We start from the raw sequence: 72,089 nt of genomic DNA, 5'->3' as shown, positions 1-72,089 counted from the left end.
TTAAAAAAAAGGTTCAAGAATAGCATGAATTTTTCACTCACTCTCACGAGACAATAATTTTACTCACGCACGACCCACGAGAAAATCACGACTCATGAAATAATCACGACTCGCGGGACACTCACGAGTCACGGTGACCCTTCCCCTTACCCTAATTTTCAAAAAGGCAGATCTCAGATCTGCTCTCTTATAGTAACCAATTTCGGATGGGGTACCTAGGTGTACCGCCCCAACCCAAAACCTACCAAATATATATATAGACCAATCACGACAATATGGGACTCAAATGAAAGGAATTTAAGATTAGAAAATGTATCTGATATCCAATTGTCGGGCCAAGTGTTTGGGGGACCACCCCAACCCCCAAAACATCCCTGAATCGGGCATATTTACCGACCATGGCAATATGGGACTCAAATGAAAGGTGTTGGCAAGTAGAATACGAATCTGATATCCAAATGCAAGAACAAGATTCTGGGGGTCCACCCCTTCCCCAAACAGGACTTATTTACTGACCAAGACAATATGGGGCTTAAATAAAAGCTATTTGAGTGTAGAATACGAATCTGATATTCAAATGTGGAACCAAGTGTTTGGGGGCCGTCTTTGGGAGTTAAGCACCAATCTGATATCAATATTCGAGAAAAAGTTTCTATGGGGCCACTCAGCCCCCATCGCACCACCCAAATAGGAAGCATTTGTTGACCATTGCAATATGGGGCTCAAATGAGTGGTATTTTAGAGTAGGACACGAATCTGATATATATTTTCAAGGCCGGTCATGTTTGCGGACTATGGAAATATGGGGTTCAAATGAAAGGTATTTGGGAGTAGACCGAATCTGATATCGACATTCGGGACCAACTGTCTAGAGGACGTCCCAACCCCATAAAAATCCCCAAGTAGGACGTATTAGCTCGCCAAGGCAATTTGGGTCTTCAAGACAGTGGAGCTCGATGATAGCTGTTAGGGCCCATACCCCAAACCGAACCTATTTACTGACTTTTGCAATAAGGGGTTTAAATGAATTTTGAGGCCAATGGCAATATGGAGTTCAAATAAATGATGCATCGATATATGAGAATAGAGCACGATGCTGATATATTTTCAAGGCTAAGTGTTTGAGGGACAACCCCTTTCCACAAAACACCCCTTAATCGGGCATATTTACCGACCATGTCGATGTGGGGCTCAAATGAAAGGTATTGGGGAGTAGAGCACAAAATTTGATACCCACTTCGGGACCAATTTTCTGGGGGTCTAGCCCTTTCCCAAAATACCCCACAAACAACAATTATTTACTGACCACCGCAATATGGGACTTAGATAAAGGTATTTGGGACAAAGTGGGACCATGTTTTTGGGGCTCCGCCCCTTCCCCAAAACACCACCCAAAGGGTTTACCGACCATGCCAATATGTGGCTCAAATGAAAGAAATTTGAGATTAGAAAAAAAATTTGATAAACAAATTTGGGAATAAGTATTTGGGGGACGTCTCTTCCTATAAACTCTCCTTAAACCAATTGCAATTTAAACCTCACCCCCTAAAACACCCCTAAATCGGACATCATGAGCGTATTGGACTGAAATAAAGTCTTTCGAATGGAGTACATCTAACATCCAAACTTAAATTACATTAAACCCTCCGAGTAAAATTCATAGTCCAATAAATATCAAATAGGATTCAGATAAAGTCACTTATATCGTTATACTGTTAGTCAAGCGATATGCATGTACTATTTTCGCAGCATAATATTTCACTAAAAGCTCTTTAATTGTCGAAAATAAATATTTGTTCCATATAAAGTAAAAGAAGGCGCAGCGAAGCGGTCCCGGTTTAGCTAGTTAATGTATAAAATGCATCAGCCCTAAATAACCGCATATTTGCTCTTTTCGTTTTTACACATCTGTAGACAGATTCATACGTTTAAATACCGTATGATTAAAAATTTTGTTTTTCATTTTTTGTATACTTTAGTCGTGGTTTTCTTGTGAGCCGTGTGTGTCCCGTGAGTCGTGATTTTCTCGTAAGTCGTGATAAGTGTCGTGAACTTGATTTCACTTACTCACACTTACGCAAGAAGAATTTTGATCTAATCACGATTATGCACGATCGTGTGATTGGATTTGTATCTCACTCACGAATTACGTGACTCGACAACTCACGTGTCACGTGCACAACTCTAGTATAAAGGACATATCCACAGTCGAAAAATCTTTGGAATAATCCGTTTAAATGGTATAGAACTATTTAAACGGATAAAGATATCTGCACGAAACTTGACATGCATACTTTCAATAAGTATGCAAAATTAGGAGAAAGTTATAGTTCCAGGGGCTGACATGGGCATGGAGCATATCAACTTTTGTGCTGCCATATAGACACTTATAGGCCGATCATCAGGATTCTTTTTGCAATAGAGTAAGAGCTCGTAATATCCTACAAAAAACATGGCTACAAGTTTGAAATATCTATAACAGTTTATGGGACGTTGGAGTTACAAAATTTGTTTTTTTAAAATTTCAGTCAAGGTCATTTTTGGAAGTGTGGCACTATTTCCTTACCAATTGCAAATCTGATTACACCATTAAAAAGGTTAAAAAAATTTCCGAATAATACCAAAAAAAAAATTGTTAAAGATTGTCCTTTCCCACTTAAAGTTAAAAGCTTCTAAACTTAAAATAAACGAAGAAACTAAATTACAAATTATGAGGAAATTTTTAAAAATTATTTCAAAAAACATTCTTTTTAAGTTTTACTTGATTGTTTTAAAATGTTAAAGCCTTAAAAAAGCAAAAAAAAAATCTAAAATTAAAAAAAAAAAAATACTCCAGTTAACATTTTTCCCATAAATTTGTACTTTGATGAGCCATCATTTCATAGGCTGTTGGGGATTTGGGGTTCTGACACTTTTGTCATTGGGAACATGGCTTTTTTGAAATACATTTTGTAGCAGACAATTTCGGACATGAGTACTTGTTGCGATTGTGAATGACCACTTTTCTTTATGGATACTCAGATGAATTATCATCTCTTCTTTTGCCCTTTATCTGGTATTCTTAAAAACATTTGACGATTAAAACAGGTTTGTTATAGAATACATACAAGGAATCACCAGATTTGCAGAAGGGGAAATGTAATTTTTCTGTTTTTTTGACGAAGCTTATAGTTTATGCTTTTTAAAGGCGCTATTACACGGCATGTAGATGTCTTATGACCTGTCACTTTTTGTATTCACATGTAATTGAAAATGTTTGTCAAAATTGTCAATTTACATACGATTCATCATTTTTGCCATCACACCTGTATGCTATTTTCGTATGACATAACCTCAAAATTTGAGCAAGAGCTGATTTTTGTATTAGTAATAATTTTTAAAGTTGTGAGAAAGCTGGTTAAATCATACATTTGTTAAAAAAGTTTAATTTGCGGTTTCTTCCATTTGACTGACAACAAAAACAGCCGATTTCTTTATGATTTTATCAGAAGACAAATAGAGCACGCTTTAATCGAAAAAATGACTTGTGCTATTTTAACCCTTATTATGTATGTCGTAGTCGAATTTTCGACTTCGACTGGGGAAATTATAGTTAATATATCATTGGCATTATGTGCAAAATCGTTCTTTGGTTTTTGTAAGATATGATGCTTGCAAGTATCTCATCTGTCAAGAAAGCAAACACCTCGTTTTTGTTCATAACACCGACAAAATAAAACCTCGAATTTACGGCAGTCGTAGTGGAATATTCAAATTCGACATACATAATAAGGGCCTTTGATTTTCACATGTTAGTTTCGTTTGTATCACACGACAGGTACTCTACAAGTGCTACATTTTACATGTCATAAACCAACTACACGCCGTGTAATAGAGCCTAAAGGTGTAATGGAAAGATCAAGCAGTCAGTCGCATTCAAACGTAAAGAACGGTCCACCACATACCGTAAAGAAATAAGCAGCATACTATCGTCCTAACTATAAAAAAATAAACTATTAATGCTCAAGTAAAGTCCGAGATCAAGTCAAAAGTTAAATATATACATATTATATTTTACTGCTGCCAACATAACCAACAACGTTGCTGCGGTCATCAGTCAACACACCCCTCATTTGGTCTTATTGCAGTTGTATGAAAGATTGCGCTCTCATAAGGAACTCTCTTAAATGTGTAAACTTTGATTATGTATATAGAATTTTTCTTGAGCGTACTATACGATAAACAAAACACAACCCTCACAACAAAACCCTCCCCTTACCCTAATTTTCAGAAACGCCAGATCTCGGAGATGAGTGGTGCGATTTAAGCGAAATTTTGTGTGCTCTCATATAGTACCCTAAAATTTGGTATCCAAATTTCGGATGGGGTACCTAGGGGGCTGCCCCACCCTAAAACTTACCAAACATATATTTAGACCAATCACGACAATATGGGACTCAAATGAAAGGTATTAAGGATAAGAAAACTTATCTGATATCCAATTGTCGGACCAAGTGCTAGGGGGACCACCCCAAGACCCAAAACACCCCTAAATCGGACATATTTACCGACCATGGAAATATGGGACTCAAGTGAAAGGTACTTGCGAGTAGAATACTAATCTAATATCCAAAAGTGGGACCACGTTTCTGGGTTCCACCCCTTTCCCAAAACACCCCCCAAACAGGACTTATCTACTGACCATGGCAATATGGGGCTTAAATAAAAGGTATTTGAATGTAGAATATGGGACCAAGTGTTTGGGGGGCCGTCTCTCCCCAAAAACATCCCCCTAAGGGGACAAATTTACGACCGCAGCAATATGGGGCTCAAATGAAAGGTCTTTAGGAGTTAAGCACGAATCTGATATCAATATTCTGGAAAAGTTTATGTGGGACCACCCCACCCCCACAACACCACCGAAATAGTAAGCATTTTCTGACTATTGCAATATGAGGCTCAAATAAGAGGCTTTTTAAAGTGGAACACGAGTCCGATATATATTTTCAAGGCCAACTCACTGAGTGGCCGCCCATCCCACAAAACACCCCCCAAGCCGGTCATGTTTGCCGAGTAGACCACGTATCTGATATCAACATTAGAGACCAACTGTCTAACGGAGGCCCCACCGCCATAACCATGGGGGTGGTTATGGTGGTGGGGACATATTTGCTCACCAAGACAATTTGGGTCTTAAAGAGAGTGGAACTAAATATTCATAGTTTTTAGGGCCAATACCCCAAACCGGACATATTTGCGGACTTTTGCAATAAGGAGTTTAAATGAGATTAGAAAAATAAATTTGATATCCAATTTTGAGGGCAATAGCAATATGGGGTTCAAATAAATGATATATATGTAGATATATGAGAATAGAGCACGGCTTAGTGTTTGGGAGACCACCCCAATCCCCAAAACACCCCTAAATCGGGCATATTTACCGACCATGTCAATGTGGAACTCAAATGAAAGGAATTGGGAGGTAGAGCAAGAATTGATACCCATTTTCGTGACCAATTTTCTGGGGGTCTACCCCCTTTCCCAAAGTACCCCAAAATCAACCATTTTTTAGTGACAATCGCAATATGGGGCCCAAAAAAAAAGGTATTTGGGAGTAGAATACGAATTTGATATCCAAATGTAGGGCCATGTATTTAGGGCATTACCCCTTTCTCAAAAACCCCCAAAGGAAAAAGTTTTTCGACCATGCCAATATGTGGCTTAAATGAAAGGTATTTGAGATTAGAAAACGAATTTGATAACCTATTTTGGGGCCATGTGTTTGGGGGACGCCTCATCCTGTAAACTCCTCTTAAGCCAATGGCAATATGGGGTTTAAATAAATGGTATTTGAGAGAAGAGCACGATGCTGATATTTTTTCAGGGTCAAGTATTTGGGGTACCACCTCTCCCCCGAAAACACCCCTAAATCAGACATCATGAGAATATCGGGCTGAATTGAAGTATTTTAAGAATGGAGTACACCTTACATCCAAACTTAAATTCGTAGACAAATAAAGATCATATGGGATTCAGATAAAGGCACTTATATTGTTAAACTGTTAGTCAAGTTAGCATGATATTTCACTAAAAGATCTTTAATAGTCGAAAATAAATATTCCAAGGAAACTTTTGCTCCATATAAGTAAAAGAAGGCGCGGCGGAGCGGGCCCGGGTCAGCTAGTAATATTATAAAAGAAAACCATAGAACGAAAACATACAAAATTTTCAAAAGTGCATCTCAAAAACCGTGTAAGATGGCCAAATATGTGTTCTCTACGTCGAATGTAGTTAACAAAACGAACAATTCTCCACCCGTTTTAGTTTATTAAAATGAACTCCAATAGTACCAGATACTATTTTTAGACAACAAAAGACATGCGACATTAAAACCGTGCTGGCAATTGTGCGCCTTACACGTGGCGGGAAATAAATATTCGCAGAATAAATTCTGCATAAAGAATCCAAAACCCTACCAGCAAGTGCGTCAATATGGTTTCTAAATGAAAAATGTAACAGAAAATGAATTATCAATGGAACAACACAAAAGGTTACTCAAGCAATTACAATATAAGAAAGCCAGTAAGGAAAGGCAAAATCGGGCGAAGCCGACTATATAATACCCTACACCTACCCTGCAATTATAAATTCGATTCGCAATATACAAATATATATGTATATGAGAGCTATATCTGAATCTGAACCAACTTTCAAACAGATCGTTTGAAAATTGTTGTTACTACGGCCATATGAGTGCAAATCCGTCGATAAAAATGTATTGGTGCAACATCCGATTTTGATGAAATCTCGCAGAATGTCAAGATCAATAACAAAACAATCCGTGCCAAATTTTGTGCAGATCGATTGAAAATTGTAGTTACTACGGCCATTTAAGTGCAAATCGGGCAATACATATGGAAGCTATATCTAAATCTGAATCTACTTTTACCAAAATCAATAGCGTTCATCCTTAGGCCAAAAAATTATATATGGGCAAAATTTCGTGATGATTATACAACAAATACGACGACCTGCACTTTGATTACAAGAATATATGGACTCACAGACAGACAGACGGACGTGGCTAAATCGAATCAGAAAGTGATCCTGAATCGATCGGTACACTTATCAATGGGTCTAGCTCTTCTCCTTCTTAGCGTTGCAAACAAATGTACAAACTTATAATACCCTGTACCACAGTGGTGGTGTAGGGTATAAACATCATCAGCATATATGAGTGTTTTGCAACTCCTCGAGTTGGTTATAATTGGTAGGTCATTAATATAAAGTAAAAACGAAGGAGGTCCTGAAACGGAACCTTGCGGAACATCAGAGTGCAGAGAAAGTTTTTTAGATTCTTCTCCGTTAACAATAATAAACTGAGATCTCTCTTTTAAGTAAGAAAAAACTGGCAAGCCGTTTTAGAAAAACTGAAATCATATTTAAATTTATTAATCAATTTGCAGTGGTTTATTGAATTAAATGCCTTAACTTATCCTTGTTTATATTATCCCGAACGGAATCAGTAAGTTGGAGAAGTAGACTGGTAGTATTATGACCAGATCGAAAAGCATATTCGATCGATATTATTCTGCTACTTTATGATCTGTTTACAACTTTAGACAAGGCAGAAAGGATGGAGATAAGTCGAATATCATCAATAAGCCTATTATTTGGGCTTTGGAGTAAGGAAAAGCTGCAAATGATAGTTTCCTTATATTGACAATTTAATGAGATTAAAATATATATTTAAAAAGGAAGAAAGATAGTAACCTAACGCACATTTATTTGTTTTAAACATTTTGAATGCTGGATGTGTGAGATTGCAACAGTGATGGAATTTTAGTTGACCAATCCGTGGAAGTGATTAGTCAGTTTATCTTTAAATGTCCGCTGACATGATGAAATGTTTTTCAGATCATTTGGCAGATCATTCCATAATCTCGCTGAACCTATTGCAAAGGATCTCTCAAATATACAATAATATGATGAAAGCTTTCAATGCGTATTTGCGAAGTTCGAGTTGAACTCAAGAATTGAAATTGAAGATAAATCGGTTTTCCATTCTTTAAGGCATTATAGAAGAAGCACAAAATCCAAAATTTAGAAAATGTTCAAAAAAAAAAACAACCAAGAAACTGATGAGAAAAGTATTCATAATCCCATCTACACCGATGACCGTAGATAAATCGCAGGATACAGTGGAAGCACTTTTGCTTTGTGTGAAGATTAGTTCTGTTTGACCCGGTATAGTATGTGAGGCATAAGCAATGAATGAGCCAATGTATATTTAACTTGGGTTGGTAAAATAACGTTAAGACTGTATAGCTTTTAAAGGATAAGGTTTAATTTGGAACATATATGCGTTATGTGCAGTGTAAAGAGGACATTGGAATCAATTTCAAAGCCTAAAGAAGCTACGCCATCTGTTGAAGTGACAATATTATTCTGAACAATAATAATTTGAGGCGGGTAAACACGGCGAGATCCACTGAATACAATAGATTTGGTCTTACCAATGTTAATTGTGAGGTTATTGGAACGAGCCCACTGACATATTCGACCAATATCATCATCCAGATTAGAGATGCATCTCTCCACGCTACCAGAGTCTAAAGTACTTAATAACTGAAAATCATCAGCATATATTGCCAAGTCAGCATGTTGCACACAACGTCTAAAGTCATTAACACATAACATAAACAAAATAGGGCCAAGAACAGAACCTTGTGAGATCCCAGTAGAAATAGAATTCACATAAACAAAATAGGGCCAAGAACAGAACCTTGTGGCACTCCAGTTGAAATAGAATTCACATTCGAAGTTTGATTATGACAGACTAATATTGCGTCGCAAAGGGCGTCAGATTTAAACTCATTAAAAAATTAAATCAAGCCACCCCAATCTATGTTCTTGAAATCACGGAACTCCACATACTCAAGTACATTTCTTATTTATAGCTGAAAAACACTGAAGATAGGGCATGATCTGCCAAAGATGGACACTGAGCCTAAGTAACCAAAGAACTATCACTGACCAAGAAGTAGTCGAGCAACGATGTAGAGTTCGATCTTATACCAAAATGCGTAGGTATCGAATTATGTATTAAAGACATACTCATTCTTTTACAAAGGGATCGGAATTGCCTGTCAAATAAGTTAAAATTAAAGTCTACTGTAGTAATAGTATTTGCATGGGAATAAAGTAATTGATAGTGATAGTCTTCAAAAGAGACAAGTTCCCGTTTGGAAGATAGACTACTCCAACAAGTCCATCCTAGTTTCAAGGAAAACAGACACACAACCAGCTATTGAAGTCTTAAAAATAGTTTTAAAGTTAAATTTTTTTGAAACGTGAACAGCAACGCCGCCGCTTCTACCAGGAGCCATACGATCGTTACGAACAAGGTTATAAATCAAACAATTTAACAGACTTACTGGAAATAGTGTCAGAGAAGCAGGTCTCAGAGACGGCAGTAAGATCGAATGCGTCATTTTTCAAGACATCCCTTATCTCATACAATTTCGTAGAAGCTTTTAAACTACGGGGCGGGGGAACCTTAGAAATCCAGCAGCGAAATTCAAATTTAAACGGAAAGTTTCATAAACATATATATAAATCGTCGACTCATACTGTAAATGAAATGTATATGAAAGTCTGTAAATATAATTTGCTGCTATATATGTACGTGAGCGAAAATAACTCAAATTAAAATAACTTCTACGGATATTATATCACAAAGTTATTGGTCTTAGGATAAGTTCAATGAAAAAGCAAAATTATTAAAATACTTCAGGAACTCCACTTTCACGCATAAGACCAGTGCCATCTTTTATAGTTTCTTTTCGATCAGGGAATATTATTTGAGCCTTTGGTCTATCAGCACTCAAGATTTTAAATTTCAATATGATCTTTGACTTCATTATAAGATAATTAATTAAAAAAAATTATTTGCAAGAATAAAATGATCATTGAAGATGCGTTTGTTTATCATAGAATCAGTTGGCACACTTTCAGTGTGATACATATTCGAATCCAAAATACTAGCAATATAAGATACCAACAAGGGATTAGTTTTAATACTTTTAAAATATTTCTGAATTATTTCGCTCGTAAAAATACTCTGCTAAATATAACAAGAACAGAATTTTTTGGAATTAATCTAGCAGGCATAATTAATATCCGAATTTAGTTCATAGTATATTTCCAACATTGTAAATTTTCAGGTCGGAATCTAGGATGAAATTATAAATCGACTTTCCTCTTTCGTTTATCCGAAAATTCCCATTGTGCGAGGTGCTCGTTCACATCGCAACCCAAGATCAGCTGAATCCTTCGACTTTTCTCGTCCACTAGCCTCCACACACCCCATTCGACGGGTCCGTGGCTGCATACGGCAGGTTTACAGATAAAATGAGTATAGCGGTGGAGTTCGTCCTCTTCAATGTCACGGTCGTCAGATCGCCATAGCTGCAATTAGATTGAAAGATTAGATTTAAGCTCTACTTTCCTACAATACACGTTCTCACCTTTTTACCAGAAGACGCTCAAAATATTTTGCTCTTTTTCACAAGGAAAACATCGCTGGAAATTCTAGCTCATTGCACCTAACGGTTGTTAAGGCAGCTGCACAGGTGACACTATGGGAAGGTCAGCCAACAATTTAGATGGGGGGAGGAAACTCAACATTACCAAGATAATCTAATCAGAGCCGTTACGTGGTGTCCATTATAATCTACGTCACCCAACCCACGTGTACACTTCTCAATTGATATTAAAGTTAACCGAGTTATATATTGCATAAAGTTTACAAAGGGCAAATTTTAAAAGGACTAGCTATCTAGAATACGTCTATATAAAAAAAACTGCAAAAGATTTTTCGATCCCTAGAATAAAGAAAAAATAATCCTGTGGCAACCGGTTGTACGCACCGGATTGGTGGAATCCGTCATCGGCAAGGGCTGCCGCCTCAGTGTACGTGTTCGTCCTTTTTTTGTCTTGGGAGAAGCACATCCGGAGTGCCATCTACGCACGCTTCTGGTCCTTGCCGGGATTGAAAAGAACACCGGACCCTGGTTCTGTTCGGTTAACCAGAATCGCCTTTATCATTGGTCGGTGTCGGTGAGGTGTAACCGGTGCATGGAGTGGGTACATTACGTCACGACGGCAATATTGTCAGAGTGAATATGTTGCAAGGTGCTGTGCAAATATAGACAGCAGTGGGCCACAAGCGTCGTCCTCGGCGCTTCCTGCGTCCTTGTCGTCGGATTTGGTACCCCCCAGACCTCTCTCGTGCGGTAATTCATGCAACAGCAGCATTCCAGACCCAATATTGCCAGGCCAGTGCCGGTAAGTGTACCTTTTTTGCAATGGTCTGAAAGATAGTGCAAGGTTGACGAGATAGTGGATTTTATGAGTCGAAAGAACATTTTGGTTGCAGAGACTCAGGAGACAAAGCTGACCAACACCTGGAGTTTGCCCACGTTGCCTACAACGTGTACATACCGCCAGTTGGTAGTAGTGACCCAGTTAATGACCAAGCTTACAAGCCCGACATAAGTGGGCCATAATCGTCTGGTACAAGGAGATTTTAATGCGCATCACGTTTTATGACATTCTCCTCTAGGTAACGTTCAGCGTCGTTGAATGAGGATTAAGAGGTGTAGCAGCTCGGCAGACATTTTCATTGCATCTCCTGAGTGACATAACCTGACAAGCCGTCATTTCTTTGAGATCTCACCATCGACCGACTTCATAAACTCTGAGCGTCGGAAATTCCGAGACATCCGAGAGGAAATTCCGAGACATCATTAACGCATCAGCCTGTCGCTCTATACCAGCCGGTCGAATACCCCAAGTGTGGATTTCGAAGACTGCATAGCACAACAACCGATTTGCATGCCATCACCGCACACATTTGCCGTGGCTTCAATCAGCCCAGGCCATGTTATAGGACGGCCCTCGTGGCACTGGACCTATCGAAGGCATTCGAAACGGTCAGTCACCCCAAACTATTTGAGGACATCGCCAATACGTCCCTCCAGCCAGGCCTTAAACGATGGGTCGCGAATTATCTGTGTGGTCGCCAGTCATTTGTAGAATATAGGGATCGAAGCACCGTAGAGTGAAACAGGGAGTTCCTCAATTATTAATACAGAGCAAAGATTGACGCCAACGAACAGGATGTATACTCCGTTTGTGACCAGGGACCACACGTCACCTGTTTAACTGTCCAGCTAAACCCACTCGTCTCAGACCCAGATCCCTCAGAACGCACCCCAACTTAGTCGCAGAGTTCCTGAATCTGGATACTCAACAGAATCAAGCAGACGAAAGATAGAACACAAAACACTGCTAAAACAACAACATAAAAAAATGTTTTGTATTAAAGCTCTGCTTTATTTTTTTATTATTTTTTTTTTAGTCAAAGTTTAATTTGAAACTGTTTTGTAGTGTAGTACGAGACAGGTATATCGTATCATAAAGATGTAGATGAAAAACTATAGACTGCATTTTTAACACAGATTAACATTAAAATTAAAGGATACATAAAATTTCATTCAAAACACTTAAACTTTAAAAAAACGCACAAAAAATAAAAATTGTCAAAAATCCACATAAAAGAAATAAAAACATAACTAATTCATTAAAAACAGTTATTCCTCTATTTATCGTCTACTACCAATTCACCGAACAGATATTGGAGAAAATTTAACAAATTGTGTTCATCGTTGTACAAATCAAATTGTATTGGGGAATAACCAAAATGTGTCAAGTGGTGGTTGATGAAAGCTCGCTCAGCAGCAATCTCAAGTAAAATATTATCATCCATTCGGGAGTTACGTGAGGTAGAAGAAACACCACTATCACGTCGCGAGGATGATGCAGTTTGCGAAGCACAGTGGCGATCATGCACTGGATTTGGAATGACAAAACGTTGGAAGTCAGCATTAATACTGGTTGCCTTATGTTTAGAATTATTTTTCATCGCCTCAACTGCCCGTGATGATCTTCCCTTATTTCCAAATTTAATTTGCCTATGGCTATTCACATTCAACCGTTTTATCTTAACTATAGGCTGAAGTGAAACAGTTTTATATGTTTGAGGCTGGTTAATGTCATACTTCATCGTTTCCTTTTTCAACACTATGGGACGGGGCAAATTTACATCAATGTCTTCGTTTGCTTTTCTAGCTTTTTTGTTTTCACCATCATTTGTTTCCAATTTAAGGGGTTGTGGAAATTCATTCAAACTGAAATTCATACGATTTTGACGGGTCTGACGTTTTTCAACAGTTGTATCGGGTTTGACATGTTTAAAATATTCTCCCTTGATTTTCTTATTCTAGAGGAAAATAAAGAATTGACCTTACATTAGATACCGGTATAACATTAGTGAAAAAATACATTACAGCATAAAAGGCGTCAAAAACTTCCTAATAATAAACTACTGCCTTGGGCGAATACCATATGCTATCTTAACTTATGTATGTTCAATAAATAAAAAGTAGCAAAACATGTGAGCGAAGGGAAGTGAAGGCATTGTAATCGATTTGACACTATCAAATGATGGGAATGGAAGTCCCATCGAAATCGGGATATTGGTTGTTGTTGTAGCCACATGTCTATATGTGGAGGTGGCGATCCTCATCTAGCTCCTATAGGTGAGCAAGCCCGTTCCGGTCCATATTGATTGTTGTTGTTGTTGTAGCAGTTTATTGTGTTCTATCTTTCGTCTGCTTGATTCTGTTGAGTGGGGTGCGTCCACAGGGATCTGGGTCTGAGTCGAGTGGGTCTGGCCGAACAGTTAAACAGGTGACGTATATCGTGCGGTCCCTGGTTACAATCGGGACATACATCTTGCACGTCGGCATCAATCCTGGATCTGTATGAATTGAGGCGTCTGCATCTGCCGGAACGTAATTAAGCCAGGACTACACTGGTTTGCCGGGGGAGGTCGATTTCTTCAGGTGCAATGGGTGGTGGTCGTTCCCCAAGGACTACATACACCCGGTAGCCAATTACCGCATCTGCTACCTTGTCTGCATGAATGTTGTTTATGCCTGCTTGATATGCCGCTTGATCTATCCACAAGATGATGATTTCGATGGTCTCTGCGATAACAGCCCAAAAGGTATTGCTTAGACAGCATGTAGTTATGTCTTCGCACTGGTAGGATCTTTGCCTCCTGATGGAGGTGGTCCACATGAGAACTGAGGAGACAGCCCGTCGCAGTTTGGAGGGCGGCATTCTGACAGAACTGAATACTATTCCACTGCTTGTCACAAAGCTGACGAGACCACACTGGCGCTGCATAACTTACCATAGACCGGCCAATTGCTTTGTACGTGGTCAACAAGGTTTCTTTGTCTGCACCCCAAGTGGTGCCAGCAAATGACTTGAGGACCTTGTTTCTGCTTTTGACTTTATCGCAGATTGCTGTGGCATGTGGGGGGAATGTATAAGAGCTGTCAAATGTGACGCCAAATATTTTGGGGCACTTGATGGTCGGAATCATTTCTCCATCGACCATCACAGTCAGCTCAGTATTCACCTCACGCGTATTTGTAGTGAACAATGTGGCTGAAGATTTGGTGGCGGATATCTTCAGATTTCTTGCAGCGAAATATGAGGAAAGTTCGTTGAGGTAGACGATCAACCTATCGCAGATGTCATCAATTGGTGGGGGCCTGATGCCATGATCGTACAATCGCCCGCATATGATACGATCTCCATGCCGTCTGGTGGGGGTGGAATGGAGGATAGGTAGATGTTAAACAGTGCCAGAGATATCACACCACATTGGGGAACTCCCTGTTTCACTCTACAGTGCTTCTACTTCTTATCCCTAAATTCCACAAATGACTGGCGACCACACAGATAATTCGCGACCCATCGTTTCAGGCCTGGCTGGAGGGACGTGTTGACGATGTCCTCAAATAATTTGGCATGGCTGACCATGTCAAATGCCTTTGATAGATCCAGTGCCACGAGGACCGTCCTATCACATGGCCTGGGCTGATTGAAGCCACGGCAAATGTGTGCGGTGATGGCATGCAAAGCTGTTGTTGTGCTGTGCAGTCTCCGAAATCCATGTTGATGCTCGGCGAATTGAAATTCTCCTACGAGGCTCGGGAGGAGTAATGCCTCAAGCGTCTTTGCCACTGATGAGAGAAGGGAGATCGGTCTGTACGACTCCCCCAAACTCGGGTCTTTTCCAGGCTTCAGTAGCGGGAACACTCTGCCCATTTTCCAGACATCGGGAACTATAAGAGTGTTCAAAGACAGGTTGAGGACAGCGGTAAGGTACTCAACTCCAGGTAAATCCAGATTCTTCAACATCAATGTAGAGATTCCGTCGGGGCCCAACGCCTTAGATGAGTTGGCACCACGGATGACATTCGTAACTTCCCACGGTAAATTGTGATTACTGTTCATCGGCTCGGAGACCACGAATACGGCGAATGGCTCTCCTCCTTGCCCTGTCTCTCTCGGGATGCACAATAAATTGACGGCTGAACAACCTGGCACATCTCTTTGGATCAGTCACGGTTATCTCGCCAAAAGTGACTGAGGTCCTGTCATCCCGTCTACCGGGGTTCGAGAGTGACTTAACAGTAGACCAAAGTTTGCCTACACCAGTGCCTAAGTAACATTGCTCCAAGTGTTCCAGCCACAAATTCCGCTTATGTTCGTTGACTACCCTGTTTATTTCCAGATTCAGCTCGTTGATTCCATACCACGAATCCCATCACGCTCATCTGTGAGTATCACTGCTTGCGCCGGGAAATTGGGCCGCACTTGGGGTATTCGACCGGCTGGTATAAAGCGAGCGGTTGCTGCGTTAATGATATCTCGGAATTTCCTCTTGACTACTAGCACATGAGAGGGGGGTGGCAGTTGCTGAAGCGGCGATTGGTATACTCTCTGAAGCCAATCCAATCGACCTTCTTATGATTGATAAACGTCAGAGGTTATGAAGTCGGGTGGTCGGTCGATGGTGAGAACTATGGGGAGGTGGTCTGACCCCAAAGAGATGACGGATTGCAGGACACGTCACTCAGGAGATCAAGGGATGCAATGGAGATGTCTGGCGAGCTGCTGCACCTCCTCGTAATCCTAGTGGGGGCATCCTCATTCACCGTGCAAAACGTGGAGCTTTCCATCTGCTCTGCCAAAGCTATGCCACGCTGGTCGTTACCTGGGGGAGAATGCCATGAAGTGTGATGCGTATTAAAGTTCCCTAGAACCAGACGATTGTGGCCAGATAGCAATCCACTTATGTCGGGGTTGTAAGCCTGGCCATTAATCGGAACGCAGCTACCAATCGGCGGTATGTACACGTTGTATAGTTCTATCTCGGCAGTACCGGACCTGACTGCTATCCCCATGTATTCCATGTAGGGGTCACTAGCGCCATGCGCAGGCGAGATAGGTCTATATTGCACGGAATGGTGTATCGCGAAGGCCAATCCCCCACCTCCATTCCTTGAACGATCCTTATGTAGCACATTGTAACCGTGACAACTGTGCAAGCTGCAGGTGTTGGTCAGCTTTGTCTCCTAGATCGCTGCGACCAATATGCTCTTCCGACTCATAAAATCTACAATCTCATCAATCTTGCCTCGCAGTCCATTGCAGTTTAACTGCAGGAACGATACATTTCCCGACACTGGCCTGGCAATAGTAGGGCTAGGGTGCTGTCTTTGCAGAAATTGCCGTACGGGAGAGGTCGGGGGGGTCACATAGTCCGACGACGAGGACGCCGAAGGCGACGACGGCGACGCTTGTGACCCACTGCTGGCTATGTTCGCACAGCACCTAGCGACATAGCCAGTATGACTATACTCCCGTAGCGAAGTTAGGCCAGAGCAAGAACGGAAATGTACCCACTCCAAGCACCTGTTACACCTCACCGACACTGACCGATGATGAAGGCGGTTCTGGCAAACGGAACAGAACCAGGGTCCGGGGTTCTTTTCAATCCCGGCACGGACCAAAAGCATACGGAGAAGGCACTCCGGGATGTGCCTCTCCCATGACGAAAAAAGACGAACACGTACACTGAGGCGGCAGCCCTTGCCGATGAAGATTCCATCGGGTCAATCCGGTGCGTACAACCGGCTGCCATGGGATTGTTGCCTATTCATGTTTCTGTCTTGTTCGTTTTTCAATCATGTTTCTGTCTTGTTCGTTTTTCAAGCTCTCTCCTACACAGGCGGGCAAAAGTACACATACTATTGCACGTTATTGTGTACATTTACAAGAATATCATCCAATGCAAGCCCGTTGGTGAGAAAATAATGTGCAAATGTGTTAGTTTATGTCTCATCTCTTAAAAGCTTTAAAAATTGAGACATTAAGCTGAAAATTTTTCCGGATCATATTTGGATATACCACTTTTGTGGTAGATGGAAGGCTTTCATCCAACATGTAAGACATACGATTGTTCCGAGGAGCGAACATAGATTCTGATCATTACCTTGTCCTTGTCCTGGTGATTAACGGAGCAGTGGCAATCCATTGCCCACTCCATAGAAAATGCCGCGAAATCCGTACTTGGGTACCAGAAGCCTCCCCCAAGAATCCCATGGTACGGAGCCGCTGGCAGGAGCCGGTGGGTTGGATGCTGAACTATTTACTACCGGTGGCGATTTGGCTAGATGAACGCATACCCGATGACTGGAACCTCAGCACACTATGTCCAGTACACAAGAAGGGGGATAAGACGGAATTTGCCAACTACAGAGTAATAAGTCTCCTCCCCACATCATACAAGATACTCTTGAGCGTACTGCGTGAAAGATTAAAACCTTAAGTCAATGAGATAATTGGGCCCAATCATTGCGTCTTTAGACCTGGTAAATCCACCCTGGACCAGATATTCATACTGCGCTAAATCCCGGAAAAGACCCGAGAAGGACAAATCAACACCTACCATCTCTTCGATGGCTACGATGCGACAGTCCTATACGTTCAAAGGTATTTCAAGCCATGTCTGAGTTTGTTATCCCTGCAAAATAATAAGACTCTGCAGGATGACACTTGCTGATAAAAGTTCCTCAGTAAGAATAGAAGAATAAGAATCTCCAAACCATTCAATACTAAACGAGGTTTCAGACAAGGAGACAGCTTATCGTGTGATCTATTTAGTATCCTGCTGGAGAAGAATAAACGAGATGCAGATGTGAATAGATAAGGCACATTACTCTAAGGAGAACACATGCTGCTCGCCTATGCCGGCGACATCGATATCATAGGTCGGTCACCGAAAGTAGTTACTACAGCCTTTAAAAGAATTTAAAGGGACTCAGTGAAAATGGGTCTGACAGTAAATGGAGATAAAACGAAATGGATGGTATCGCCTTGTACAACCGAGAAGATAAAGAAAATGGAGAAATGGGGAGAAAATGGTAACCTCAACTTTGAGATGGTCAGCAACTTTATCTGCCTCCGAACCGCGGTAACCGAAATGAGCGACACCAGTTTTGAAATAAAGCGAAGAATGATACTAGCTACTTTGGATAAAGTAGGCAGTTTAGAAACGAGGCCATCTCTCGACATACGAAGATAAAACTATACAAAACACTGATACTACCCGTGTTGTTATGTGGTTCCGAGGCATGACTACTTGTGAAAACAGCCGAGGCAGTGCTTGGAGTGTTTGAGAGAGAGATTCTTCGTAAAATATATAGGTCAGTTTGCGTTAATGGAGACTATAGGCGTCGTATGAATCACGAACTGTATGAGCTGTATGACGACGGCTGCGTTGGCTAGGTCATGTTGTCAGAATGGATGATGAAGCTCCAGCACAGAAGTCTTTTGAAGGCAATCACTGTGGTACATGCAAACCGGGACGACCAAAAACCCGATGGTCAAGTGGTGGAAGACACCTCGAAACTTTTGTCAGAAATTATAGAATAAGCGCAGAAGATCGAGATGTAATTTCGGCTAATGGGAAAATGTTCTGTAAACCGATTAAAGTAAAAAAAAAAAAACAAAGACATGTAGACCGATGTCCCGATTTAGGGTCCTGAGGGCATGAAAAAAAACTAATTCTCCTCTTGTGGCTCTTGGTTATCAATGGGTTTCTCAGGTCCTTCGAAGGAGAAAGAGTGAAAGTGATTGCCTTTGATGATATCGTTATTGTAGCAGCGTATTGCGTATTGCAGCAGGTGGCGATTCTCGTCAAGCTCTGTAGGTGAGCAAGCTCGTTCCGGTCCAAAGGACCGATCGCCGAGAGAACAGGGTGGCGCCAATAATCCGCCTTGTCACATCGAGCATCATAGGCAGTATTTGTGCAAGAGCCGGTGCTGCTCGGCCCCTCACTGAGACACTTCGCTCAATACCGCTGATTGTCCGCGACTAACGTCGCAGCTACTCCGTACGGAGCATTCCACTATCCGGAACCTGTGGACGAGCCCGACAATTCACAGCTAAGCTTCTCGTGACAGCAATGAGCACCACACAGCTATCCTGTGCCGGGGTAGCACTGTGTTGTACTGTCGGCACCCCTTGCCGATGAAGGACTGCATCGGTCAATCTGGTACATACAACCGGCTACCATGAGTTTGTCGTCATTTAGATTGGTAGAGATCTACTGTCGCGGATATCATTCAGGGCGCGCTTACGAAGCTATCAGGTTGTCTTTCCGGGGAGAGTTTTGGGATGTGGGCATCCCGCCTTTCTTTCATCCCTCTGTTTACACGGATGGGCCCAAGCTGGATGGGGGCACCGGGGAAGTGGTTTTTGTTGAATTCCTAGGAAATATGGACTGGGAAACTGGAGCTAAATATGTTTGGGTCGCGGAAGGTCTCTGGGAATGCGATGCCGATGGTAAACCCTGTTGTGTGTTGGCCGTTTGGGATGGTGGATTCCCACTATGACGAATGCGCTGACTCGGCGTGGGCTGCATGGTTCCCAAGGCCCTGTGGCCGAGGTTCTCCGGAACAAGGATGTAGATTGTTCCCGAGCTGTGGAAGAGTGACCTTGGCTTGGATTTTTGGTGCAATTTCGGTTCGCTGAAATGGCGATGGACTTACTTCCATTTGTTCTTTACCCAAGCCATTACAAATTAATTTCAGCTCTCACAACTTTGAAATGTAGCTGTGTGCGTCTTTTATTCAGTTTCGGTCAATGTGAGCCCTCGTGTTTATTGCTCAAAATGTAAAATAGTGCCAGAATTCATTTTATGCTCATCAGCAAAAATACTTACAACAGCTCAACAAATTCTCTCTCTCGACTCTCAACGACCAAAACGTAAAATACTATATTTTGGTCGTTGAGATCTTAAGCTTCAACAACGATTGCTAGTATAAGGTGTGAGCTTGCCATTCACTGCATGTCTACCATGTGCGCTTATTTTTAAGGTGGCTTGCTGCTGTTCTCTGCTGAGGATGGCACGATCCGTAACGTTTGGGTGCCGGCCCACAGCGGAGTAAGGGGGAATGAAAAAGCGGACGATTTGACAGTGAAGGCCAATAAACTTGTTTAAACCGAAGCCTTTCAGGGCGACGCAGCCCCGAGTTAAGGCTGTGGACAATGAACGCTCAAGCAACACTGTGCATCAGCAAAACCGTCGCGGCAAAAAATCCAGGCACGGTAAAGCTGTAAGCACCACACAGGCTGAAACATTGAGTTTCGATCTTTGTTGTGTTCATTGCTGTCACGAGAAGCTTATCGGCGAATTACCGGGCGTGTCCACAGCTTGCGGATAGTGGAATGCTCTATGCGGAGTAACTGTAACGGCAGTCGGGAACAATCAGCGGTATCGAGCGGATTCGCTCTTGCATATATACTGAATGCCTATGATGATCGATAGGACAAAGCGCTTTTAAATAACTAATGGCCACCTTTTTCCCGCGGCGATCGGCCCTTTGGACCGGAACGAGAGCTTGCTCCCACAGGAGCTTGACTAGGATCGCCATCTCCGCATGAAAATGTGGCTACAACAACAACAGCAACAGCAAAACTGTCTGTAGGACGACGAAAATCCTATGGGGAGATCCGCATCGTGAAAAGACGAGGCTATTACTGAAAGGAAGTAAAAGAAGGTCAGTAAAGCGTTCGGTATGATAACGGGACTCATAGCATTACGAGCTCACATATGCAAATCGTTGCGATAAGTGTTACTATATGTAGGGCATGCGGAGAAAATGAAACGTTGGAACATTTCCTATGTCATTCCCCGGCTTTCGCGGCCAATAGACACCGGCGTTTAAGTGGGGGAGGCACAATACCAGATATGAACCAACATGGAGGGCGTGGTGTGGAAAATAATTAAGGATTTTGTAAGTAGCACGGAATTCCTAACATAGATTTCTTTTCGAGGTTACTCGGATTACCAGTACAGGATCCTGGGTTCGATTTCCACCAGATACCTGGTGTGTCGCTACTGTAATATCACAATGGACCTAAAATAGTGAGTCTGTTTGGAAGACATACTGCTACACTAACCTAACCTAGAGTCATTTGGACAGGAGGGGTTCAAGGAATCAACGAAGTAGGTCGTGACAGATAAATCTCATATTATTTATGGGGTCTTAAAAATGTAGAGGCATACAAATGATGTGACAAATTCAATATACCTCTAATGATATGACAAGAACACAAAAATCATTTTGGAGGTACCTGTTTTCGTCGCTTCGAATATTCTCGTCTCAGAGGTTCTGAGTGCTGCTTTTTATCTTTTGATTCATGAGGTATTTGAGTCTTCGTCGCCTTTTGTTGATTTTCGAGAGTAAGAGTATCTGTATTTTCTGATACATTTTCAACACAGTTAGGCGTTGATTGTATTTGAATGTCACTTCCAAATATAATTGACTCATTCGCAATATGATGTTGCTCATGCTCTTCGTTATTGGCTTCCACAGGCAATTCGCATTTTATATGTGAAACAACACCATACTCAAAGTGCTATAAAAGAAAAATAAAAAGAAAATTATTTAATAAGGGTTTAAAAAAAGGAAAACAAAATTGAATACGGCGCTAAGTTAGGCTAAGTTAAGCTAGGCCAAACGTGGTATATTAAGGGTTATGAGTGGTAACACGGGTGGTGAAGGTGGTGGCCGCACTAATTGCAGTTGTGGTCCTTTTCGTCTGAAAGCCATCGTAGCGCAGAAGTTGGAATATCCGCTTATGACGCTGAACGCTAGGGTTCTAATCGCAGAGAGAATATAAAAAAAATCATCCCCTTCTAATGCCGGCGACATTTGTGAGGCACTATGCCGTGTATAAACTTCTGCCCAAAGAAGTGTGGTACTGCAGCACGCTACACCTCAAAAGTGTCGTTTAAATCAACGATTTAGATATAGCTCCCCAATCTGATTTGGATGATGAAATTTGAAAGATTTTCAGATGGGCAAAAGATTAGTCCATACGGTGCTGCCAAATTTTCGAAAAAATCGTCACAAAATCGTCACTCTCTTAAATAAGGCTGAATCAAATATACTTCTGGGCGACCGCTTTTTTTGTGGTTGGGACGGCTGCTGCTACCGAAAAGTGACTTAGGGACCTAATTCCTACTCTTGTGGAGTAAATGCTGCCAGATGTGACATCAAGTAATTTCGAATACGTGATGGTCTGAAGTGCAATGTTGCAAAATTGCCCACGAACATTCTATTGAGTGCTACCCGATTCTGTTTTAAGCTAAATGATAAGGGACCTCTTTTTAGTATCCGACTCCAAACGGTGTGCCACTTAGCGACATCTCATCGAATTCATTATTTTTTATAACTCCCTTTCTTATGTTTGGGGAAAATTTTCCCAATTTTTATCGTCTCATTCTTCTTTTTATTTCGATTCAGATTATCTATGTCTCCCTTGAATGAAATCCTCCTATTCTGATTGAATGGGGAGAGGAAAAATATGGGAGAAGGAATTTTGACTTTTCGATAACAGCTGTTTTATTTTGGCAAAACATTGAATCTGGTGTCAGAGATTTTAGAATGAGCGCAGAAGATCGAGGCGCTTGGAACGCTATTCTACGTTCGGCTAGTGGAACAAATATTCTGTCATAGCCAATTAAAAATATAAAAAAAACATTTGACTAGTATTTTTTGGAAAAATGAACATGGAACATGAAATGGAAAAAGAGGAAAACGAATTTATAAAGCTTGCTAAAAAAAGTTAACAAATATGTTTAGTGTTGCTTTTGTAATGTTTGTTTTTAATAGTACACAATTATGGCCTACAGCTTGTCACCATATTTCTGTGTTGTGATAACAACTTTCTGTCTACATCCAACAATTAGATGCTTCCAGAGTAGTCTGGTGGACAGATAAATAGATTATGTCGTGTTGTTGTTGTTGAAGCCGCATTTTCATGTGGATGTGGCGATCCACGTTAAGCCCCTGTAGGTGAACAAGCTCCTTCCGGTCCAAAGGACCGATCGCCTTGGGAACAGGTTGGTCATTTGTTATTTAAAGGCGCCATTAACTCGCCTTGTCATAACGAGCATCACGCACCGGGTAGCCCGCAGCTAAGCTTCTCGCGACAGCAATGAACACCTCACAAATCGGAGTTCAATGTTCCGGCCTGTGTGGTGCTCACAGATATCCATTGACGGGAATTGGGCAAACATCCTGCATGTTGGCGTTTTCCCTTGTCAAAAGGAGTTAAAATTGCTGAATCTACCGGATCGTTCTTGGGCAGAATATTTTATTGTGTAGTTTGCTTCTCCTTCGTCGTCATAAATGCTGTGGTCTGCATTGTACGCCGCTTTATTTAAAATCCTACTTTTATGGAGCTAAAACTTGAAGATCTAATCGATATTTCAGGGCGGCGGCCGCTTTTCTTAGTGTTTGGGACGGCTGTTGGATATAGTGCTGCCGAAAAGCGACTTATGGATTTATTTATATCCCTGTGGTGCCAAATCTCGCACCAAGTATTCCTGATTAATTGATGGTCTGAAGTGTAATGTTGCAAACTTGTCCAGGAACATTCCATTAAGCAACAGGCAGAAAACTTCTTGCATATCAATGAGTGCTGCCCGATTCTCCTTAAAGCTCAATAATAAGGGACATTTTTTTTTTAGTTTCACTTAGCAACATTTCTTTATACATATGGGTCTAAGAATATTAAAATATGAACCACATACCTATGTATACCCCATCATTGGCTGAGGCTGCGGCCTCAGTGTACAACACACTGATATAACAACAAAAACCAATGTATATTCATATACCAATTCTAGAATTCTCGTATTTTATTGTCAATACATCTGAAAATCTTATGCAAACCTTCTGCGGTGGGTACATGACATATTTGAGCCGATAGAACCTAACAAAATTTGTACTTGTTTTTGATGAAAGTGAAGTGAAAAATAATTTTCGTACATAATAAATTGTTCGTAAATAGTAAGAAGTGGTACCATTTTTTTTATAAACACAATTAAATCCATTATTTTGTATACTAACTCCCTTCCATTTGTTCAGAGGAATTTTTCCCAAATTTTATCGTCTCATTCTCCCTTTATTTCCATTCAGAATACCTACTTTTTCCCCTGGGAGTCATTTCCCTTTTTGAAGTTTGCTAAGTATAAGGGAAAGGGGAGTAGGGACAAAACTCGCAGGGAATTGTTACTCAGAATAGGGTCGTATGAGATTCAAAATGAAAAGCAGATATAGGACCCCAGCGCCTGACGTATACAGATACATACAGTGTTGTGTTGTGTTCAAATCAATTCTCGAAATTTTATAACAATACATTATTTAATTAGAGCTACAATATTATATAAAATAAAAATTTCTTTTGTGTTATGCCACTATTTACATGAATGCTTTCGTATTTACTTGTTAAATACCCAATAAATACCTTTTTTGGGTATTTATAAGTTTTCAGGTATTTTGAAAATTAAATTCATTTTGCAAAATTTTTTTATAATTTCTTGTTCTTTGCATCCAAAACAGCGTTTCTGATCTTATAAAATCGGACTATAATTCTATATAGACGTTATATAGACCGATCTATAGATTTAAAGTGTTGAGGGAAATAGTTCCTCATTTTTCATCCTTAATACTCTATATCGGGAGATCGATCTGGACGATATTCAACAAAAAAGTGCAGAGGGGTACCAAAATTCACTGTTTCAAATTTCATCGAAATTGAATGAAAAATTCTCATTCTATAGAGTCAAAACACTATATCGGGAGATCGGTTTGTATAGCAGCTATATCCAACTATGGTCCGATCTGGACGACATTTGACAGGAGTGGATGAGAGTCTTCCAGAACTAGCTGTCCCAAATTCCATCGAAATCGGATGCAAAATTACCAATTTATTGCCTCAAAAAAAAAGTCTGGAGATCGGTCTATATAGCGACTACGTATATCTTAATTTCGATTTCATGAGATCAGAAGGTCATGTTTATATTCAAAGAATATGAAATCATCAAAAATTTGGAAAATGTTTTTATGCCCCACGAACGATTTGTTGGGTGTGAGTGCAACCCAAACCTAACCTTACCTTCCAAGAGTAGGCAAAAAATAAGCAGGATCGACGATGCTGTTTGTTGTAATAATAGATAAATTTATTGGTTTAACATTAGCCACGCATATTATAAGCAAGTAGTTGGCTGAGTTGGCAGCGCACCGGACTAGCAAACAAGAGGACCCATATTCAAACCCCACTGGCGCAAAAAGCAAAGGTAACACTAATATTGAAAAAGCGGTAAAAAATCAGAGTTTAATAAACAACAACATTTAAATGTTAAAAAAGTCAAACTCGAGATACAATTATACCTTATTGTATCAAATGGTATCAGATTGTTTCCAATTAAATCTAATTTGATACAATTAGATCCAATTATATACAACCATTTTTCGGACCATATCAACTTTTTTTACTCGGGTGGATAAAATTTCAATTAAAATAATATAACTAGAATTAGGAGAAAATGCATATACAATTGTGTCTTAGAGAATTTCTATGTTAAATGTTTGTCATTCGAAGCATTTTTTTTTTTTAATTTTTTGAAAATACCATGGAGATTTTGGCTTAAGAAAATTTTAGTAAATTTTTGATAAAAACAATCTCAAAAATGTTATTTGTCAGTTCGGCTTTTAAAGATTCATTAAATTTCATTAAAATCTTGTCTTTAAAAATAGAAAAAAATGTCGTTTGCAAGGATTTTATTGAAATTTATTGAAGCCTTTCGTTTAGAAAAAAATAATTTCAAAGGGGTTCAGGCCTGAGCTATATTTATTGGCATATTGAAAAAAAATTATTAAAATTTTGCCTACAAAAAATTTCATTGAAATATAGTCTTTAGAAAAAATTTCATTGAAATGTTGTCTTTAAGAAATTTCTGAGTTTTATCTTTACATAGAAAAAAATTTAATTTTGTTATTGGAATTGTGTCCAGATTGTACCAATGGGCTTTGTTTTTGTTTATTTTTAGGATAGAAAAGCAAAATAAAGGCTTTGATTTTTTTTGTCAAAATGTAGCGTCGCTTAGTGCATTGAGCAGGAACAAAAAATGTTATTGAAATTTTGGCTTTAAAAACTAATTTCGATGCAGGTCCAAAACCGGGCAAAAGATTGGCCTTAAAGAATTTTTTTTCAAAGAAGTAAAACAGTGGAAAATTCGGGACAAGTTTGAGATCAAATTGTATTCAAATCTATCTAATTATTGTAGATATAATGTGATCTTATCATATCTGATGGCAAATATAGTTAGATCTGACCATATCAACTTCTTTTACTCGGGTTTAAAAAAAAATTAATAAAAATGTTGTCTTTGGAAAAATATAATAAAAATTTAGTCGTCAGAAAAAAATTTTTTTAAAAATATAATTTCGGGGGTAGCCCTGCCCTGTCTGAAATTTTTTAAAAATTATTTTGAGGTGGCCTAGACTTGCGCTTAGCTTTGACTTCCCGAGTAAAAAAATAATATGGTCAGATTCAAATATATCTCGGATAAGATATAGTTGGATATCTGATGCTATATATAACTATATCTGGTAGTAGATATAATTTGATATGGGGAGATATGCTATATACAACTATATCTGGCTTTGGATATAATTATATCAAGCCTTAGATATATTTATATCTTGGGCTATATAAATGTATTTCTTGCGCTACAAATAACTGCATTTTTTTCTTTTAGTGTTTTAGCGTAGAAATGCTTATATTTTATTTGAAGTTAAATAGCAAATAATATATACTTATTTTGTTATTTTTTAAAATTTGATTAACACCTGATTGTTAGTGTTAACTATTGGTAATAAGTGAGTTTTATTTTCTAAATGTAATATGGTTACAGAATGTAAAATATTAAAAATATTTCATATAAGCATTAATGCTAACATCTACAACTAACGAAGATGATAAACTCCCAGAGCACGGGGTAATACTTAGAAAATAAAACAGCTTTCAGTGGTTGTTGTTGCTAAATATAGAAACGAAAAGCTCGTTTCAAAGACAATAAAGCCCTCACAGTTTGTGGTGGTTGGGGTGTTGTCGATGCTGGTCACGATGACGTTAAAGACAATAAGAGAATGTAGCAGCCTGCATAAGATCGGTGTGAAGATGGGAATTGGAATTTTTCGAGAAAATGTTGCTCAGAAAACTAACCCACATGTGATTGGCGGTTAATATGTCCGCGCGCGTAAATTTCATATAAGCATTAGTGCTAAAATCTAAGCTTAAATAGAAAAACTAACATACCATGAAACTGTGGGCGTGTCAGGCCGACGGATATGATACACTGGGAACTGATGAGCGGCATCAGACCAGAAACACGTCTGCAAACGGTTGTTATATCCATGTGCGATTTTCTGATAGCTGGAAATTTATTTTCTTCAATTCATAAAAACAATCTCTTCTTCCTAACATACATTCTCGTGGTCATTTAAGCTCGACTAACGCAAGAAAGAAGAAATATTTTTAATTACATTTGCCCATTCTGACAATTAAAGGTGGGTCATTGTTTCTCGTCCAAAGTTTTTTAAGATGCTTTTCGCTAAAAATGCATTATGAGATTTAAAAGGAACAGCAGATGTTGCCCATAATGTTGCACTCACTGTTTCAAATTTCATCGAAATCGGATGAAAAATTCTCTTTTTATGGGCTCAATACTCTATTTCGGGATTTGGTCCGATCTGGACCACATTCAGCAAAAAGGTGTAGGGGGTCTACCAAAACTCACTGTTCCAAATTTCATACAATGGGTGTGGGTGCAACCCAAACACAAAGAGTAAGAGTAAACTCAAATTCATTTTTAAGAGAAGGCAAACAAATAAGTAGTATTATGAATGTGGCAAAATATCTAAAAATGAATAAAATGAAACTGAATACAACTAAAACTAAGGCAATGGTTAAAAACGGAAACGCAAAGGAAAATATTATAATTGAAAATTCAATTATAGAGAAAGTGGAGGAGAAAAAGTATCTTGGCATTGTCGTCGATAAGCATTTGAAATTTGACAAACACTTTGAATTTGTATGTAAAAAAAAATAGAAAAAAGGTGGCTTTCCTGGGAGGAATAAGAAAGAATATATCAAAGAAAATTTCAATTCGAATTTACAATACAATAATAAAGCCTCACTTTGAATACTGTTCAACATTACTTTTCTTAGGAAGCAAACAAAATCGTGCCATGAGATGTATTTTGTTGATGTAGCAGAATGGAGCATATAGCATGTATGCTGGAAAACTTGCAGTGGATGTCTGTAAATCAGTTGCTGTCAATGAAAGCATTAATTTTCATATTTAAATCCAAAAATGGGATGTTACCAAAATATGTTCAGAACCATTTAACGTATGTTTCTGATGTACAACCATACGATTTACGCAATTTACACGATTTTAGATTACAACTTCAAAGATCTAATTTTTGTCAAAACTTAATATTTTATAATGGTCTTAAGATATTTAATCAATTTTAAAAACTTTAAGCACAATATAATTTTCTATGTTAAACAAAATTTCTAATTTATAAAATCCGAACTTAAAATTATATTATCTAATAGCTTAGAAAATAGCTAAATAAATAAATAAACAAGTGGTTGGCTGAGTTGGTAGAGCATCTGACTAGCAAACGAAAGGACCCATGTTCAAACCCCACTGACGGCAAAAAGTAAAGATAGCACACTTACATGGAAAAAGGTTAAAAAAAGATAAGAGTTTAACAACAAAAAAAACAGCAGCTTTTTTTAATTTAAGATTTAAGATCCAATTAGATACTATTCTATATAATTGGATCTATTTATGTCTGGGACAAATTCGAGATCCAATCATATCTAATTGTGTATTTAATGAGATCGAATTATATACAATTAGATCCAATTGTAAATAACAATTTTTCGGATCCAATTATATCCGATGCCAGATATAAATGGATCTGACCATATCAACTCTGTTTTACTCGGGTTTATAGAATATTAAAAATGAAATTTTGTCATTAAAGGTAATTTTACTAAAAATTTGTGTTTGGAATAAATTTATTTAAATTTTTTTCTTTAAACAAAATAATTTTAAAGGCTACCTCCTTGGATCTGACCATAACAACTTTTTTTAATCGGGCCTTTGAATTTTTTTCATATCTCACGTCGAATAACGAACGCGACATTTAACTTTTCTGATGTTTTACATATAGTAAGGTACTTACTCTGTTCTGATTTCAGAATAGTTGTGAACAAAATACCATCATTTTTTTTAACGATAATTATAAGAAATTTAATGTACCAACACAATCTTGCCTCCATATTACACTAAGATTAATTGTTTTTAAGTGTTATCTTTGAGTCCCAAGCGTAAAAAAACTTTTATTTTCCCAAACATTTTTCACTTCTAATTTTTTTATATGAAGTTTGCTAGTTGTTCATGTGGAAAGTCGAACAGAGTAGCAAACCTTTGTTAGTCAGATAAATCGGTTGTTTATAAAATTGATATATTTACCTGACTTTCAATGTTACTGTTGTCACAGTTACTCGTTAGTTCCGTTTCATCACATTTAGCAGCGATTTTTCTAGCATGTTTTCCGGAAAACACTTCCGCAATTCTTAAAAAATTGGTTGTTTCTGGTGCGGTTGATGTGTTTGGTGTGTCAATTGATGACTGATAATTTAAGCTTTCAACGTTTTCGCCTTTATTTGCAACATTTGATGCGATCATTGTTACTGCTAGTGGTTGACTATTGAAATTTGAACAATTTTCAATTGTTGCCATTGACATTAGCACTGGATCGTATTGGGAATTAAATGTCTCACGAGATGTAGTGAATTCTTCGGGGAGTTCATGTTCAACATGTATTCCAATATCTAATTCAGATGGCTATAGAAAATAACGATTAAAAAAGTAGTATTTTATACACAAGAAAATGATTAAAACCCCGTTTTAAAACTAGAGACTAATAAAAAATTGTGTATATGACATTAGAAACCGGGCCATGATCTAATGTCTGTAAAAGTTATGTCCGTCTATCTTTGCCTTTGTAAGACTACCAGAACCAAGTAATTATTGACTGACAACAGGAAGCTGATGTCAGTAACTGATTCACTCCTAGACAATCCAGAGATTGCTGCCTTAAAAACTACTTTGTTTTCTAACTCTCTTTGAATAGTGAAAACGTCATTCTACTATACAATAACTAAGACCATTCTTAATAAAATAGACATATTTACCTCACTTTCTATATAATTGCTGTCGCAGTTAATCGATGTTTCCGTCCCATCACATTCAATCGCAATTTCGCTTGAATGTTTATCTGAGAATTCCTCTGGAATTCCTACAAGTTTTGAAGTGTCTGTGATTGCCATTTGCTCTTTGTAGGCGTTTTCATCGAAAGGGATTTCACTGGCTATATATTCGGACTTTATTATAGTTAATTCAATTTCTTCATGTTCGATGTTTGGGTAACCAAGTGAAGCATTTGATGTTGCGTTTGGTGAGACTATCGATGGTGAAGTATTTGATGCTGCGTTTGGTGAGACTATCGATGGTTCGTAATTTAAACATTCCAATCTGTTGTCATTATTTTCCGCATCTGGAGCGACCAATAATTCTGATTGTGGTTGATTATTCAAATATAAACTGTTTTTGGTAACACCCCTCAACATCAGCGGCGTGTCTAATTTAGAATTTAAATTCTTAGCAGAGGTAGTGAACTCATCCAGGAGTTCACGTTTAACAAGTATTCGTGTATCTACTAAGTCGGAAGGCTTTATAAAAGAAAATAATAAATAAAAATAAAATGTTAACGTCTACCAGAACATTACATTGGTATAATATAACAATTAATCTTATATACCCTTCACCATATATAAGAGATCATAATTTGAAACAAATCGGATAAGAATTGCCCACTATAGGTGCTCAAGAAGTTAAACTATAAGAACGGTTAATATGGGAGCTATATCAGGTTATTGGCCGATTCAGTCAAATCAGACAAAACCTGCATCCTTTAAGGGCTCAAGAAGTAAAATCAGGGGATCAGCTTATATGGCAGCTACATCAGGTTAAGAACCGATTCAGCACAGCATGGCACCACACAGGCTGGAACATTGAGGTCTGATCTGCGTGGTGTTCATTGCTGTCACGAGAAGTTTAGCTGCGAGCTACCGGGCGCGTCCAGAGGTTGCGGATAGTGGAATGCTCCATACGGAGTAGCTGCAACGGCAGCCGCGGGTAATCAGCGGTATCGAGCGGAGAGTCTCAGTGAGAGGACGGTAGGCGTCGGCTCGCGCACAAATACTGAGTTCCTATAATGCTCAATATGACGAGGCGGGTTATTGGCGCCTTTAAATAACCAATGGCCAACCTGTTCCTGCGGCGATCGGTCCTTTGGATGGAACGAGGTTGCTCACCAGCCGGAGCTTGACGAGGATCGCCACCTCCACATGAAAATGTGGCTACAACAACAAACAACAACCCATGGTACGACCAGGGTTGTATCGAAATGCTACTGAAGCCAAGAATGCGAAACAGAGGACAACCTGATAGTCAGTAACAATGCGTCAAGCGAATGAGAGGTATCGGGAGAAAAGGAGAGAGGATTAACGTCTAATCCGCAAGGAAATCTAAAGACGTGAGTGTGACGTACGCATGACGTAGTACCGAAACAAAGCAATTAGGAGCTTTGTTTACATGTACGGTATGAAACCTACTGACTGCAATACATAGTTTATTTGTATTAAATGTGTTAAAAAAATATAAAATAAGTGTTAACTATATTAAAAATGCTAGCAAAACATGCCTAAACTGGTTACTTCGTCTTTTGTTATCCATTGTATGTGCAAAAGCAAAAAAACAAAATTGAAGCATCAACAATCAAACTGATGCTTGGTTGATACATTTTGAAATAATATTTATTTATTTATTTAACCAATAATACAAAAGCCCCACGGCCAAGATACTGCATTATTTTGTAACAATAATATGCCTAATAATATCAATTTATCTAAATTTTGATATCATTAATAATAAAAATGAATGTACATTCAAACATATCTAGTAAAAAATTTGTTTTCTTGTAAAAATTGGCCCAAGTGCAGATTACTGGCCTCTCACCGATTCTTCTGAAAATGACTTATATTGTACAGCTTGGCGAGCTGATTCCAACGATAAGAAAAATCATGGGGGACGGACCTGGATCTTGAGTTCTTGATTTTTACAAATTTGACATCTGGATGGCAGAGTTTTATTTGAAATACTTTTGACTTTTTCCACTGTTGGACACATGGAGGAGGAGAAAATCTAAAATCTCAAATTTGTCCAACTTTGAGGGGCCACCGTAGCGCAGAGGTTAGCCTGTCCGACTATGACGCTGAACGCCTGGGTTCGAATCCTGGCGAGACCATAAGAGAAAATTTTCAACGGTGGTTTCCCCTCCTAAAGCTGGCAACATTTGTGAGGCGCTATGCCATGTAAAACTTCTCTCCAAAGAGGAGTTGCACTGCGGCACGCCGTTCGGACTCGGCTATAAAAAGGAGGCCCCTCATCATTGATCTTAAAACTTGAAGCGAGCTGCAATCATTGATATATGAGAAGTTTGCCCCGGTTCCTTAGTGGAATGTTCATGGGGAAAATTTACAAATTTGCATTGGATGGCAAAGAGAGTTTTAATTAAAATTCTTTTGGGTTTTTCCCACTGTTGGACATATGTTGGGGGAGGAAATCTTAAATCTCAAATTTGTCCATCTTTGGATGGCAAAGAGAGTTTTAATTAAAAAACTTTTGACTTTTTCTCATTGTTGGGCACATGGAGAAGGAGAAAATGTAAATATCGGTATTTAAAAGTTATCTTGGTGTATTTTAAGTTTTGTTATAAGTTAGGGAGGTGAATTATACATCAAATGAATGCTTAGCGGAGTGGCTATTGTGATCTGGTGTAATTTAGTTTACTTTTGATAGGAAAGTTTTGAATAAATTGTCGTTTAAAAAAAAATTTTCAAGATTTTTTCTATTAAAGTTTTTATGAAAACTGACAAAGTTTTAAAGATTTTTTTAAAAATATTTCATACTGTTTTTTTTTAATAATTCTGTTACTGTTTGATTTAAAAAATCTACAAGATGGTTCTTATTTCTTCCAAATCGGTTTAAAAATAAAAAAAGTTATAAACATTTACATTTTGAACTTTAAAGACGCATATCTCATGGACTAGGTCCTTACTCAACAATATTTTTGTATAGTTTCATTCAGCACATCGAACTCTATCACCTGATTAAAAATTACCTATTTGGCGAGGGGCCCGTAAACTGCACTTGCTTCAAGACCTGGTAAAACCACCATAGACCAGTTATTTACTCTGCCCCAAATCCTGGAAAAGACCCGAGAAGGACAAATTAATATCAACCATCTTTTCGTTGACTACAAAGCCGCTTTGGACAGAGGTATTCCAAGCCATGTCTGAGTTTGGTACTGATACGACTTTGCAGGATGACACTTGCTGATACACAGATAAATAGAAAAGCAAACTCTACGAACCACTCAATACCAAACGGACATGAAGACAGCTTATCGTGTGATCTGTTTAATATCCTGCTGGAGAAGATTGTACGAGATGCAGTTGTAAATAGGTATGGCACACTACTCACTCGTCTTTGCCGACGACCTCAATATTATGGGTCGGATACCATAAGTAGCAACTGGCGGTAAATGGAGTTAAGACAACGCTATGGGATAAACTCTAGCAAAACCATGTACTCCTATGGGAAAGTTGGGGACTACAACGTTGACACCGGCACAGGAGTGAACGCAACAAATGACACCAGTTTGAAATAAAACAAGGGATAAAATTGGCTAACAGATGCTACTTTGGATTAAGCAAGCAGTTCCGGGGCAACGCCAAATCTCGACAATCGAAAATCACGTCATACAACACACTGATACTACCCATGAAGTTGTATGCCTCTGAATAACGGGTAGTAGCGAAATAAGATGAGCCAATACTGCCAGGAGGGTTTGAGAGAAAGAACCTTCTAAAAATATATAGACCAGCCTGCATTGAGGGAGAATATAGGCGATATTGTTGTTGTTGTAGCCACATTGCATGTGGGGGTAGCGATCCTCGTTAAGCTCTTGTAGGCGAGCAAGCTCGTTCCGGTCCATAGGAACGATCGCCGCGGGAACAGAGTGGCCATTGGTTATTTAAAGGCACCAATAACTCGCCTTGACATATCGAGCATCATAGGCACTCTCCCTGAGCATCATAGGCACTCTCCCTCGATACCGCTGATTGTCCGCGACTACCATTGCAGCTACTTCGTATGGAGCATTGCACTATCCGCAACCAGTGGACGCGGTAGCTCCCAGCTAAGCTTCTCGTGACAACAATGAACACCACACAGATCGGACCTCAATGTTACAGCCTGTGGGGTGCTGAACTACGAGCTGCATGCCAACATTAGCATAGTTAGACGTATAAAAATACAACAGATGAGTTGGCTAGGGCATGTCAGAATTACAAAGAAGATCCACAAATAAGTCTTTTGAAGGCGATCATAAAGGGATACGCAAAAGGGGAAGACCAAAACAGCGATGGAGAAACCATCTGAAAAAAAACCATCTCGAAACAGGGTGTCAGCTTGGAAAAGAAGCGCGCTTGGGAATCTCTTTTACGTTCAGCTAGCACAACAAATGTTCTGTAATAGCCACTTAAAATAATGCAATGACAAGATATTAAAAAATTTACTTACACAATATTATCGCAAAGCCATCGTACGAGTAAACGTATGCGAACGAATTTACAAATATTTGTACAATTTTAATATATAATTCAATATTGATACATATAGGGTTAATTTTTTACCAATTTTTTGTTTTTGTCATTTACCTTGTCCAAATCTTGGCCATCGCAGTTCTGATTTTTGCTACCGTTCTTCTTATTTTTTCGTTTTTTTGCCACGGCAAAAGGATTTTTAACGTACTTGGCAGAGTTGTCAATATCGTTGTCTCCTATTGCCTCTATGCCTTGGAGTTCACCTGCGGTCGTTAAATTACCTTTGTCATCAGTCGAAATCTGTTCTTGCTCCTAAAAAAAGATAGGACAAAAGAAAACTGAACTGATATCAAAAATTTCGTTTCATTCGAGATTATTTCGAATCGAGATGTAATCGAAACCAACCTTAATTTATAATTTCTTCAAGTTTTCTACAAAACTTCATTAACTTGAAATTATGTAAATTAAATTACCTTAGAAAGATTAGAACTGCCTTCACTGCAACTCAAGACATGTTCAGCTAGTTGCGATTTCGTTTCATTTGGTCCACTTTCAGCCGGGATATGATCTTTCCCAGAAATTACCTCCGAAATTATTAACAAATCGTTTGATGATATACACAAAAAATCATCCACTTGAGAAATATTTTCCATCGTCTGATCATTTTCAAGAATCTCGGAGGATATGTGCTCCGCTTTAATGTTTAATGGTTGTTCTTCATTTTCCATAGTGGGGCAGTTTATCAACTAATATATGTTATGGTCAAATGCGTGCTGAAGTAGGCACATGAATTTGAAAATCTTAGTTTTGATCTTACTTAATAGTTGGTGTAAGACAAGAAAATCTGATACTCAATAGTGAGACGATATTTCACACTAAAAAACTGCAAAAGTGGTAAAAGGAACAAATACACATATAGTATATACACATTTTAATTGAAAGTGTTCATAACTTAAAAGGGCATGCAGGTGTTATACGAAATTAGGCCCTATTTCATATAATCTCTACTTTGAATTTCGAAGTCCCTACAGCAATATGAGTAAATCTTAACTCGACAGTGATATAAACATTTATTACAGCTTTTATAATTACATCTTTCTTATTCATCTTATTACTTAAATATTTATTTTATGTTAGGAGGAACCCACCACTATGAATTTTTACTACAATACGAAAATTATTTATTTTCGTCGCGAAAAGCGTAGGAAGCGTTATTCATTGTTGTGTAACGTACGTGAGATGATTTTTAAGCTGCATTTGCAGATAGCCATCTTCTTCAAGCTCTTATAGGTGAGCAAGACCTTGCCTATCCAAAGTATAGATCGGCACGGGAACGTGAGGTCCATTCGTTATTTGAAGACGGCAATGAATGGAGCATTATAGGCCCTAAGCTTTTAAGCAAAAGCCTGTGCCGACCTGCATCTCACTGAGACTCCGTACAATACACTGCTACAACTCTCCGCACGAAGCATTCCACTATCCGCCTGTCTAACTTCTTATCATCCTTATCACATGTCCTACTCATTATCGCTGGCCACAACAATTCTGCATTTCTGAGCCCGTAGTCCAACGTTTACCGTAATGATACTTACTTCTGGCACTAGTTACTGTTATTAAACACTCAGCATATACGAGAGCTCAACGGAGATGAATTATCATATATCTTGCCTCAGTTTTTTTTTGTTGAAAATAGCAAGTGTACACGGTATTGACACAAAACAAATTTCTTAAAACAAATTATAACTGTTCTTTTGAACAGTCACTCTGGATTCGTTTGAATTATGAACAGTGTTGGTAAACGATAATCATGAGTGACTAAAGTCGTATTTAGACGATGCGACACAAATATGCGTCAAACCCATGGCGAAACAATTAAAGGTGGTCTCATTTGTACAACAACCACTAATCATACGCCGCAATCCGCCATCTTGTCATCATGCTGATCGTACTTTTGCCAACACACGCAAAGAAATTTGTGTGTATACGTGTGCGTACATGAGCAGAGAATATGCGAGAATGAAAATTACGACAAAGAGAATGCAACCAAAATTTTTTTATCTTAATACCGTCAAACCTGGCCAGCTGTTAACGGCCGTGAGACCAACTTTTTATATCCGCCTTGTTAAACATAATTATAAATCGATGTACTTTACACAAATATTTTTTAGTGGCGACATAAATTGTCTTGGCTGACACCCATGGCACAATTAAGAGGTAGTGTCATTAGCGCAAAAACCAGAATCTACCCAAACGAAAAAATTTATGTTGCTACTGAAAAATATTTGTGTAGAATACAAGATGGCGACAAACACCGATTTGTAATTTTGGTTGAATTTAAATCATTTTTTGGCTAATAAAATATATATGTGCTATAATTTATAGTTTTCATTTGCAAATAACTTTATTTCATGCTTCATGGAGCTATTAAAACATACATTTTTATTGGTAGTTGCAAAAAAAAATTAACCATTGGCTTTATGTCACCCTGTTACGCAAGAAAACATTTGGTACTATATTCGTTTTCCGCAATATTTTTCGGCGATTACTTTTTATAGATAATAGATTTTAGCGCATTTTAATTGGTTAAATTTTAATTAAATTGTCATTTTATCATTGTGATTTTTGTAGTGTTCATAGTACCAGCCATGACATAACTACAGGTAATGTACCGTAAACAGCTGTCAACGAGTTTTGGTTGTATGTGTGTATTATAGTTAAGAACCATAGCACATACAAGCAACGAAAAATGGAGCGAACTAGTAGCATACACAAAATCAGAGTTGTACTAATCACTGATTTTGACATATAGTGTACTCAATATTTTGTTGTTGGGCAACTGCCACTACCTGTAAATGAATATATCTTGGTACAAGCCATAAAGTGAGATTATTCAAACAGTTGAGAACAATTTTTTTTTTATTTTTGTTTTGATTATGCGATGAATCAAAAGGGGTGTTTTATTTACCCATTAAGCGGATTTTCTCGCTTAGTTTGTATCATCACATAATTACCAGGTAGTGTACCGTAAACAGCTGAACACAATTTTTTCTCGCGAAGTGCACTATCGCACGATTCATCATTTTTGCTATCACACCTGTATGTTATTTTCGTATGACGTAACCTAAAAATTTGGGCAAAAGCAGATTTTTTATGCGTAAAAATTTTAAAAGTTGTGAGAAAGCTTATTAAATCATAAGTTTGTGAAAACAATTTAATTAGGGGTTACTTTCATTCGACTGACAGCAAAAACAGCTGATTTCATTATGTTTTTGTAATAAGGTATAGAGCACGTTCTAATGGCTGAGACTGTATTCGTGTTTCACCGATGGAAACACATGTTTTTCACGATTACTTTTTTGAGTCACTTCAAAAATCTCAATGAAAACATAATACTTTTATGATTTTTTTCATAATTAATGAGGGAATTTCCTACTGAACGAAATCAGCAAGTTATTTTGCTTCAAAATCTATTAGCTAAAAAAGTAATCATGAAAAAATTTCGCTAAAAGCGAACATAGTACCACCCTTAAGACTGGTACTACGTTTTTTTGTGGGGGAAAATTTCCCAAAATTGTTTTTCCAGTGGCAAAAGCAACATCATGGTACAATCATGCCTGGCTTAGGGAGATATACTCTGCTTGTATCAGAATGTCATGTATACCTGTAGGATGGAGGGACACGAAGGTCATTTTCATTCCGAAAGCCCTACCACACGAAGGCGAAAGATTTTCGTCCTATTAGTCTGTCATCCTTTATGCTCAAGACTCTTGAGAGGTTGATAGAAACATATCGTAGGGCAAAGATACCTGGGAATCGCCTGTTGTGGCAGCAACATGCATATAATACAGGCAAATCCACTGAAACAGCCTTCACGTCCTAGTCTGCTACATAGAGGATTCTCTCGCTGTCAAGTAATATACAATGGCAGCGTTGGAGTTTCTATGGATTAACTCTACGGTAAAAAATTTATAAATAACATACTTACTGAAAGATGTATTACGGCAGGCTTGGGAATTAAAAAGATGGTTCAGCAGAGGAACACCTCAAGGAGGTGTACTGTCTCCTCTACTTTGGAATATAGCCATTAACAATATATTACTGTCTCTAGAAGAAAAAGGTGTAAAAGTGGTCGCGTATGCTGGTGACGTGCAACATTTTGGAAAGGACAAAAGAGGCAACTCTTGCCCTATACACCTGCAAGAGAGCCTTTGGAAAAAGTTGGGGCTTTAGACCGCGTGTCGTGCGTTGGGTATATACTGCAGTTGTCAGACCTATGATGCTATATGGTGTTGTGGTCTGGTGGACGGCGCTTCAAAAGTTCACCTTCTACTCAATACTTAGCCGGATCCAAAGGATGCACAAACAAGGTGCATCACATCCGCACTGAGGACGCCACCATTTGTTGCACTGAATTTAATGCTACATGCCTCTGGACATTGTGGCTAGACAAATTACAGCGACCACTGCCGTGAGGTTAAGGGGGCTTTGGGGTGTACTCTTAAGATCTAGAACTGGTCATATCGAGTTTATCCGACCGCTGTAGTGTGTATCAAGCGGAGATCCTTGCAATTAAGGAAGTGGAGGAATGACTAAGATATAATGTCCTAAGGACGATTGGCATAAATATCTTCTCATACAGCCATTAAATCGCTGGAGAACGTATTTCAGAACACTTAAAAATTTACCTGTTCTGGGTGCCGGGCCACAGAGATATTCCATTATAAAGCGGACGAGTTTAAGAGATAGGAACTATCCTACAAATTCCGGGGATACTGGAATATGTGGGTATGCCTCTAGCGACATGTAAGTTTAGTTTACAGGACCAGGCCCGAAGGTCAACGAATGATAGATGATCACAAAGAGGGGGCTGTGAGAATTTCAAAACTATGTGGCCTAATCTAGACTTGAAGAGATCTACCACTTTGCTGTCACTGGCTAGAACAGACGTCTCAGTCATTGTCTCCGTCTTGACAGGTCACTGTCTAATCGGAAAACATGCTGACAGACTGAAGGTTGCCAGCATCGACTTTTGAAGAAGCTGTGAGGACATCGAAGACACACACACCTTTTGTGTGCGTGTCCCGCACTAGCAGTCAGAAGGAGTTGCACCTTAGGTTCTCATTTCTTTGAGAACCTGTCTGATTTAGCGGATGTGAACATTCGCAAGTTGTTGGGATTTTAAAGTGATCTGGATAGTTCAACGGTAGGAACTAGAAGGCATTTTCCTTCTTCTGTTTCTGTGGTACCACAATGGACGAAAACGTCTAAGTGAGTCTGATGGCAGACTGCCACTTAAACCTTACATAACCATACAGTCGAAGCCGCATAACTGTACTACCCTTTAGTGACAAATCCCGCTTAAGTGAAACTTAATGGAAAGAACCATTCATTTTTGGCGTTATTCAATGCAATTGAATCCGCTTAAGTGAAAATCGATAAACTGAAAACACCGCTAAACCGAAAAAGTTTTAACACCCCAAATTTCATTCTTATATGAGGCTGAAATGGAATAAGTGAAAAAGTTATTTCTCTGGGAAACTATCCGCAATTTTAGAAATTCGCGTCTTTAATAAAATTTGTAAGGATATATTTTGATATATCGCTTTTGATTGTTTATGACTTTTAAAGTGTTTTACTAAGCATGGATCATTTTAACTTATGTTACTTCATACATAATTAGTACGCTGACGTGAGAATTCGTTTCCACTTATGCTTATATCGCTTAACAGGAAACTAATTTCACTGATCCGAACTACGCCTAATTGAAAATTACGGATAAGTGAAAAAAAAAATGTATTTTTAGCGTTTCGCTTATCCGGTTTCGACTGTATTCAGAAAACCAAATTCCTTTAACCAGAAAAATGTCGATACGATAAATTGTAACCGGAGAATGAGCGACCCGTCCTTAGTAGATTAATAATTTCTATGGCATAATGTGTATGTGGCAAAAAAATAATTTATTAGATATCGAAAAATGCAAGTATTGCTAGGCACAAATAGCGTTCATCCAAGAAGAACGACAGCGAATTAAAAGTCCCAAAATTAAGCTAAAAATCCCAAATTAAGCTAAGACTTGCCTTAAGCAGAGTACTCTGTTCAGCTTTTGGAATTGTTGCGAAAAACTTTAAACCAAATTTCGTAATTGTTTTAAACATAATTGCATGAATTTTTTTACTAGCTCAATCTAACACTCGTATTACACTAGGATTAGTTGTTTTTAAGTGCTCCTTTAAGAGCCATTAGCGTAAAAAAGGCATTTATTTATTTCACATCTTTTTAGCTGTGCTTTTAGAGTTTGACAGCTGTTCACATGAAAAGTCGAATAGAGTACCAACCCTTATGCACGTTATATACGAATAGAGCACGCTCTAATCGGCATGTACATATGTACTTGTACTTTTTTATATAGACATGTGTCTACATCAAAGGCCTGCATGAAACCATTCATTGGTGACCGTTTTTGCTGAACTCGTGAACGCTGAGCCCACATGATGTAGTATTTCAAGATTACTGAAGAGTGAGACACTGAAGGTAGAGTAAAACGAACAAGTTGCTGCTGAGTAGATAATTTTGAAAAACAGCTCCCATTCAGTGCTTGGGAGTAATTTTATTTCGAATACATCGCCGCTGCAGTGCGACTTGAGAAATTACTCGCTGTGTATGAAAGCGTCTCGCTGTCATTTTCAAAATAACAACATCACTTAACAAAGCTTTTTTAAACCGTTAAACCAAGTTGCCTAACACCAAATTATTGAGTGCACTATCTGCCAAAATCAGTGATTAGTGCAACTCATAAAATCAGCTGACGAGAGCCTTAAATCCTGATTTAATGAGCAGCGTAAATGGGGTTTGATACACACACACAACCAAAACTCGTTGGCAGATAGTGCACTTCGCGAGAAAAAAATTGTACTCAGCTGTTTACGGTACACTACCTGGTAATTATGTCATGCCTTAAACCCCTCTCGTCAGCTGATTTTATAAAGGGTTTAAATGGTCAGTGTAAACGAGGTTTAAGCTGCCATTCGACGATTACACATGTCATATGAGCTGTCACTTTCAGTATTCATAAGACTTACCGTATGTACGTCGAATACAAATAGAACGGTCTAATCGGCATGTATTCTTATATGTATTGTACTTTTTCTTATAAACATATATCTACATGTATGTTCGATGAAATAAAAGCTTGATTTATTGGAAAAAGTTGCATATCCATTCCAAAATCCATTTGTCATATTAAATTATTCGTACGCATCACACGATGTGTACAACTTTCAGAGTTCATGTCTAATCGTGTAATGGCAGCTTTTCAATCGCTTGGACAAAAGCGATAACATGACTAAAACCATGTTAAAACCACGCTTAATTTGGAGTCTAAATCTAATTGCATTGAGATAATCTCCAAAACCCATTTACACTACGATTCAAGTATTTTGTATTTGTCAAAAGAGATGTTTTTGACAGCGTTTTATTGTGGTCTGCATTTTTAGTGTGTTCAGCACTTTTACTGTGGCCAGCAATTAAATTGGTGAAACAATTTTTTTAATTTGACTACAGAATTTCATAATTTCAACAAGAAATTGTCATATGTTCAGAAAAGGGCTGCCCAAAACTACCGATAGTAGCCGGTATTCAAAATAAACGCAGTGTTGCATTTGAATTTCGAAGGAGATTTGCCCTCAAATAAGTAGATTTCTTCACACTGAAAAAGTATGGGAAACCTCGCTGTCAAGCAAAAGATTTCCGAAACCTCGTTGCAAATCTAGATTTGCTTCAAGTGTAAACAAGATATTTTATCTGTATTTTCTACAGCACTTTTTCCCAACATCTGACAATTTTTTAAAGAAATTATAAAATTTTGTAGTTAAATTTAATAAAATCGATTCACTAATTTAATTGCTGACCACAATAATAATGCAGACAGCAACATTCCTCAACGCGCTTATTCTGTTTAGGCCTTTAAGCTGACAGCTCTTTCTATTGTATATATGTTCGTTGTGCCCAAAATTTTTATTGGTGAAAATATTTGGTCAAATTAAATTTAATCAAAAAAACTGCAACGTTGAAGAGTTAAGAGAATTAATTAAAAAAAAATATGTAATGGAGCTATTTAAAATAAGCTTAAATCCAAGATATCCACGAAGGTGTTGGGAATTGTATGACTCGTGGAAATAAGTTCCATTATATTTTCTCCTGCTCTACTTCCATGGTCAATATATAGGTCTTGTTCGAGGGATTTTTTGGTGGTGGTGGGTGACGTTTAAATGCTTGGCCCCAAAGTGGATATCAGATCGATAGGTCGATGTACTTATATACCTGTTTCATCGGTCATGCATGTAAATTGGATACAAATTTTGTTTTTAGAGTCCAAATAAAATTTCTTTTAAATAGTTCATCCATCTTGAAAATATTGCGTTTTTCATAATAAGGATAAGGGGGAGTTTTTGCCCCTTCAGATATCAAAAAATGAACAGACCATTCTGCACCATCAGTGAAAATTTCAAGAAAATAAGTTCAGCCACACATGAAACACACAGTATTTAAAAATAGAGATATTGAGCTGAAACTGCGCAAATATGTTTTTTTGTCATTGTTAAGTTCGTAAATACAGACCGATCTCCCTAACCACATTCTTAAGGTCATAAGCGGCTAGGTTTTCTCCAATTTCAATAGCATTTGGGAGGGGTAGCTATACTGACGCCCTCCGTATGTTCCCTATAGAAACTATACCGAACAAACAAACTTATAAACCTACAAATAAGCATACTACTAAATTTCCCATGAACATTCCATTTAAGGAACTGGGGATACTTCTATCATACCAATGAGTGCAGTCCGATTAAAGTTTAGGCTCAAATATAAGGGCTTCCTTTTTATGCCGATTCCGAACGGCGTGCCGCATAGCGACACCACTTGGTAGAGAAGTTTTAACATGGCAGGATACCTCACAAAGTAAGCCAGCCAGCATTATCCACCGCTGAAAACATTTCTGATATTTACGCCATGATTTGAACCCATACCCTACACCTACGAGTATGTATAAATTGGGTTAGCAATATATCGACGCTCTATTAAAACCTTTCATCCAATTTCAATAGTGCTGTCTCTATTCCAAAAAAAGTCACCTATGCTAATATAATGGGTCCACCTCTTCTCATTTTAATTCTTATATACATAGGTTCTCCATCTAAATTTCAGGATCTATGATCCCAATTTGGGAGCATGATTGTACAGTAAAAGGTGAAGGAGAATTCAAAAATAATTAACGTATGTGCCCGCCATCTTCAAAATTTTATGTGCGTTTTTAAAAAAAAAAATATGGAGAGAAAATGCACTCTTTTTAGGAGAGCTGTCCCATTAAAAAAAAAAAGAGTTGCTGCGTTGGGCTCGTCAGCGGAGTACCGCACCGTAGGCAACTGGTTGGGCGTCTTCAAATCAACGGTATGTAACATTTTTTGGAGTTCTGCCATGAGGTCTAAAAACAGATGAGACATTTGTACCTCAAATTTTTTCCTCTGTCCCCAGAGACAACAAAGTAATCCATTGAAGGATAAGAAATGAACGGATGAACCGACAATGCCTTGGAGCTATTAGTAAAATTATTTCTCATTAAATGGGTGACTTTGAAAAAGTTCATTTTAATGCATTTAATTGTCGTAGATGGATCACACATCGAAATCCAACCACATAGTGATGAAGCCGTCAATTACACTGTGTTACAACAAAAATATGCAGGGATTCTAATGTACCAATTCTGTTTTTTGGAGTCCATGGAAAACGAAAATACCTTAAAATTTTCTGGGTCTCTTCGTTAAGTGATTTTATGAGAAAAACGCGTTTTTGTAGATTTTCGGTTTAAAATGACATAACTTATTTGATTCACAACAGATTTCCATGATTCTTATCTTCTTTTGTATCTAAAACAAGGCCAACAAATCGCTATGTTACTTTGGCTGAAATATGAAAAAACGCACTAACAAAAACACAAAACCACATTTTCCTTGGTCTCTACTCGGCTTAAAAGGTAGCAGACAATAAATGTGTTTACTACTCTGAAAAAGGAAATTAAATAAGCTTTCCAAAAGGGCAATAACAATAAAATCGGTTAAAAATAGATGCGTTTATTTTTTTTTTGGTTTTTTATTTAAAAATATTTTGTATTTCTGTGTTTTTTATAAACTTCGCTGTAAGTATTGCACTTTAAGGACCAGAAGTAGTTAGAAAGCATACAGATTTTATTTGGTTTCCTATATAACGTTTTTCAATTTTTTTATGGTTTTCTTCAAGTTTCATTTGTTGTATGAATTTGTCATCTTTTACCAATTTCTGATAAAGATGCCTATTGATTTAAAATTAAATTGCTTTTTATTAATTTTTTATATAATATAATATGTGTCTTATCTTCTTTTATTTTTACCCCAGTAATTCGTGGAAATTTGAATGTGGCTCCATTTTTATAAGTGTTTTTACGAATTGCTTTATTAAGCCCAATAAACGTATACAAGAAATATTTTTAAAGCACCGAAGATGAACACTCCACATCGAAATATTTTCTATAAGAACATTTTAATTATGAGAAACCGGTATGGATGCATCTGGACATATCATCTGACAACTCGTCCGAGACAACAACTGTAAAGAAAAACAAAAAACACATATGCAGATCAAAAATGAGTTGTCATGTGGCTATTCGTAGAGCAGTGTGGAACTTTCACACATAAACGCATATGAGAAAAAAGAGTAGGATTTTTTTACACTTTCTTATATCCGTTGTCTACTGTATCGTTAGTCTAAAATTATTTAATACTGATAATTGGTAAATGTGGTACTGATAATTGGTAAAACTGCACGTGTACAATATGATTACGGGTAGTTGCCGACGAAATGCCCATTTTCCCAAACATAAATATTTCCCAGCACAGGTAAAAATTTGTCGACAATTCCAAATAAAAACAAGCAGATTTTGCTTTTTAAATGAGAATTTGTTTTAGAAGGAGTATATTACTATCAATTCTCCTCTATAATTTCAAGTCATAAACCAAACTTTGGAGTTTTTTTTTTCAAAATTTTAAGATTTCGATCGAGATAGAATTGCATGAATACTATAAAAACGTGCTTTCTTGCAAAATACTAAATGACATATTCAAAACAAATTAAGCATTGTTTTCAATATTTTATGTAAATAAATGAGCTTAACAAATCAATTGCATATGACGATTTAATTAAGAAATTTGTAATTACATTAAGAAAAACTTGGCATTCCTTGGAAGTTAGTAGTTTCGCTTAGTTAAGTTAAACAAGTAAGAGCGTGCTAAGTTCACCATGGATCGCATTTGTCGAGTTCTATGCGCGGTATCTCTTTTTAGGCAAACAAAGAATATTGAACTGTTATGCTATTGGAATTATATCAAGTTATGGTCCAATTCGGACCATAAATGAATGCTGAACATGTATTATTTCAGTTCATTCGGATAAGAATTGCGCCTTGAAGGGGCTCAAGAAGCAAAAACGGGAGATCGGTTTACATGGGAGCTTCAGATCATATTAGACACTTACGTTGAAGGTCATGAGAGAAGCCGTTGTACAAAATTTGTGCCAAATCGGATGAGAATTGCGCCCTCCAGAGGCAATTTGAAATTTGGGACAGTGAGTTGCATCAGGCCTTTCGACATCCTTCTTCTATTTGGGTCAGATCGGTTCAGATTTGGATGTAGTTGTCATATAGACCGATCCGCCGATTTAGGGTCTTAGGCCCATAAAAGCCACATTCATTATCCGATTTTGCTGAATTTTGGGAAAGTGAGTTGTGTTGGGCCCTTCGACATTCTTTTTTAATTTGGCATAGATCGGTCTAGATTTGGATACAGCTGTAATATAGACCGATCTCTCGATTTAAGGTTTTGGGGCATTAAAAGGCGGCCCTTCGACATCTTTCTTCAATTTGGCCCAGATTTGGATATAGCTGTCATATAGACCGATCTCTCGATTTAAGTTCTTGTGCCCATAAAAGGCGCATTAATTGTTCGATTTTGCCAAAATGTAGTGTGTCGTGTGTCGTGTTAGGCCCTTCGACATCCTTGTTCTATTTGCAGTTTTGGATATAGCTGCCATATAGACCGATATCTCGATTTAAGGTTTTGGACCCATGAAAGGTGCATTTATTGTCCGATGTCGCCGAAATTTGGGACAGTGAGTTGTGTTGGGCCCTTCGACATTCTTTTTTAATTTGGCATAGATCGGTCTAGATTTGGATACAGCTGTAATATAGACCGATCTCTCGATTTAAGGTTTTGGGGCATCAAAAGGCGCATTTATTGTCCGATATCACTGACACAGTGACTTATGTTAGGCTTTTCGACATCCGTGTCGTATATGGTTGAGATCGGTTTATTTTTGGATATAGCTACTAAAAAGATCAATATTTTGTTATACATAATTGAACAATAACTTGTACTAAGTATTTGGTCTAAATCAGAACATATTTCGAAATAGCTGCTATGGGGCGCAAGGTATGCATTTTTCACCCAATTTTGAAGAAAGGTGGTTTACATATATACCCGAGGTGGTGGTTGTCCAAAGTACTTGTGAAAATATCGATAGAAAAAAAAATGACAATCGATATTTAGCAAAAAAAAATTAAATATCGATAGTAGCGATCGTGCCATCGATATTTTGCCAGGTCTACTACCCAAGGGGACATTTAATCGCCACAACTTCTGGTGACCCCATGACCTATTACAGATGCTAACTGAGGAGCGATTTGAACCTGTTTGCTATGCAGACGATGTTATAATACTTCTTAGGGGTAAGGATCTTAACCATCTATGTAGAAGAGCCGAGAGGGGCGAGGGCTAGACCCAGGGGTCTCAATGTTAACCCAGAGAAGACTGAAATTTGCCTATTTACGAGGAAGACGAAGGTGGGCCAATTTGCCGCACCAAATTTTCTCAACAAAACGATATCTGACAAGGTCAAATACTTTAAAGTGATCATATATATAGCTTGGGGGCATGTGAGGAAGATGATAAGACTTTGGATCATTTCCTATGTCATTGCACATCCAAAAGACACCGGTACTTAGATGGGGACAAAAAACCAGACATGAACCAACTTAGAGGAGTGGTATGAAAAACAATTAAGGATTTTGTAGGTAGCACGGAATTCCTGACTTAAAATTTTCTTTTTCGAGGTTACTTTTTAGTTCTTAGAGCGCACAACAAGCCTATTACTGGCTTAGGTGTATGTCCAAAGTGTCATTCATATTCGCACTCTCTTTTCAATCTTACCTAACCTATAGTAAAAATTTCAAACATTTTATTTCAACAATAGATTTCATATAAGTTACAATTGTCATATTTCAGCATATGTACAGAATGAAGAAAAAATTAATTGGATAAAGTTATCGTTAAACTAACCGGAAGTTCATAAGATTTCAGTATGTTTAACAACAATATAAACTTATATAAAAAATGTGCTTAGGGCTTTATTAAGTTGACTTTTATTAAAAATTAGTTCATTATAACCATGGGATCACTTTTTGAGTGGATGAACATGGAAATAATACAAACTCTAAGGAAGTTATCAATATTAAAAAATTGCTAAAGTCTCTTGTGTGCTAAACTATGCTGTATTGGTGGATTCGCATGAAACCCACTTGTGGAGATCAGTGTTATTGCAATTAAAGAATTGCTGGATACAAAAAACCTAGTTTGGTCACGGTGTAACAGCTTTTTTTGTAATTATTTACAAAATTATGGCACAGAGATTAGCATGTCTTCCTATGACGCCGTTGAAATCCCGGCGTGAGGTATCCTGGCATGTTAAAATTTCTCTACCAAGTGGTATCCCTTTGCGGCACGCTGTTCAGACTCGGCTTAAAAAAATGAGGTTCCTTGAGCTTAACCATTAATCGGATTGCACTTATTGATATGAGAGAAGTATCCCCTGTTTTTTAATGGGACGTTCATGGGAAATTTAGTAATCGAAATAAAATTAAAATTATTTTCAATGTTTATTTATATTCAAGTGATAACGAGATTTTAAATAAAATAATAGCGGGTTGGTAATAAAACCAATAACAAAATGAAATTATACCAGTTCGTTAATAATGCTAGTATCCAATGGTACTAATAACTTTTTATATCATCTATACAATGCGGCATAGTTTGATACCACAGCGTGTTGGTTTACCATCAATACCGTATAGTACTGAAATGAGAAAGTTTGTTATGAAACTTTCTCTCATAGTAGTAATCATTAGACTTCACTGGAGAGCTTTTAGAATTAATTTTATATGAAGGTCTCAAATGATTTGACGGGCTGGTGGAGCTTAACTGTACAAATAATAAATATTTTTGAACATTGTGCATTTGATGCTAGAACTATTTTTAATTTTCTCAAAATATTGCCACACTTTACTAAGAGTAATTTTTCTTGTTTCCTTTTTAATATGGCACTTGTACTCAGAAATAATTATGCAAAATTGCGAATGATATTCATAGTCGAAGTAATCGACGCCAAAAAACGAGTTTGACTTGAAAACAAAACCACAAAAATCAATTTCGGCATATAAATCGATTTTAACTTAATAATCGGTTTCGACTTTTTACTCGGTTTCGTCTTCTAAAACCATGGTTACATGAGAACATCAATGCACTCGATTTGATCAAAATACTTCACGTTCGATGTGCTTTGGAGTTCGAGTTTTAACTAAACAATTTTAGCCAAATTATTGGCCAACATTCCTCAAGGCTTTCCAATTCCTGTCTCGTACCTCGTACACATGAGAGTTTTTCCATACTCCATTCATCATGTTGGGAAAATAGGGTCCACAGCTTTTTTTATTGGTAAATCTTTCAGAGCATTTTGGAAGCGATGACATTGAATTCCATCGAAAATTAAATTTAAAGTGACTTAAACTTAAAATTTTGTTATTTCAATAGAAATGACAGATGTTTTGGAAAAATGCTGCCTAAAATACGGGTAATAACCGGTAGTCAAATATATCAGAGGCACACCCTGATATATTTGAGGCCATAAGGCACTTTTTAATCACTCTACTCACTACATCTGTACGGCTTTTGACTCTTCAGTTCGAGTTGTTTGTGTCCCCAACTCGAAAACGAGTTGTTTACCAAGTCCGTTTATACAGGGGCTAGGTGAGTTTGTAGACCGTTTGGATCACTCTGGCATGGATGTTGGAAGTGATAACGGAAGTCTTTGTGTCAAATTTCAGCCAAATTATTTGCAAACTAAGACTTCTAGGGGCTCAAAAAATTAAATGCGGGTATCGGTTAGAATATTGGAAGCCATAACATACGCCTTTGTTTAAAATTTCCGATAAAATAAGGGACTCTAGAGAGGCTCAAGAAGCCAAAATAAACTTAAATACAAGAATTTCTTACAAATTACAAAAATCAGCTCCAAATTTGATATCTTGATCCTCAGGAAAGCGCAATTCTTATTCACCTTAGCTGAAATTTTACACGACGATTTCTGATACGACTTTCAACATCTATGCCAAGTCTAATATCCGGCTAAAACTTCATTCAGCACCTATGTTCACGGATCTCATGAGTCAGGCGCAATTCTACTTTATTTTCAATAGCAGAAACTTATTCTGTTAAGTAATTGTATTGAAAAACACTATCACAGAACTATGAGAAAATTGTTTGTTGGGTTACCCATAGTAAATTTTAGCGCCTAAAATTATACTATCATATAAATGACTAAATGTTTATTGCTATTTAAACCTCAATCGTTTTTATGTGTTCCAGGGCATCTGTGCTTTTCATAGCTGCACGTCGTCACATACTATAATGAGACGAGCAAAAGCGTGCTAAGTTCGGCCGGGTCGAATCGTATAAACCCTCCACCATGGATGGCATTTGTTAAGTTATTTGTATGACTTTTTCAAATATATATGATCTATATCAAGTTATTGACCGAAATGGACCGAACTTATCATGGCTGTTAAAGTCATAGAAATGGTTGTTAAAGTCATAGAAAAACACCACCACCACAAAATTCAAGCAAATCGAGTAATACAATAATTGCGCCCTTCAGAGGCTCAGAGTGTCAAATTGGGAGATCGGTTTATATGATAGCTATAGCAGGTAATCAACCGATTTAGATCATACTTGGAACAATTTTCGGAAGTCATACCAAAACGAAATATTCAAAATTTCAACCAAATTGGATAGGAATTGCGACCTCTAGAAGCCAAAGAAGTCTAATCGGGAGATCGGTTTATATGGCGTCTATATCAAGTTATGAACAAATTTGAACCATACCTACCCCAATTGCTGGAAGTGACACCAAAACACCAAATGAAATTAGGTAAGAATGCGCTCTCTAGAAGCTCAAGAAGTTGAGACCCAAGATCGGTTTAAATGGCAGATATTACAATAAATGGACCGATTTGGCCCATTTAGAATCCCAAGCGATCAACACTAATAAAAAGTATTTGTGCAAAATTTCAAGCACCTAGCTTTACTCCTTCGAAAGTTAGAGTGCTGTCGCCAGACAGACGGACGGACATGGCTAGATCAACTTAAAATGTCATGACTGTCAAGAATATATATACTTTATGGGGTCTTAGACGCATATTTCGGGGAGTTACAAACGGAACGCCCATCCTATGGTGGATGGTATAAAAATTTGATGTTTCTGCCTCATCCTATGAAATGGTTTTTATACTTACTTCGTCATTCTGACCTAAAAACCTACATATGTATATTTGGGCGTCACAGTGGTAAATTTGTGTACACTTCTCTTATCAATTTCACTCACTCAATGAGTGCTGTCCAATTTCATGAGATTTTGATTGTCCAAAAAAGTGTAGCATTTTTTGACATGTCGCTCTGAAATAGAAATTTTGTTTTCCGTTAGTGGGCTGTGGTTCGTTAGTAATGGTGTTGCCTACATAGAGTGCAAAAATGTTGCGTTTCGTACACTGTGCCAAGTTTACGGTGCAAAGTGCACCACTTTAAAACAGCTGCTATAATTTTATAGGCACCTGCACATAAATAGTGCCGTACACGGAATATCATGTATATTCGTGATCGCCTTAGTTTAGATATGACGATGAACGCGTTCGAATCCTGGCGAGAACATCGGACAAAGCGGTGTTTATGCGCTCTTAATGTTGGCGACATTTGCGAGGTACAATGCCATGCCTGGCCATTTAAAAAATTTTCCCCAAAGAGTTGTCGCACTGCGGGACGCCGTTCGGACTCGGCTATAAGAAAAGGTCCCTTATCATTGAGATTAAACTTGAATCGGAAAGCACTCATAGATGTGTGAGAATTTGCCCCTTATCGGTTCCATTTCGACTAAAATGTGGATATCAAATTCGTGTCCACTTCCAAATCCCTTTAATTTGAGCCCCATATTGCCATGGCCGGTAAATATGAACCGTTTGGAGGGTGTTTTGGGGCTGGGCGGCCACCGGCACTTTGCACTGAAAATAGATATCAAATTCGTTCTTTGTTCCCAACGAAAATGAAGTTCAGTTTAGGGTGTGCTTTAGGGCGTACCCCAAAATATTTGGCTCCAAAATTGGATATCAAATTCGTTTTCTACTCTCAAATTCCTTTCATTTGAGTCCCATATTGTCATAATGGGTCAAATAACCCAATTGACGTATCTTTAGGAGGAAAAACGCCATCTAGACTTGAAAGCAAATTTTAATGTCATATTCCCGCTGGGTACTCGGACCCAAATTTTAATACCATATTCCGTTCCCCTTCCGATGCCGAAAAATTATATAGCCTATGTTTCTTTCGAGAAAATTGGTTCTGCCGTTTTTCAGTCTTTACGGAACAAACAAACCGTGTCCCATATATCCGTGATTGGCTAATGTGCCCATTTTGGGCGTTTTTGTGGGTGTGGAGTGACCCCCTATACTTCGACATGAATTTGTATGCCAGATTCGTTATCTACTCCTGCATACTTTTCATTTGATACACGTATTGTTCTCATCGGTCCATTTTTGATTTTGGGTGGTGTGTTCGGGGTAACGGTGGAGGGTCCGCCCCTCCACCAATTATAAAGTCTATTCCTACTTCCTGACAATACTCGTAATCTACTTGCCAATACCTTTCATTTGAGTCCCATATTGTCATGATCGACAAATAAACCTATTTTAAGAGGTTTTGGGGTGCGGCGCCCTCCCCCATGTACTAATTATGAAATTCGTACTCTACTCTTGAGAACCTTTCATTTGAATCCCATATTATTCCGATCGGTCCACTTTTATTTTTGGGTTGTACTTTTGGGGTAGGGGGAGGGTCCGCCTCCCTCCCTATATCCAAAAATTATATAGCCTATGTTTCCTTTTAAACCAACCTACACAATCTGTGAAAATCTCTATACGGAACAAAAATCAAACCGACAAACAAACAAACACAAATTGAATTTTATATATAAGATTCTTGTATTCAATCGGATTAGAAATGCGTCCTCTATACGCTCAGGAATAAAGTCAAGAGATCGGTTTATATAGGAGCTATATCAGTTATTAACCGATTCAGACCTTATTTGGCATGGTTTTTTCAGCGTCTTAGTAAAATTCACTGTGCAAAATTTCAATCAAATTGGGCGGTAAATGCGCTATCTAGAGGCTCAAGAGGTCAAGTCAGGGGATGAGTTTATTTGGCAAGTTATACACCGATTTGAACCATACTTGGATGGCATAACAAGACAGATCGTGCAAAATTTCAACCAAATAGGATAAGAATTACGCCCTCTAGAGGCTCAAGAAGATAGTCGCGATTTAGCACAGTTGTTGAAAGAAATAACAAAACACCGCATACAAAATTTCAACGTAATCGGATAAGAATTCCGCAGTCTAGGGGCTCAAGTCAAGATCCAAGATCGGTTTATATGGCAGCTATATCAAAACATGGACCGATTTGGCCCATTTGAAATCCCAACCGACCTACACCAATAGGAAGTATTTGCGTGATTTCCCCAGACGGACGGATATGGCTAGATCGACTTAAAATGTAATGACGATCAAGAATATATACTCTATGGAGTCATACACGAACATTTCGAGGTGTTAAAACGTAATGACGAATTTAGTTTACTCCCATCCTATGGTGGAGGGTATAAAAACAACAACAAGTAAAATTGCGTTTAGTTCGGCCGTTTATTGAGTTTTTTTTTTTTTTTTTTTTTTTTTTGCCAAAAATTAGGATGAAGATGGGAAAATGGTTACACCCAAAAAAAGTGAACCACAAATGAATGAAAAGTGCTTAAGATTTTTTTGTCTCGTTTGGTATGCACAATGGATTATTTAAGGTATATGCGAGTGACTTAAAATCTTGTTGAAATTTTCAAGAAGTTGGGATATCTGATTTAAATTTCAGCATGTTTTGATCATAATAATAAGAAAATTTTTTATCCGTTTTAATACCAATATCATAAACATTTTTTGTATGATAAACCTTAATTAATTACATATAAATTTGGAAATAGTGAAGTATTTCTTAAAAATTATTCTTTCAATTTGAACGTAGAAGGTATAAGTAGGACAAATTACAGTAAGTCTTTATTTGCATTGGATAGTATAAACAACTTACTTTACTTTAATTGGCTATGACAGAATATTTGTTCCGCTAGCCGAACGTACAATAGAATAGCGTACCAAGCGCCTCGATCTTCTGCGCTCATTCTAAAATCTCTGACACCAAGTTTCGAGGTGTCTCCCACAACTTGATCTTTCCATCGGGCTTTTGGCCTTCCCGGTTTACGTGTACCACCGTGTTTGTCTTCAAAAAACTTCTTTGCTGGAGCTTCTTCACTCATTCTGACAACATGACCTGGCCAACGCAGCCGTTGTATTTTGATGCGTGTAACTATGCTATCGTCGTCATACAGCTCGTGGTTCACACGTCGTCTATATTCTCCGTTAACGCAAACTGGTCCATATATTTTTCGAAGAATCTTTCTCTCAAATACTACAAGCGCTGCCTCTTCTACTTTCACAAGTACCCATGCTTCAGAACCATACAACAGCACGGGTAGTATCAGTGTCTTGTATAGTGTAATCTTCGTCTGTCGAGAGGTGGCCTTGTTTCTAAACTGTCTACTTAGTCCAAAGTAGCATCTGTTTGCCAGTATTATTCTTCGCTTTATCTCAAAACTGGTGTCATTCGTTTCTGTTATGGCGGTGCCGAGGTAGACAAATTTACCGACTGTCTCAAAGTTGTGTTTTCCAACTTTCTCCATTTTCTATATCTGCTCGGTTGTGCCAGGCGTTTTGGGAGTTGAAACCATTCCATTTCGTCTTATCTCCATTTACTGCCAGAGCCATTTTCACTGACTCTCTTTCGATTCTTTCAAAGGCTCCAGTTACTACTTCCGGTGATCGACCTATGATATCGATGTCGTCGGCATAGGCGAGTAGCATGTGTTCTCTTGTGATTAGTGTGCCATATCTATTCACAACTGCATCTCGTATAATCTTCTCCAGCAGGATATTAAAGAGATCACACGATAGGCTGTCTCCTTGTCTGAAACCTCGTTTGGTATTAAATGGTTCGGAGAGATTCTTTCCTATTCTTACTGAGGAACGCGTATCAGCAAGCGTCATCCTGCAGAGTCTTATTAATTTAGCAGGGATACCAAACTCAGACATGGCTTGAAATACCTTTGAACGTAAAGGAGTATCGAAGGCGGCTTTATAGTCAACGAAGAGATGGTAGGTGTTGATTTGTCCTTCTCGGGTCCAGGATTTGGCGCAGTGTGAATATCTGGTCTAGGGTGGATTTACCAGGTCTAAAGTCGCATTAATAGGGCCCAATTATCTCATTGACTTTAGGTTTTAATCTTTCACACAGTACGCTCGAGAGTATCTTGTATGCGATGGGGAGGAGACTTATTCCTCTGTAGTTGGCACATTCCGTCTTGTCTTCATTCTCATGTACGGTACATATTCTAGCCAGATTGCGCAGATACGCTGATGCATACGCCTTATCAGCGTGTCGCCTTAAATAGTTCAGCGGGTAACCCGTCGGCTCCTGCTGCCTTGTTGTTCTTTAGTCGGGTCACTGCTACTTCGACCTCATTCTGACTAGGAGGTAAACATTGGGTATCCTCTTTGTCGCCAACATAGGACACTAGCAGTTGGGTAAAAGGTTCTTTCCATATCCTCAGCATGTTATCTGTGTCAGTTACCAGATTTCCTTCTTTGTCTCTGCAGGAGGTTGTGCCTGTATCAAAGCCATCGGTTTGATGTTTAATTCTTTGGTAGAATTTTCCGGACTTCATTCTGACTCCTGTACATCCCAATTCGCTCACACTCACGTCTTTCCATTTCCTTTTTCTTTCTGCGGAATAGACGTTTTTCCTCTCTCCTTTTCTCCTGATACCTCTCCTTCACAAACAACTAGGTCCCATGAATACTTAACCCAAAACTTAAAGTATATTGTATAATAAATTGTAGTTTAAAAGTATCATCAAATTTATTATATTATTAGCAAATAGAGGCACAGCGGGGATACTTCTCTCATACCAATGAATGCAGTTCGATTAAAATTTAAGCTCATTGATAAGGGGCGTCCTTCTTATTACCGACTTCTGTCAAATCTGCAAAAATTAAAGCTTCTAGGAACCAAACAAGGATGGTCGACGGACCGGTTTACCTGGGAGCTATATCAGGTATCACAGTTGTTGAAAGTTTATGACTTTACATGCAAAATTTCAGCCAAATCGGATAAATATTGCGGCTTCCAAGAACATAAGAAGTCTAATCGGGTGATCGGTTTATATGGGAGCTTATTAGGTTAAAGACCGATTTTAACCGTATTTGACACAGTTGTTGAAAGTCATAACGGAACAACACATTCAAAATTTCAGCCAAATCTGTCGATAATTGCGGCTTGAAAGGGCTCAAGAAGTAAATCCGGGAGATCGGTTTATTTGGGAGCTATAACTAAATCTGAACAGATATGGCCTATTTGCAATCCTCAACGGACCGTAATTGGCGCAGTTGTTGGGAGTCATAACAGAACACTATATGCAAAATTTCAGCCAAATCGGATAAAAATCGCGGCTTGTAAAGGCTCAAGAAGTCAAATCGTTAGATAGGTTTATATGGGAGCTATATCATACCCTTGACCGATTTGAGCCGTACATGGCACACTTGTTAGGAGTCATAATACCACGTACCAAATTCCAGCAAAATCAGATGAAAATTGCCGCTTCCAGGGGCTAAGAAGTCAAACTAGGGAATCGGTTTATGGGATCTACAATATATCAGGTTATACACTGATTCATACCGTACTTGGCATAGTTATTGGCCAAATCGGACACAAATTGTGGCTTCCATGGGCTCAAGAAATCAAATCGGGAGATCGGTTTATATGGGAGCTATATCCAAATCTGAACCGATATGGCCCATTTGCAGTACGCAAAGACCTTCATTAATATAAAGAATCTGTGCAAAATTTCAAACGGCTAGCTCTACGCGTTCGACCGCTTTCGTGATTTCGACAGACGGGCGGACGAACGGACGGACATGGCTAGATCGAATCAGAATTTCTAGACGATCAAGAATATATTATATATACTTTATATCAATATGGTGTGGTGGAGTGTTATAAACGGAATGACTAGATTAGTATACCCCCTTCATATGTTGATGGGTATAGAATGCATCAATCCTTAACACAAAGAAATCAACAATCGGTTGTCGCCTCAGTGCACAACACACTGCTACAACGACAACAACAAAGAAATCAATACTAAAATCAAGGTTTTTGCATTTGAAACCTAAAGATATGCAGACTTTAATTAACGATGTTAGTCCTTTAATTCAAGAAAAAAAAAAAAAAATAGAAATGGATTAAAGTTTGCTGCAATTTAATAAAAGGACATTGTATTTTTATGGAATGGATATCTATATCCTTAAAAAAAACACTCAGTTTAAAAATAAGGCTGCTGCGATTTGTAAGTAAAATTATTTAACCTCAACATTTAGAATGCCTTTTCCGCTTTGATGAATGAATTAATTTTATTTATTGCACAGTTGTATACAATTTTTCTTTGTCGGGCGGTGCCAACTGTATAATACCCTACACCTACCCTATTAATATAATGTGGAAGCTATATCTAATTTGAACCAATTTTGATGGACCTCGGTGGACGTTTCAAATCGGTTATTAAACACTCCGTATCAAATTTCGAGGAAATATTTTCAAACTCTAATAACTACGGTTGACAAATGACAACATTATTGTAAATTACCCAAAATCTGACACCGATTTCGGCGAGAAAAACGTTGTGCAAAGATTGGTCAATAAATACGATTGCAGCGGCACTAGAAGTGAAAATCAAGCGATATACATATATGGCAGCTATGTCTAAATCTTAACCGATTTCTGTGAAATTCACCAATAGTGTCGAAAGTCAACTGAAAACCCTTCCTGCCCAATTTCGATAGGATCGGTTAACAAATGAACACATTATTGCAATATTAGTCCTAATCGAACGAACATATATATGGGAGCTATAACCAAATTTGAACCGATTTTTTCAAATTTTAAATAGTCTTTATAGGCTTTAGGCCGAAAAACGTGCTTGTACCAAATTTCATGACGATGGGACAAAAATTTCGACCTGTACATTGCATACAAATTTACATGGACAGACGGACGGACATAGCTAAACCGAATCAGAAAGTGATTCTGAGTCGATCGGTATACTTATCAATGGGTCTATCTCTCTTCCTTTTGGGTGTTACAAACAAATGCACTAAGTTATAATAGCATGATTGAAAAAAATCCGATCAGATTTGGATATAGCTCCCATTTATATGTGTTCGTTCAATTTGCAGTAATAATGCAATAAAAAGGTCATTTGTTAACCGATTCTCTAGCAATTTAGCAGGGAGGATTTTCTTATGACTCTCGGCACTATTGGTGAATTTCAAAGAAATTGGTTCAGATTTAGATATAGCTCTCATATATATGTATAGCCCGATTTTCACTCCTAGAGCCAATGCAAGCGCATTTATTGACCAATCTTCCCAAAATTTTGTACAACGCCTTGCTCGATGACTACTAGAATTTATGAGAAGTTTGTTTGAAATCGGTTCAGATTTAGATATAGCTCCCGTATATATGTTCGTCCGATTTCGAGATATATTGCAATAAAATGCTCATTTGTTAACCGATTCTCTTGAAATTTGGCAGAAAGGATTTTTTTTGACTCTCGATATTTATGGTGAATTTCATTGAAATCGACTTAGATTAAGATACAGCTATCATATATGTAAATCACCCGATTTTCATTCCAAGAGCGACTGCAAGCTACCATATATATGTTCGTCAGATTTGGGTTAATTTGCAATAATGTTGTCATTTGTCAACCGTAGTTATTAAAGCATCCGCCGAGGTACATCAAAATTGGTTTAGAATTGGATATAGCCCCACACTGTACTTATAGGGTAGGTGTAGGGTTGTAGGTTGCGGTTGAAAGTTCAAAATGCTTAAAATGATTTCAATAACGTTTTTTATTTGACACTTGCATTTGCACTTGAATGTACTGCATCCGTTCACTTCCGCTGTTAAAACTGAAATCTATGTCATTTCTTATATACATAGATAGCAACTCCACCACCTCTGCCATCCCGATCGGATCTTAAAAACCTGTAACCATCTACGGATATCAGTCTATTCCCATAATGTGGTTGAAACCATGTCTCAGAGACCGCAATAACGTCAACACCGGTTTTCTCAAATATATAGCGAAACTCATCAATTTTGTTCTTAAGGCTTTGAGCATTTATATGCACAATTTTCAATCCTGGCTTCTGTCGCGCCAGAACCCTGACCATCAGGTGTAGATTGTCTTTAGAATTTTCCCTTTCATTACGAGGGAACAACATATTGAAAAACATAGATGTAATTGTTGACAGTACAAATCTTTGATTTTAAATTTATATATGAAAAGGCAACGTTATTTTGTTTGAAAGATAAATAAAAATAAATGAAATATATGTAGTTTAAAAGGGTTTACTTTCATGAAAAATTTAATTAAAAAGATTCTCATCATTATTGTTATAACAAGTATCTGCGTTATGTTGTTCTCTGCTAGTTTCAGCAGAGCGATAAAGAGTATCCAGCATATTGATGTTTTCAATGCAAATTGGGTTATCATTAATAAAGTGTTTGATATAGACCAATCCGCGACAAGTTTACGCCGAATGTACTTGATTTTGTTTCCTCAATCGAACTGCAGCTTGAAGGATCTGATAGTTGGAATGTGTTAGGTTTTCTTTAATATAAAAATTGGTTTCCGTTTGAAACCCTAATATTGATAAGGATAGGTTTGATTTGGTGTTCCTTCTGAATTCGCTTAGGGTTTTCAAGAAATAATTTTTGTCGTATGGAAAGAGCAGTTTGACAATAATTACAGCATCTGGGGAATAATTCTGGTTCTTATTGTTTTTGTTTTGCAGTCGGTATATAGATTTAACAACTGGTGTAGGAATGTTTATAGTTTGACATATATTTTCAAAATAGAGTGGAAGATTTTCGCCTTCAATGTACGGAATTCCGTTAAGTCTAATATCACATGCAACCAGAGAATTAGCTTGTTTTAGTGCTTTTATTTTTAAGTCTTTTATCTCGGTTTTGAGGTTGGAAATTTCGCACATAGCTGTCTCTAAATATGATACTCTTTCAATTACATTGTTTAAGTTCACTCTCATTTCGGTTATTTTCTTATTAATTTCTCTTAATATTCTGTCCTCACTTTCCTTAATCATTGCTTTTATTTCACTTGATATACTTTCGAATTGTTTTTCAGGTCGATCGTTCAGGATTTGCAAGCGGCGAAAAGAGAAATCCGCAATTCTGGGAGAATTAGCCAGATTTTCAGTCAATGAGTTTTGGGCTTGGAGTCTTGTTCTTTTTGGAGCAGACATTTTCGATTAAGAATTTAATAATAAAAAAAATGTTCTTCAATAATTGACGATTTTATAAGATTTATTAATTTTCCGATTTTGTAATTTTATTTGACAATCTGGCAACTCGTTTGAGGTATTGCCAATGTCTTTTTAGCTAGATCACGAACCTATGATCTGGCAATGCCGAGTTATAACCATTTGACATTTAGTGACTATTTATGTCCTTCTTTCTCTTGTTATGTTCACAAGGTTGTTATTGTTTTGTAATTATGCTTTATGTTTCTGTTTTTCTGTTTTTTTGTTTGTGTTGTTTTTTGTTTTAATACACTGGTACTCTTCGTAGGTATTTAGAAGTTAAGTGCCTCCCTTAAAGAGAACACTTTACACTGTGGTGGAGAGAGAATGTTTTGTTTATATTTGTTTTTTTTTACTTCTTTTGCCGTTCAGAAGTAGAAATATCAATTTTTATTTTCACTTGTTGGTTATTTTGAACGCTTTTATAACTATATGTTTTGTTGTTTCTATCAAGCAAGACTTTTTGAACAATACAAAACTTCAATTAAAGGCGGAACATAGAAAAACACGTCCGTTCGCTGCTATGTTGTGTTATCCGATTTCAATAACGTTTTTTATTTGTCACTTGCATTTGCACTTGAATGTACTGCATCCGTTCACTTCCGATGTTAAAACTGAAATAAAGTTTTTTTCCCGTAATAGGTAGTTCATCCAGTCAACATGTTATTCTTGAGAATTATATTTCAGTATTGCAAATAGCTATTAAGCAATTAGGACCTGTTGTTTTGTCATGGAAAAATGTTTTATATTATTTCATTAAATATTTGTATTAGCGCTTTTTATATAGAAGTTTGAATTATAACAAGTAAAAGCGTGCTAAGTTCGGCCGGGCCGAATCTTACATACCCTCCACCATGGATCGCATTTGTCGAGTTCTTTTCCCGGCATCTCTTCTTAGGCAAAAAAGGATATAAGAAAAGAGTTGCTCCGCTATTAAAACGATATCAAGATATGGTCCGGTTCGGACCACAATTAAATTATATGTTGGAGACCTGTGTAAAATTTCAGCCAATTCGTATAAGAATTGCGCCCATTGGGGCTCACGAAGTAAAATAGAGAGAACGATTTATATGGGATCTGTATCGGGCTATAGACCGATTCAGACCATAATAAACACGTTTGTTGATGGTCATGAGAGGATCCGTCGTACAAAATTTCAGGCATATCGGATAATAATTGCGACCTCTAGGGGTCAAGAAGTCAAGATCCCAGATCGGTTTATATGGCAGCTATATCAGGTTATGAACCGATTTGAACTTTATTTGACACAGTTGTTGAAACTAAAAATAAAATACGTCATGCAAAATTTCAACCAAATCGGATAGGAATTGCGCCATCTAGAAGCTCAAGAAGTCAAATCCCTAGATCTGTTTATATGACAGCTATATCAGGTTTTGAACCGATTTCAACCATACTTGGCACAGTTGTTGGATATCATAGCAAAACACGCCGTGCAAAATTTCATTCCAATCGGATAAGAATTGCGCACTCTAGAGGCTCAAGAAGTCAAGACCCAAGATCGGTTTATATGGCAGCTATATCAAAACATGGACCGATATGGCCCACTTACAATACCAACCGACCTACACTAATAAGAAGTATTTGTGCAAAATTTCAAGCGGCTAGCTTTACTCCTTCGGAAGTTAGCGTGCTTTCGACTGACAGACGGACGGACGGACGGACGGACGGACAGACGGACGGACATGGCTAGATCGACATAAAATGTCGCGACGATCAAGAATATATATACTTTATGGGGTCTCAGACGAATATTTCGAGTAGTTACAAACAGAATGACGAAATTAGTATACCCCCCATCTTATGGTGGAGGGTATAAAAACGAGAAATAATTAGTTTTTGGGAAACTGCTGATACAATTTTTTTTTCAGAAAAACTCATTGCGCTTTTAATGGTTGTTTAATTTAAATTTGAAAATGTAAATTTTGTCCATGAACATTCCACTAAGGAGCAGGGGCAAACATCTCACATATCAATGAGTGCAGTCCGATTCAATTAATTCCATTAATATAATTTTTTGAATAATCTCATTCGCCAATTTTTGGGCCAAAACAATTAATTTTGCTTTTGACTGTAATTGTTACCTTAGGCATTTTTCGTCCAGAGCTATTCGTAACGATGAATGAGTAACATCAGCATAATGGTAAACGATTAAGTATTTATTATTGTACGAGGGTTGCCTTTTATATTTCAGGATTGGAAAGCTCTATCGTAAAGCTTGACATTTTTGAGGTTATACGTACTCAGAACGTTTTTACATACGATCCCTATTTGTATTTTTTACAGTAACTAGAAAGATTCATCGGTGCGATTATTTTTTACAATTTTCGACGTGGATTAACTCAACAACAGTGCATTGATGAAGTTAATTCAAATTTTGGCGATGAAGCTCCATCAAACACCAGTGTTTATCGATGGTAGGGTGAATTCAACCAAGGTCGTAGTTCCCTCCAAGACGAATTTCGTGAGGGTTGTCCAAAATCAGTTGCTGTTCCAAAAACCATTCACAGCAACTGATATTGCAATATCGTCATGTGACAACCTTACGCATTAGTGGGACCAACATACATTCAATATTGCGTACACATATGACCATCAACAATTTTTTTTCCATTCGATGGGGGTATACTAAAATTTCGCGAATCCGTTTTGTAATACCTCGAAATATGTGTCTAAGATCCCATAAAGTATATATATTCTTGATCTTCATGACATTTGAAGTCTATCTAGATATGTCCGTCCGTAAGTCTGTCTGTCGAAAGCATGCTAACTTTCGAAGGAGTAAAGCTAGGTACTTGAAATTTTGCACATATACTTCTGATTAGTGTAGGTCGGTTGGGATTACAACTGGGCCAAAGCGGTCTCTCTTTTGATATAGCTGTCATATAAACCGATTTTGGATTTTGAGCCTCTAGAAGGCGCAATTATTATCCGATTTGGCCGATTCTGACTTCCAATAACTGTGCTAAGTATGGTTTAATCGGTTCATAACCTGATATAGTTGACATATGAACCGATCTCCCGATTAGATTTCTTGAGCTCCTAGAGGGCGCAATTCTTATTCGATTTGACTGAAATTTTGCACATGTCGTTGAGGAATGACCACCATGCCAGTCGCTGTTTGCTTCTTGGTTGGCACAAGGACATGTTGACACCAGGGAGTCATTCAGGTACTTCGTGATCCGCTTGACCATTATGTCGATATCCTGCATAGTTGCCACTTCCTTTTCTAGTCTAGAAGGGATAGACGTGCAGAATTTGTACCGAAATTTACCCTAATCCGCCTTTCTTCTGTTTAGCCGAGGGACCACTTCTGCAGTATTTAGAAGCCTTAATTTTATGCAGTTTGATTGAAAATTGGTACTTAAGGTGCTCACCAGCACTCAACCCAATGCCGGCCAGGCGGGTCCTTAAATAGATAAAATCCCGTATAAACCGGTCCATAAATTTATTTTGTGAGATCAGATTTTAATATGCATATTCGCATGACATTAGAAAAATTCGGTAGCAACATTCTCCGCAACTAACCGTTTTCATGTCAAGTCAACCAATTTTTCGATGAGAATTTTTTGAATGCCATAGAGAATGTAAAAATTTTTCTCGAATATGAACCACATAGGTAAATTTTTTGATATACAAGTTATGGAAATCTTTCTCCATATTTAAATTCTCAAACACAAAATGATTGATTTCTATTGGTATGGAACTTCGTATTTCCTTATTTATTATTTACTTGCATCTTAAATTTAATATATATGGAAATATGCCTAATAACAAGGAAAATATCTTAAAATATAATAAAAACTTGGCTTTTGTTTATGAGTTTAAAAATGAAGTTACAAACATTTCTTACTTATATCAATCCTATTTTTGATTTTGTATCAAAGTCGTGTGGTCTCCTCCAATTTGTGCGTAATTTCTTTATCTTCAAGTTAATATACTGCAACATAACGCACCTCAAATTTAGCTTAAGGGTATTAATTTTTATATCACTAGATTTTAAAGATTAAACTTATAATTTTTAAGGTCAATACATTTTTGTTTTAAACCCTAATTTTTAGAACTATGCATAAAATCGTAAATATTAGGAGCATTTAATTATCATTTGAGACAAAATCGCTTCCTTAAAATTAGGAAAAAAGTCGTTTATATTAGGAGAAATTTTTTTCAGTGTAGTCATTCCGTTTACAACACATCGAAATATCCATTCCGACCTTACAAAGCATTCATATTTCGGATCGTCGTAAAATTCTAAGGCGATTTAACGATGTCTGTGTGTCTGTCCGTCCATCTGTTGTAATCACGCTAAAAAATCTTTCTATTTCCAAAGCTAATATGCTTTTTGACAAAAAACAAAAGGTTTTCTTACTATTCTAAGACCTTTTAGCGAAGAAAGATGGATTTTAGTGGCTTTGACATAAAACCGCACCTGCTTTAAAAAGTAGTAGGCTTACCGTCATTAATATATTTTTTATACCCACCACCATAGGATGGGGGTATACTAATCTAGTGATTCCATTTGTAACACTTCGAAATATTGATCTAAAAGTCTATAAAATACATATATTCTTGATCGTCTCTACATTCTGAGTCAATATAGCCATGTCTGCCCGTCTGTCTGTCGAAATCACGATAACGGTCGAACGCGTAAAGCTAGCCGCTTCAAATTTTGCACAGATACTTAATATTGATGGTCACTGGGGATTGCATAGGGGCTATATCGGTTCAGATTTGGATATAGCTTCCATATAAACCGATCTCCCGATTTGACTTCTTGGCCCCTGGATGCCCCAATTTTCATCCGTTTGGCTAAAAATTTGCACAAAGAGTTCTGTTATGACTTCCAACAACTGCATCTAGTACGGTCCAAATCGGTTTATAACCTGATACAGCTCCCATATAAACCAATCTCCCGATTTGACTTATTTAGCCCCTGGAAAATTTTAGATTTTTTTTTAATATTTTTTACTTCTTTGTCCGGAGTCGGTGTCGAGATAATTTGTTTGACTCCGGGCAAAATTGCTCGACTTCGACTCCGCAGCCCTGGTCAATACACTACGATAGCATGAGTTTTTTATTTGCGCGCAAATGGGGCGTAAAGGTCAACAAAGGTATGAAATCGTTACTGGAATAAATGCGACCAAATGACACATTTTCGATAGCAATATTGTTAACTGATAAATTTAGTATGGGGCCAGACTGTATTTTCTATTATAGTCCAAAAATAATGCAAATACGACAATTTTAGATTATTGTTTAAAAATCGTCCAAAAACATTCTCCGTCAATCTAATCGGCAATTAATCGTGATTTCTCGCCCCTCTTTGATTAGCGTTTCTTACCTTCCAATTGGGCCTGCCATTAGAATAAACATTCATGAAGTGCTATTGCCACAATAGTTACTTTTCCGATTTGCTTCAATGCAAGACTTTATTTCTTTAAATAATCTGAAATGGGCTTTATTTGATAAGAGAGTCATACTTAACGTGTGCTGCGTGGTATAGGATTATGTTTGGAATGATCAAAGTACACTAATCACATGTTATTGAATACAGTTTAACTAAAATCTATTTAAATCTTTTTACCTGCCTCTACAAACAAGAACGACAATTGTAACAAGTAAAAAGGCATTAAGTTCGGCCGGGCCGAACTTTGGATACCCACCACCTCGGTGAAAATTGGATAACTTAGGCACCCAAATTCGGCACGGACATTGTAGAACAAAATATTGGTCTATTTGGCAGATATATCCAATTATAACCCGATCTGAACCATATTAAGGTAGGATATCGTGAGGCTCAGAAAAACTCACTGTTTCAAATTTTAGCGTAATCGGGTAATAAATAAAGCTTTTATGGGCTTCAGTCCCCTTATCGGCAGATCGGTCTATATGGCAGCTATATCTAAATATAGTCCGCTCAGAACCATATTAAGGTCGGGTATTAGGAGGTCTTAACCTACTCACTGTTTAAAATTTTTAGCGAAATTGGGTAATAAATAAAGCTTTTACTGGCTTCAGACCCCTTATCGGCAGATCGGTCTATATGGCAGCTATATCTAAATATAGTCCGGTCTGAACCATATTTAGGTCGGGTGTCAGCAGGCTTAATATAACCCGCCGTTTCAAATTTCAGCGAAATCGGGTTTTATGGTCTTCAGACCCCTTATCGGGAGATCGGTCTATATGGTGGCTATATCTAAATATAGTCCGATCAAAACAATATTTGGGTCAGTTGTCGGGAGGCCTAAAACTACTCACTGTTGCAAATTTCAGCAAAATCGGATGAAAAATAAAGTTTTTATGGGCATTAGACCCTTTATCGGAAAATCGGTCTAAATAGCAGCTATATCCAAATATGGTCCGATTTCGCCCGTTCAAGAACTTAATCAGCGTGCATCAAAAAGACGTATCTGTGCCAAATTTCAGCTCAATATCTCAATTTTTGAAGGCTCTAGAGTGATTACAACAGACGGACGGACAGACATATGGACATCGTTAAATCGTCTTAGAATTTTACGACGATCCGAAATATATATACTTTGTAGGGTCGGAAATTGATATTTCGATGTGTTGCAAACGGAATGACTAAATGAATATATCACCTATCCTACGGTGGTGGGTATAAAAAACGCAAAAAATTGGACAATAAAAACATGCCGCTATAATAGTAAATGAAAGTCATAAACAACATAACACGCAGGGCAGACGTCAAACGCCGTTTACGCAAGTAATTCAGCATAGTTTTAAAATTATCAAAATTGACTCACGAGTTCCTTTAGATAGGTAGGGAAGTGCTTATCAATCTAAGAACCCACAGTGCATACATCCGCATGAAAATAAGACCTTCTGTGCACTATGGCGTAATTCACTTTTTTCATCAATAGTTGTTTTTAAAATTGTTTTGGAACAAGTACATTTATATTTGAATAATGCAATATTCCGTTTCAAAATTCATAACTAAATCTGGTGCATTTTTGTCATATACATTCCAACTACAGTGCAGTTTTGTTATATGTATTCCAAAATCTGATCATTTCTTAGAGTCTGAATTTTAGAACAGTAGCACCGAAATTATTTTTCTTACGCAAAGAGCATATCCTTGGGTTTGTCGGTGATAAGGAGCAGGTGAGATTAATGTGATGATAGTTGGCTATTACTATTATTTATTCAAAATGAACTTCCATCACGGGGTTTATTTTAGATTTTTGATGTAAAAATAGTTCACCAAGAACATGTTTCCTTAGGCTGGGTTAGGTTAGGTTATGTTATGTTCGGTAAGGTTAGATTTTAGTGGTTTTCTGCAATCACACCCATTGTAATACTACAAGAACCGGGGAAGGAAGATGTCTTTTAGTTGATGTCATTGAACCAGTCAAATCGCTTTGAAAACCTTCATATTTAGTGCATGTTTCCATTCGTTAATTCAGGACGAATGGGTAACTCGTCATGAAAGGATAGTTCACGCCAAGGCCTGTCTGTCCTCAATACGAATCTTCTGGAAGAGTGTTTCGCGAATCTTCCCTTCAAGTTGCTTATAAGTAAATCATAAGGGTCTTGGAGGATCTAAGAATCGAGCAAGTATTGTGTGGACGAGTAACAGATAAGTGTTTTGGAAGATTTTTAAAATATTTTTCTACAAGAGTTTGACATTATTCGCCTGGACGAGTAGGTTGTGTTAACTTGAAAAGAGGGTGCGGATATTTATCCGCCCAATGCCATTATGGATATACACTTAAGCTAGTAATCGGCTTGTGTTTCGCTCCAAATACCAACAAGTAGTCTAAAAAAAAACTAAGTTAGGAATTCCGTGCTACTTACAAAATCCTTAATTGTTTTTCATACCACGCTTCTATGTTGATTTATTTCTGGTATTGTGTCCCCCCCCCCCTGAGTACCGGTATTTGTTGGCCGCGAAAGCCAGGCAATGACACACACTCATGGAAAAAGTTTGCTGAAAATAGCAAACATATTGTAGCAGTAGTTCTTCTATTATAGCGGAAGTACTGCAATTTCAGAGTAACAGGCTTACTGCTGAAAAGTCTGGTGTTTGCTGAAAATGACTTCTGCTTAATTATGAAGGGGATGTTAGAAGAAAAAATAGAACACATATGTAAATGTGTGTCGGAGTGGATGTTTATAATCACCACTGAATGTTTACATTCCATAACCACTTTTCTTTAAATTTAGATACAAAAGGCCATGCCAGTCATGTACACATTAGTAGAGCAATAACACATTTCGAAATGTATACCAATGGATGGATCAGGTGGCTTCTTTACAGCAATATTCTACAAATTGCAATAATCTCTTCCATCAAAATTTCTAAAAAAAATTCTAAAAATTGCCTAAAGTAATCAAAACAAGTAACAGGCAACTATAAAAAGTAGCATAAAAAAATTTTTCAGCAGACTTGTGTACTCTAAACAGGAGATTTTGTTTGTTGGAATAGCAAAAAGAAATGTTTGCTAATACAGCAGCCCTATGTTTGCTGAAACAGCAGTAATGTCTGCTTGCCCATTTTCAGCAGACAAAAACTGCTGTTTCAGCGAACATTTTTGCTGTATTGAATAACAAATTTGGTTGAGTGTAGGAAATGCTCAACGTCTCATCATCTTCCCCACATGCCCTACACTTGCCTCACCTATTTTGCATAAGTGAGCTCTCAGTCCTATATGTCCTGTTATGATACCGAAAGCTATACTGACCTCCTTCTTACTTCTTTTCAGTAATAGCCTCGTCTTCTCACGATCCAGATCTTCCCATAAGATTTTCGCCGTTCTGCCAACCGTTTTGCTATTCCACAGTGTTACATCCCACCCCCCGAATTCGGACTGCGTCGACCCGAAAGGCTTCGTGTTAACCAATTTTTTTGACGGCAGTCCTCTGGCTGGCCTCACTGCCAAATCGTGCTTTTTCATTCCCCCTTACTCATCCTCCTTTGAGCCAGTGGACTATCCTGGACGGGTAACAAATAAGTGTTTTGTAATATTTATAAATATAATTCTTTAAGTGTAGCGCATTATCCGATTGGAAGAAATAGAAATGCAAATAAGATTCTTTGTCAATCGAAAATGTAAAAAACTTAAAAAAATTAAAACTTTCAAAAATTATCAAATCATAGAAAGTTGGAAAAAAAAATTGAATGATAAGTTCGAATATAAACATTTTTTAATGTTTTATTACATTTTTGAGCTTTTTCAACTTTCTATCACTTGAAAACAGCAGAAAATGTTTGCTGTTTTAGCAAAAAATTACTGCTGTCCCACTTCTAGCAGACTTTCTGCTGTTACAGCAAAAATGTTTGCTGTTTTTACTAACAAATTTCTGTGAATGCTCGTCACATTCTTTATACTAAGTAGCAATCGTCATAATAACTACTCAAAACAAAACATCGAATAAAAAAATTCAAATCAAGTCGTATTCGCGCTAGGTATTAATATAAAGCTATGGTGAAAAGTTAAATGAGATGAATGATAAACATATGTTTCAATTATATCGCAATGAGTTGCGTAGTAATCGCGAAAAAATTCCGCACACGCAATGGATACGCTAGAACAATGTTACCAGTATTTTTCCGTCCCTTGTCCTCAAATTTCCATTATTTTGTCCCCAAAAATACTCAATTTCAAGTTAATATCCCCAAACAAATTTGAAAGGCTAAAAAAATGGAATTCATTTCTTGGACAAAAATAATTTTTGCTGATGGCCAAACGGCCTAAGGATGTGTGCCACTTCAAAGCAGGGATATACAACTTTTGAAATAAGGAGGGGATAACCACCGATGAAAATTTTTCTGATGTTCTCGTCAGGATTCGAACCCTGGCGTTCAGCATCATAGGCGGACATGCTAACTTTTGCGCTACGATGGCCTCCACTGTACTGTACCACTTTGCACTGTATTGTACAACAACAGGGACATCATTTTCATTGATACAGTTGTTGTGTTGTATTTTTATCTTATGAAGTGTAAGTCATATCTTCGGAAGGAATTTCTGTGAAAAGTTGTCCTAAATAGTTATCGTGATTTGCACTATGTAGTACTGAAACAAAATACAGCAAGTATAAGTAAGTGTAAATTGTATCGATTTATGTTTTCTCAATGTTTATGATTATAAAAAAGTAAAGTTAAACAAAATTTTGAAAAGAAAATTTCTCTTCAAAAAAACTCCCAATTTTTTTCTCCGAATCCCCAACAAGTTTCCAAGTCCCCAAGTCAAAAATTCAGTCCCAATTTTCGACAATAAATTCCCAGTTTGGGGAGAAATCACTAATAATACCAATACTGCCAAAAATTCAGTCCCAATTTTCGACAATAAATTCCCAGTTTGGGGAGAAATCGCTAATAATACCAACACTGCGCTTGAATAATGTTTCACGACTCATACGGACGATTATAACGCACTAAGTTGTTAGAGAATTGTTGCGAATAGCTGCTTAAACTCCCGCACATGCAATGGAATGTCCAATGATATCCTCGAAGAGTATATCGCTACTCCAACGGAAGAAAAATTAAAAATCTTCTAGAAAATAGTTTTATTCATTGCGAGGGCGAGCGCCCTTTCAAAAATAATGAAAAATGTTTCTAGGTTTGTTTTCTATCAATAGTTGTTATTTTCGAATTAGTTTTCTTCGAATTTTCTTTTCAAAAATGAAAAATTTCTGCTTCACCTTTGTTTAAAAGAGCTGTATCTCAGTAACCAAACTCTTTTGTAGTCTGGATAATGATTAAAAGAAGAGAAGTCCAGTTTTGTCACGCGGAAACTAAGGTTCAAATGGCTGTTTGTCTTTCTGCACGCGAACTATGAGAGCGAAACGATGGGAGGCAGTATACCAGAGATGTGTTCGAAAACTTACAAATCCAAAATTTCCCCCGAACTTTCCATTCAGGAACAGGGGTAAACTTCTCAAATATCAATGAGTGCTGTTCGATTCA

General features: G+C 37.7%; 1 protein-coding gene across 3 annotated transcripts; it reads right to left on the bottom strand.

The window, feature by feature from the left end:
• Positions 1 to 12,357: 12,357 nt before the first annotated feature.
• LOC106088119 (uncharacterized) lies at positions 12,358 to 36,893 on the bottom strand. 3 transcript variants are annotated; one of them, XM_013253440.2, is made up of 7 exons: positions 36,735 to 36,893; positions 35,616 to 36,025; positions 35,257 to 35,454; positions 30,607 to 31,143; positions 29,882 to 30,256; positions 21,610 to 21,894; positions 12,358 to 13,324 (listed from the first exon to the last, which is right to left on the bottom strand). In XM_013253440.2, exons 2-7 carry the CDS (start codon positions 35,868 to 35,870, stop codon positions 12,644 to 12,646), a joined length of 2,331 nt encoding a protein of 776 aa, XP_013108894.2. In that variant the 5' UTR covers positions 35,871 to 36,025; positions 36,735 to 36,893; the 3' UTR covers positions 12,358 to 12,643. The 3 variants fall into 3 exon arrangements, with proteins under 3 accessions (XP_013108894.2, XP_013108895.2, XP_059221978.1); XM_013253441.2 differs by having other exon boundaries at positions 35,727 to 36,025; XM_059365995.1 differs by lacking the exon at positions 21,610 to 21,894.
• Positions 36,894 to 72,089: the final 35,196 nt, after the last annotated feature.

Source organism: Stomoxys calcitrans, chromosome 3 (assembly GCF_963082655.1).
Source record: "Stomoxys calcitrans chromosome 3, idStoCalc2.1, whole genome shotgun sequence".
Lineage (NCBI taxonomy): Eukaryota > Metazoa > Arthropoda > Insecta > Diptera > Muscidae > Stomoxys > Stomoxys calcitrans.
This window is presented reverse-complemented; position numbering and strand designations above follow the sequence as displayed.

What these genes read in the sequence shown, in the direction of transcription:
- LOC106088119 (XM_013253440.2), bottom strand. Translation starts at nt 35,870, where the DNA reads ATGGAAAATGAAGAACAACCATTAAACATTAAAGCGGAGCACATATCC. An exon ending in GCAGTTCTAATCTTTCTAAG is followed by an intron (nt 35,455 to 35,615) that starts GTAATTTAATTT and finishes ATCTTTTTTTAG; the next exon opens with GAGCAAGAACAGATTTCGAC. An exon ending in ATGGCCAAGATTTGGACAAG is followed by an intron (nt 31,144 to 35,256) that starts GTAAATGACAAA and finishes TCTTTTATAAAG; the next exon opens with CCTTCCGACTTAGTAGATAC.